Genomic DNA, 58,066 nt, shown 5'->3' on the forward strand with positions numbered 1-58,066 from the left:
TTACAGGCTGCTGACAAGCAAACAGAGGATCCTGTGTTGAGTTGGTTAAACGTCAAAAAATATCGTCTCTCTCTCGTCATTTTGAATTAGAAGACCACCATCCGCCTCTGCAGGCCTGCTGTACGTGTACGGTGTGTTTTCAGATTCACGGCTCATGTTAACATGAACATTTCTCACAAACATTTCACCTGAGTTTTTTTTAACACGAAACTTACATGAAGTATTTTTGGTGAATTAATAGGCCTCTCGCATGTGGAAACCCTCGGTGTGACAGAGGGCATTCACTTCATTTTGTATTAGGTTACTAGGAGTCCATATAGAAAGTATTTAATCTCACTGAGCACTTTTACATTTAATTGTGACTGATGAATGTCAGCTGGTGATTTTAAACAATACATCACAATGTCCCATCAGTAACGACCTGGTGATTAGGTGTAACGTCATGGATAGATACTTCGCATTCAAAAGAATGATCAGAGATAACAGCAACATCTTATCCTGACATATTTGATTGCAAATACCTCAAGCAAATACAAATACCGTCAACTTTGAGTTTGATAAATATACAAATGAATAATCTCATTATGTAACATAATAATAAAAAAAATTCCTTCGATTTCAGTCCAACTTAAAGAAATGATAACAACAACACTACGTGGCCAAAAGTATGTGGACAACCGAACATCACACATGTGCTTGTTGAACACCTCATTCCAAGTCCATGTGCATTAATATAGAATTGGTCCCCTCTGGTTTTCCACTAGATTTTGGACCATGGCTGCAAGGATTCACTCCCATTCAGCTACAAGACCATCAGTGAGGTTGGGTACTGATGTTGGGGAGAAGGCCGGGCTCACAGTTGGCATCCCAGTTCATCCCAAAGGTGTTGGATGGGGTTGAGGTCAGGGCTCTGTGCAGGCCAGTCAAGTTCTTCCACACCAAAGTGGGCAACCACGTCTTTATGGACCTCAGTTTGTGCACAGGGGCACTGTCATGCTGAAACAGGAAAGGCCTTTCCCCAAAGTGTTGTCACAATGTTGGAAGCATACAGTTCTCAAGAATGTCGTGGTGTGCAGTAGCATTAGGATTTCCCTTCACTGGAACTAAGGGACCTAGCCTAAGTCACGAAAAAAAAACCCTGAAGATTATTCCTCCTCCACCAAACATTACAGTTGGCACTATGCATTCGGGCAGGTAGCGTTCTCCTGGCATCCACCAAACTCAGGTTGATCCATCAGGCTGCCAGATAGTGAAGTGTGATTCATCACTCCAGAGAACATTTCTGCTGCTCCAGAGTCCAATGGCAGTGTACTTTACACTCCCAGCTGATGCTTGGCATTGCACATGGTGATCTCAGGCTTGTGCGCAGCTGCATGGCCATGGAAACCCATTTCATGAAGCTCCCGAACAGCACTTGTGCAGGTGTTGCTTCCAGAGGCAGTTTGGAACTTGGTAGTTGAGTGTTGCAACCAAGGACAGATGATTTTTTACACGCTACACTTCAGCACTCAGCGGTCCTGTTCTGTGGTCTTGTGTGGCCTACTGCTTCATGACTGAGTTGTTGTTACTCCTAGACATTTCTATTTCACAATAACACATTTACCGCTGACCGGGGCAGATCTACCAGGGCAGAAATTTGACCAGCTGACTAACTTGTTGGAAAGGTGGCTTCCTATGATATTGCCACGTTTAAAGTCAGTGAGCTCTTCAGTATGACCCATTCTATCAGTGTTTGTCTATAGAGACTGCATGGCTGTATGCTTTATTGTATGCATCTACCAGCAAAGGATGTGTCTGAAATAGTCAAATCCACCCATTAGAAGGGGTGTCCATATACTTTTGGCCATATAGTGTATGTAAAATATACAGTATTTATTGTACATGCTCTAATTTCTGCTACAAGAATATGTCAGTGGCAACATCATTGACAAGCTTGTTACAAAGCTTAATGAGGTCTGGGAACAACCATAGAAAAGGCAAGTAATGGTCCACATGTGGTCATTATATCAAAAATATATACTATACAGGGGTCCGCGGTGGCGTAGCGGTCTAAGCATCGGCTTTGGGTCGATATAGTTTCCCACCGGGGACCGGGGTTCGCGCCCCGGTCTCGTCAGATCCTACTATGACCGGACTCGACGAAACAGCAATAATTGGCAACGCTGTCTTCGGGAGGGAGTCGGCTTGTGTTCGTCACATGAATGCGTCTCTGGGTGTGTCCGAAAAAGCAGTGGTTCGGCCTGGATTCGCCTTGTGGCGAGGTGTTTCCTTCGAGACTGCTGGCCGGAGAGACGCAGTTGGCGAACACATGCAGTACGAGGGTGGGTGTTTGAACTAAAAATAGGGATCGATTGGCCACTAAATTGGGGGAAAAATCAGAAATAAAATATATATATATATATATATATATATATATATACTATACAAATAGCAAGTTAATAGGCATTTAAAAATAGGCGTTTTATTTGAAAAGACAAAAGAAATTAGTTTGTTTGCTTCAATTTTGTTGTCTTTCAGGGAAAGTTTCAGCCCTTTTTTAGTCTTAATAATTGAATATATTCAAACACATCTGTCACATAGTCTCAGAAAACAGCTATAATGCAGCTACAGTATGATATAGGAGAACAGTCATTTTCCATGATTCAGCCATGAACGACAAGCACAGAGCCACATTCACTGGATTAAAGTCGACACATTTCCAGTTCTGGCCTGGCAACTGTAAACGGAGATCAGGCAAGCTTCAGTGCAGCACCATTTTGTTAAAGGAAACTATTATATTATAACTGGTTATTTTCTCGCCCGGTGCGGGATTCGAAACGGGGTGTTCTGCACCACAAGGCGACATCACTAACCGCTCGGCTAAAGGGTCAGACCCGTTAGCTAGGGACTAACGTGTCTTATTAGTAGTTTACAGTCGTCACCCTCCCCGGAAGCGCGCCCTCGCGCTTGTTCTTCCCGCGCTCCGAAGAGACTTCTGAGGATCTGCACACTTCCGGATCCCACCGCTGCCACCAATGTAACCGGTTATTTTCTTGCCCAGTGCGGGATTCCATACGGGGTGTACTGCACCACAAGGCGACGTCACTAACCACTCGGCTAAAGGGTCAGACCCGTTAGCTAGGGACTAACGTGTCTTATTAGTAGTTTACAATATCATTATCTTCTAATAGGAAACAAATGAAATATCAGCCTCACTGCCTTTCTGCCTCCGAGAAGGTGATTATAATGGCATGTTTGCTGAGGTAAACCTGTAGAGGTGCGTTTTAATCGAACGCGAAGCGAAATTTACGAGCAACGCGGACGCATCAATTGCAGCGAAACTGCGGCTGACGCGAAATGGGTAAAATGAGCGTTGACTAAATGTTGAACTCGAGCAAAAGATGTCGCCTAGTGAAAGCCAATCACCTTCAAGTAGGGCTAGAAGCCACGCCCTCTTTACAGAAATCTCTCCCGCTAAGATGGAGGGCAAGCTGATTGTGGTGGTGTGCGCTTTGCCCGAATTGTACGATACTACATTAACAGCCTACCGGGACAAACTGAGACAGGAGAGGGCGTGGCGGAAGGTCAGAGAGACCGTTGGAGAGCCTGGTGAGTGATTTGTTCAAAGAAAAACGTGAAACATAAGCTGTCTTCTTGTGTCTTGCAAACTTGCTAGCAACGTTGGTGTAATCAAAAATGCTTACTGTGACGTGGCATGAAATTTGCTTGTTCGTTTTCCAGTCAAGTGACCAAACCCGCACGGGGAAAGTGAAGCAAAATTTCGCTTTGCATTCAGGTTAAAATGCAGCTTAAAAATGGGCTGTTGACATTTTGATATAACAAACATGTTGCAGACAGTTTGTTTGAGATGTTTTCTGGATTTAAGTACTAGATGTGTTTTCAGTGCATCATCTATCTGGGTGTTGCTGTGTGACTCAGCTATGTTGCCTATCCAGACACCCAGCTGTGTGTTGTAGGCTTCACCCTCTGTGGAAATCCCTGAGGGCCAGTTATGGGCTCAAAATTGAAGTCCAGCGCATCTCCGTCCATAAGGGTGTCATGGAGGACAGTCTCCAAATCACAGTCAAAGCTCTCAATGGACATGTTGTCCAGGTCACTGGGCAGTCTCTCCTGGTGGGGACCACAGAAGTAGGCTTGGCTGTGTTCCCTGTGCCCGCTGGTGCCACCATAGCTTGCTGGAACATTACCAGCATGTGCTAAGTGGCCATGATGTGGCTGCATGCATGTCCTCAGACGAATCATTGGAGATGGACTCCCTGCAGAATTATGGCTAGCCAGGGAGATCATGTTACAGCTATTCATGTCCAATGAGGCGGAGGGGCCCTGGCTATGTATGGGGTGTGAATGTACATGTGGACTTTGAGGATTTGACTTTTTCATTCTTTCCTGTACCCCGAGCTGGCCTAGGTTACTGTAAATGGAAAGTAGGCAACCTCCCTTCCCAGCTTGAGACACCACTGACTCCATGGAGGGTGTCATGTTCCTACTGGGGTCTGTATCTGAGGTAAGCAGCTCCTTGAGGAGTCCTGCAGGATAGTTATATGGATTCTGACAAGATCTGAAGCCTGGCTTGCAATCTGAAATAGTCTGCATTGGGATGGAGGACGGGGAATTCATCCCCAGCTGGCCATACAAACACTTATGGAGGTCCTGCTGCTGCTGGGAGGCCATGCTGGTCGGAGTGTAGAGACTATTTTGAAGCAAAGCAGAGGTTGAAGAGTGGGCAGAGTCTGACGCCAGCTGGGCATTCTTCGGAGGCAGCAAATTCAGGTTATCCAACAGACCCTCCATTGCTCTCTCTGAGCCATGTTGGCCAATGCATCCCGCCAGCTCTGAAAGGCTTGGTAGAGTGGGTGTTATCTTGGTTCCTGCCCCTCCGGGGTACACCATGTGGACATCAGCTTCCGCCATGTCATCCTGCTCAGGCAAGAAAGGGGAATGGTGACCACTGAGGGTGCTGGCATCAGAGCTGGCTCGTGTCCTAAAGGTGCTCCATGCTTCAAAGTCATCGTTACTGTGGGAATTGGAGCTTCCCAGCCACTTAGAGTACTGGGAACCCAGGCTGTCTGCTGCTCCGTCCACCCCTTCCTGAAGGGCCAGCTGTGGACAGAGGGACAAAAACAGCTAAAGCTCAACTGCCATAACATCAAGTGTATATTACAAAGGTATACTAAAACACAGAGAAGCCCTCCTGTGGCCAAAACCCCCATGGATACTAATGTCAGTTGAAACCATGAGGAGCTGTGCAGATTTTATAACCTCAAAGGATGAGAAACCCCCATTTGAAGTCCAATGTATAGTTCAAATGGTGCAAGAGTGTAAAATAAGGTCTATTTATTTTTTAATAATGACGTTTTGGCCTTAACAGTTTTTCATCTGCTTGCAGTGCTAAGCATATTGGTATAATATTATAAAGAAAGAACATGGTACTTTTTTCTTTGTCACCCTTCCTCGGCTCTTGGCAAACTTGCTGGTATTGTCCATGGAGGCAGCTCTGCGTCGAGGGGACTTGCCGTTCTTTCCACCCTCTGGGTTCAGCATCCACCAGGAGCTTTTCCCCGTCCCCTCATTCTGCATGCGCATAAAACGGCTGTGCAGGGACAAGTTGTGTCTGATGGAATTCTGAAAGGACAAAAGAATAAATCACTTCATTTTAGAAATTATGATTATATTTGAAATAATAATGATAGATTAGAGGGCGTTGGAGTGAATTCAATTATATGTTCTTTCTCCCATTACCAGATCATTATATTCCTGTGCCCCCGGGATGTTGTAGGATAATACAAAATGACAGATGCCTGTAAGTAAATGATTTACTTCTTCCAAAGTCAGCCTTAAACATTTAAAAGTACTGAAAGAGTAAAGTGTAAACTGTGAAATCCCACTCATGCAAAAAAAACTCCCACATGCAAACGCAAGACAGCCTGCTCCATGGGGGTAAACTGGCAGGGTATACTGGGGTAGAAGATTAAGTCGTTTAGCAATTTTTGTAAGCATAAAAGAAATGGGGGGTGATTTCTAAATCACATGAAGGAAAATGGGACGGTTACAGTTTTTTTTCAATATATTGTGACAAAATTCCTGACGGTTATCATACCCTGTCAAAATTTAATAACCTCATTTACCGCAATTGTGCTATGTTGCCAGCTGAACGTGCTACATGGACTAGCTAGTTTTTCCAAAACAATAGCTGAAGCCAGGAGATGATAGCGCTGCTCAGATTTTTCACCCGTCCGAGAAGAAAAGGTCTGAAGTCTTGGCATAATTTGGTTATTTTAAAAAAAAATCTGATGGGAACCTCATAGAAGATGACTACCCAACCTGCTGAACATGCAAGAGAAAGTTACTGCAAGGGGATCGAACACTTCCGACATGACTACCCATCTCCACAAACATCACTCTTCGCTTGACAGCGAGTGCAAGGTAAGTTAACTTTTAATGTTACTTCATGCGCGTGAGGACTTCAGAATGGAGAAATTACAGTTTGTCCATCTAACTTGATGACGGTTTGTCAATGTATATTAAACTGAAACTTTAAATACTACTATTACTACTACTACTACTACTACTACAACTACTTTTGGCTGCTCCCATTAGGGGTCACCACAGCGGATCATCCGTTTCCATGTCTTCTTGTCCTCTGCATCTTCCTCTGTCACACCAGCCACCTGCATGTCCTCCCTCACCACATCCATAAACCTCCTCTTTGGCCTTCCTCTTCTCCTCTTCCCTGGCAGCTCCATATTCAGCATCCTTCTCCCAATATACCCAGCATCTCTCCTCCACACATGTCCAAATCATCTCAATCTTGTCTCTCTTGCTTTGTCTCCAAACCGTCCAACCTGAGCTGTCCCTCTAATATACTCGTTCCTAATCCTGTCCTTCTTCATCACTCCCAGTGAAAATCTTATCATCTTCAACTCTGCCACCTCCAGCTCCACCTCCTCTCTTTTCATCAGTGCCACTGTCTCCAAACCATATAACATAGCTGGTCTCACAACCATCTTGTAAACCTTCCCTTTAACGCTTGCTGGTACCCTTCTGTCACAAATCACTCCTGACACTCTTCTCCACCCACTCCAACCTGCCTGCACTCTCTTCTTCACCTCTCTTCTGCACTCCCCGTTACTTTGGACAGTTGACCCCAAGTACCTTCGTCACCTCTACTCCTTGCATCCTAACCATTCCACTGTCCTCCCTCTTGTTCATGCATAGGTATTCTGTCTTGCTCCTACTGACTTTCATCCCTCTTCTCTCCAGTGCATACCTCCACCTCTCCAGGCTCTCCTCAACCTGCACCCTACTCTTGCTACACATCAATGTCACCTGCGAACGTCAGAGTCAAGACAATTTTATTTGTATAGCCCGATATCACAAATTACAAATTTGCCTCAAGGGCAACACAATAGCAACACAACACCCTGTCCTCGCATTGGTTAAGGAGCAACGCCCTAAAACAAAACATTTAACGAGTAGAAAAAATAGAATGAAACCTCAGGGAGAGCAACAGAGGAAGGATCTCTCTCCCAAGACAGACAATGTGCAATGGATGTTGTGTTTACACAATTTACAGAATACAACATTGAAAGAGCATAACAATTATAATGGGATTATAAAATATATGAAGAATATGATGAAGAGGATGTCAAGCAGGGGTGGGACGGTGGCGCAGTGGTTAGCGCAGTCGCCTCACAGCAAGAAGGTCCTGGATTCGAGCCCCGCGGGGGGTAGTCCAACCTTGGGGGTGGTCCCGGGTTGTCCTGTGTGGAGTTTACATGTTCGCCCCGTGTCTGTGTGGGTTTCCTCCGGGGGTCCGGTTTCCTCCCACAGTCCAAAGACATGTAGGTCAGGTGAATCAGCCATACTAAATTGTCCCTAGATATGAATGTGTGTGTGTGTGTGTGTGTGTGTGTGTGTGTGTGTGTGTGTGTGTGTGTGTGTGTGTTAGTGTGTTATAGTGTGGCGGCCTGTCCAGGGTGTCTCCCCGCCTGCCGCCCAATGACTGCTGGGATAGGCTCCAGCATCCCCGCGACATCCCCTGAGAGCAGGATAAGTGGTTCGGAAAATTGATGGCTGGATGGATGGATGCCAAGCAGTGTCCAGACACCACTGGAACAGCTCAGGACCCAAGCCACGTGACTAGCGTCACCAAGTTAAAAAAAAAAATTAATCCCACATCTTAGTGAGAGAAGGGTGTAACATTAAAACAGGATAACACAATTATATGGATTCGGATTTATTGGAATTACCATATAATTACAATAATATAATTATAAATTAATATAATTAATCAGTGATTCAAGTAGATTTATATATATATATATGATTGCTTTTGGCATGAAACAGGCTTGTACTGTCTCAAAGATTTTACTTGAATCGCTGGAGTATTTTCCTTATTTGTTGAGCACTTTTCCTACCGTTGAGTGTTTCTTTTAACAGTTATATAATATTATTATATAAAATCATATATATACTATATTTATATATTTAATATGATTACATTATTTATATAATTATGTTATAATTATATAAAATAATATACAATTGATGTATAATATAAATCATAATAATATTTGAATTATTATATTATTATACAGAATATATGGACCAGAGGAGGATGCCAGCAAGGAAAGAGACATTCCCGGGAGAAAGTTGCAATCTCCATGTCTGCGGGAGCATTGTGAGAACAACAAAGTGCGAGAGGATCCAGTAATGAAGGATTTCAAGACGAGCCTGGCAGAAAACTTCAAGGAATGATATGAAGGTTCTCCTAAACTCTCGGGTGACATCCTGCTCTTCCTGAGACAGCCGTTCTCTGTTTCGGCTGATGGCCAGTGGACTGCAGAGGCCAAAAGGCTGGTGCCCTCCATAGATGAGGCGACTCTTCAGATGGAGGTCTTGGAGATGGGCATATCTGATTTGCTCAAAGCACAACACAAGGGTGTTGGGGTGAGTGACTTTTGGATCGACGTGGTTCCCCAAGCTCGATTCAAAAACACGAGAGCTTTGCTGCTCACTATTTTCCCTCCACACACATACGAGAGTCATCGTTTTCTTCAATGAACTCGATCAAGAACCAGGAAAGAAACAAGACTGTCCAATGCACATCACACATCTTGGCCAGAGCCTCAGGATTGCTACAACAGAACACAGACCCGACATCAGAAGGACTGCATCATCCCGTCGCTCTCTCTTCTCTCACTGGTTGGTGAACAAACATCCATTTATTTTTGTCCATTTGTCCATAATCAAATGGTTGGGTTTGGACTTATTTACATTTGTGTGTGTGTGTGTGTGAGACCCTCAACACAGGCTTTGAGAACCCCAGGCCTAAATTATTACAACTACCACTACTCCTACAACTACCACTACTAAACCTCAGCAGGTAATGCAAGTTTAGTTCACTCTATTCTAGTTTTTTTTTTATCTTACAATTCTGAGTACAGGAAGTCCCCGGGTTACGAACGCACGATTTACGTACACCCAATGGTTCCTACTGTAACCGGTTATTTTCTTGCCTGGTGCGGGATTCGATACGAGGTGTACTGCACCACCCACAAGGCGACGTCACTAGCCGCTCGGCTAAAGGGTCAGAGCCGTTAGCTAGGGACTAACGTGTCTTATTAGTAGTTTACAGTACTAACAAACGGATGGATTACTTTGCGCGACGCTCCAAGCACTGCGCGTTTTAGGCGGGTTGTCGGCCCGAGGGAGAACAGCGCCACGCCGTCGTCGCCATTTTAAGTCGGATCGCGTGAACAATGTGTGCGTTGTGTTTCGACTTAAAATGGCCATGCATTCACCCTTGTAATCATGGCTTCAGAGCCTAATGCAACTATTCTGAGTATAGTCGTATGTGATAGGGTTAGTATCAGGCAAAGCTTCCGGCATTGTAGCCAATCAGAGTGAGGCTCTCTAACACGCCGAGGGGAAGAGACGAAAAAAAAAAAGAAAAACAAGAAGAGGCGGCGTGCGAGAGCTTTGCGGCTGTGTGTGGGTCGCTGAACAAAATGTTTTTCTAATAGAAAAAAATTACGAAATCTAGAGAGAGAGGCGGACACGTACTGTACGTGGAGCGAATGTGTTACCGTCTGCCAGAATCCTGTGGGACGAATTCGTGTTTCCTGGGGTGCGTCGGAGAAGGTGTCCTGCTTGGAGGCTGCTAGTGACCATCAGCTAGCATGAATCCCCCCGACTAGCGGTGGAGTGTTTGAAATGGTCCCGGACCGAGGACGGGGAAGTCGGTGCTTCGTCGGTGCCGTGAGTTTCAGAGGAACATTTGCCATTGTTGTAGTGTGCATGAGGCACGAAGAGGGTTCTAGACAGACAATAGTAGACATTAGTGTTTAGTGATTGGACTCTCTCCAGCGCTAGCTTAGTACCGTACTGGATTAGCCTATAGTGCTGTAAACTACTAATAAGACACGTTAGCCTCTAGCTAACGGGTCTGACCCTTTAGCCGAGCGGTTAGTGATGTCGCCTTGTGGTGCAGTACACCCCCTATTGAATCCCGCACCGGGCCAGAAAATAACCGGTTACATTGGTGGCAGCGGTGGGATCCGGAAGTGTGCAGATCCTCAGAAGTCTCTTCGGAGCGCGGGAAGAACAAGCGCGAGGGCGCGCTTCCGGGGAGGGTGACGACTGTAAACTACTAATAAGACACGTTAGTCCCTAGCTAACGGGTCTGACCCGTTAGCCGAGCGGCTAGTGATGTCGCCTTGTGGTGCAGTACACCCCGTATGGAATCCCGCACCGGGCAAGAAAATAACCGGTTACACTAACGTTAGTCTATTTGTCAGCGGAGCTAGCTAGCTCACTGGTCGCGGTGGCTCGTTAATTCTGGGACTGCGCGCGTTCGGATGAGCTGTTGGATGCTGAGAAGACTCGGAGGACAGTCGTGTTTTTTAGTTTTGTGGCGGGAGATTTGCTGCCTGAGTGAAAGTTATTTCAAGAGCAGTGTGAACATTGAACGCGTCGCATTGCTGTTGGCGCCATCTGACTCCTACAGCGAGTCACGTAGACTACACGCACGTCACGTGGTTTGCCCTGCCATACAGGCGTCTCTCCAGAGGCTCATCTCGTGCCCAGGATTCATCAGACTGGTATTTGTGTCAATTTCGTTATTACTCATTACTAGACTGTGTTAGAAAAAACCCCGAACTGAACCGTTTATGTTTGAACATTCATTGGTTTTGATACTCAACATTTAGAGTGAGTTTCTCATTTGAGGTTGTGTTGATATTGTACATGCCAAGACATACTGTGTATACAAAGAAAGTCAAACTATGTTTTTTTGTATTTTATTTTTTTTACTATTGTCATCCTATAGTATTACATTCATATAATACTAAACTGCTGTTGCCTATTGATTCACCTTTACTGTGTTTGGAGTTTAGGGCTTATTACAATACTTACCCGAGGGTTTATAAGTATTTTGGAGTTGTGTACTTACCTTGGAGTAGGGGCGTCTCAACTGTCCTGTTAGTTCTGGGGGGGGGTTATGCTGAGTTGGACCCATAGCACAGCATGCACTCTACACGTCAGGGATCGCTGTGTCAAATACCTTAGCGTGAAGCCCACCTCATGATATCTTATAGGGTGTAACGTACTAACCACTCTGTTCAGCAGGATAGGCATCCACATACTTACCCAGGTAGGTACTGAGACTAATTGCATTGGGAAAGGGGACCCAGATCCCTTCATTAACCTAATCTTTCAAGGTAAATAAGTACTATTACTACCCCTACAAGGCGTGGTTTATAATGCCCACTACACAAGGGATGGTGATGCAGAGAGAGGTGAAGCGCTCTTATCGTTTTTTCACTTACCCGGGAAGGCGAGCCCCAAGCTGGCTGTCGTTTCTGGCGTCAAACGGCCGACCACTGCCGGTCGCGACCCGCTCCCGGGACAGTGGCAGGTCGGGAGTTTGAAATGTAAGAAATGTTTCTTTTACGGGTTTTTTTTATAACTATACACACATTCTCTCTCTCAATTATAAATACTGTACTGTAGTTAGATTTATTATTATTACTGCGTTATTATATTTATGATGTTTTAGGTAATATATATATACTACATACTGAGACAAACATTTGACTAATTGATGCTAGATGTGAACTGTACGCAAGGCTTAGCGTTTTCAGTTTTTATTTTTCAAAGCATGCCGCATTCCGCCACAAGAGGACACTGTTACATAACCTCACACGAACAGGAACAACTTTTGGATCCGTGGAAACATAAAATACGGGGGGAAAATCAAGTTTAAACCGATCTGCTCCTTTTAAGAAATCTGGGTATTTTTCCATGAAAATCTGTAAAAACCGAAAACGCTGAGCCTCGACTGTACATAACTGTTACGACTTACATACAAATTCGACATAAGAACAGACTCAAAAACGGAACTCGTTCGTAACCCGGGGACTTCCTGTAATTTTATCATAGCAGGTAGCACGTCCATAGAGAGTAAATGGCACACTGATTGGGTGGACTATTTAGCAATATGCAAGGTAGCAACATCCCATGAAATTGCTGGGAAGGAACGGGAGTTATGATGTACTGCACAACGATAAACTTGGGAGGTGAAAATAAATGGTTGGAAAGGCCTTTTTAGCATGTTCTGTACAAGTCTGTTGTCTACAAGTCTCCATACTGTATCTCATGAATTAACTATGAGTGTGAGATAGCACTTGGGAATGTAAGCGTAAGTGCAAAGCACAGGTCAAACTGCAGAGTAATTTATTTAAAAGTCTTGGTGATCTTCCACCATAGAAGTTCAACAGAGTAAGACCACAACCCAGCCCAAAACCCAGAGAACATCCTTTTCTGAGATGGGACGTTGTCTTCTGTCACCGGTTTGTTCAGAACAATAAAAAGAGGGGAGGGTTCTAAAAGCTCTAAAAGCTGGCACTTTGATCTATCTTCATTGCGGGTCCTACGTGTGCATTTGCACTCCACCTAGTTTCGTTTCTACAACCTGTTACCGGCACCTCTCCACCCAATCTCGCCCCATCAAGAAGCAAGAGCGAAAAAGAATAAAGGTGAGGACCTAAAAACGGTTTCCTTTCACAGGCATTACTGCAAAAGTCAGCTTGCTACCATACACACCTCTGTCTCAGCCGTCAATACAGATAACGTGACTTCAGTCAACTATGGGTCAGTGGAAACTCGTGTTCACATGCTGCTCTCTGTAACCACAACAAATGAACAAAACTCACTCACACTCACAGCAAGCGTGGTGTTGTACTGGCTGTGAGCAGGGAGCTTGCCCTCAGGATTAATGTCGCTACCGTGTCAAAGACATAAGAGCCCGCATTTTTGCTCTTTGCTACCAATAAAACCAATTCAGCAGCATGCACTTTGGATTAGACAAACATTTCCAAGTGAGAGTTGCATGGGTTTAACCTCTTGTACCTTTTTTAACATGTTGTGTTTGTGTCGTGTCTGCACTGTCCTTGTGCCATAAGCCTCATTACGTCCATTTTCTCCTGTTATGTCAGGGACAGATAGGCGCATCTAGTCCTTAACCCTTCTGCTAGATGATTAGTTAAATGCCTGGGAGAGCTGGTGTTGGATCGGCTGGGAGAGCGGGGCAGGCTAAGCTAACTGCTAGCCCATGCGGACCGGCAGTTCCAATAACACCAAGATAACACCGAGGGCAGTCTGGCGGCGGCCTCGCTGAGCATTGACTGTGCAGTGTTTTTGTCTGCATCTGTGTTTATGTTGTTGTGTGGAGTGCGGGGGAGGTGTGTCGAAGGTGTCTGGCTGGGAGAGCTGGCACTGGATCGGCTGAGGGAGCCTGGTCTGCTGCGTCTTGTGGGCCCAAAGACCACGGGCTCTGACAGGAGCTGCGCCCGAAGAGGAAACACCGAGGGTGGTCTGACAGCAAGTGGAAGCGGGGCAGGCTAAGCTAACTGCTAGCCCATGCAGACCGGCAGTTCTGACAGTCATCCTGGCTGGCGTTCATTCTCTGGACGGTGACATTTTTGGATTGTGTTGTTGACTGTGTTTTTAGGCTTTGTTATCTCTGGTTTTGTATGTTTTTGGTGGTGTCGTTTTTGGGAGGTTTTGGATATGTGTTTTTGTCTTTTGTGTTGCACTGCAGTGCGCTGGCAGAAACAAGATTTTATCTCTTTTGTGTAGACAAGCGCATGAATGAGATGACAACAAATTGTTCCCGAGTCCTGAAATGCTGATGAGCAAAAAGCAGGTCCAAGTGGGAAACAGAAACATATCCCAGTTTCTCTAAATATATATATATATATATATATATATATATATATATATACACACACACACATATATATATATATATATATATATATATATATATATATATATACACACAGACTGCAGCTCACTGTTGTGATGGACGCGGAGTACAGAAAAAATGCCCATAATGCAACTCAAGCCAGAAAAATAACTCCACCACGGAATTTCCCCTAAATACTCATGTGAACCCAACAGCAACTCCCTGCAGTTAGTGGAGCCAGATGTCCCTAACCACAGGATTCTACAAGGACACACACAGCATGGAGATAAAAATGCTCACATTGGACAACAATAGGCCGACTGTCTGGGTGACACTGTGAAATGTCTGTCTCGGGTTAGGCTTTCAGCAAATGGCTTACTGAGTACGCATTATCATCTTGTTTTGATTTATACAGCCATACTAGTAAGGCGTGTTGGGCTGGTAAAAGTGATCAAGTCAACCAGCAATTTATTTTGAGAATGTTTCTTCTCTTAACACTCCTGAAGAGGGGAAATCCATTGATACACGAGCAGCAGTCAGGTGCAGAAGGGATGCAAACACTGATAGCACACACCAGAATTGGGCTTGTGAAGCTCAGCTTGGGGGTGTAAAAACGGGGGGGGGGGGGTTCATAAAGTGAGAGATTCTAAGGAGAGCGAAAGGAGAGGTTACAGGGTTTGAGGAAGGGGCGGGGAGGGCGGCAGGGAGAGACGAGGATGTTTTTGCCGCGGGAGCCGGGGTCAGCGGGTTTGCCGTGTGCTGCCGAGCACGAGCTCCTCTGTGGCGCTGACAGAGACACGCATGGAGCTGCAGCATGTGGTGGTGACGGTGGGGGTGGTGCAAGACATGATGTGCCGGATTGGACCCTCCCGCTGTTTTTCAACACACCAAAACAGAGCCGTTCCTCACCCACCCCGAGTGAGACCACATCCAGAGCACACAGCCCCACCACACACACACACACACACACACCACACAGGTCGCTTGGAGAGGCGTACAAGCATGAGGCATACATGTAGTAGGCGCTGTCAGCTCAACTGCTCGCACATGCAACGCATATCTCAGATGTGTTGACTCCACCAGAACCCTTTCAGTCCTTTTTCTGCACACCAGCCACACCTCAGCTAAGCTTTGGCAGTGTACAACTGACCATGAAAACAAAGTGTGCGATCAATACATCTGTCGTGCACAATTGGCTGAGTTTGCTGGTGACATGCAAATGTCCACGTATTCAAATAAGTCTGGCAAAAGATCACGGCGTGCATGACTGGACCACAGGAGGAAGCATCCTCCATGCTCCCCTGGGAGAGACCTCACCATGGCATAGGGAGAATAGCAGGCATCCACCAGCTCACCAGGGCCAACAACTGCGCTTTACTCTTTTTTTGTATATTTATTTTCGCAATTTCCCCCGTTTTTCTCCCCAATTGTACCCGGCCAATTACCCCACTCTTCAGAGCCGTCCCGGTCGCTGCTCCACCCCCTCTGCCGATCCAGGGAGGGCTGCAGACTACCACATGCCTCCGATACATGTGGAGTCGCCAGCCACTTCTTTTCACCCGACAGTGAGGAGTTTCGCCAGGGCGACATAGCGCGTGGGAGGACCACGCTAACCCCCCCGGTTCCCCCTCCACCCTGAACAGGCGCCCCGACCGACCAGAAGATGCGCCAGTGCAGCGACCAGGACACACACCCACATCCGGCTTCCCACCCACAGACACGGCCAATTGTGTCTGTAGGGACGCACAACCAAGCCAGAGGCAACACGGGGACTGGAACTGGCGATCCCTGTGTTGGTAGGCAACGGAATAGACCGCCACACCACCCAGGCGCCCACTGCTCTTTACTCTTAATGGTAATAACTCTGAATTATTTGAGGCAGTCCATCCTTCACCGTACTACCCGATTTAAACTCAGCATCTAGCTATCACTTAAAGCCATGACTAGTGGATCTGAGCTCCTTCATACCTTTCAGTGTTTTCCTGGTTCTGAGTGACTTAATTCTACCAATAATGCTCCCAACAGAAAGAGGTTCTTTCGGTTTGTTCTGAAGAACCACGGTGGATCTGACATACTGGTTTACTTTTTTGTAGCCACCTAAGTGAAACTGACATAGTACCATTAACCTTGAGAGTTGCTAAATATATATATCTATATAGCTATATCTATCTATCTATCTATCTATCTATCTATCTATCTATCTATCTATCTATCTATCTATCTATCTATCTATCTATCTATCTATCTATCTATCTATTTATATATATAGTTCTACTACTGCATTTTATCACACCAATGCAAAGTCAACTCCACGTGCAAGGACATCCAACCTGAGAAAAGCTTCTGACACCGTGTATTTCTAGTGTGCCCTCACAGAGGTCACATACTATTGTGTGTGGGTAGAATGCTGTGACTCCAGAGCAGCAGAAGCCAGTCATTCAGCGAGGCCGTCTGCCGCCGTGCGCCCATGTGCTCCCCGTTTCACTTTCAACCAGGGTGCCGCTGAACTAACGTGCATTAGAATCAGGGGTTCTTGATACACATCTGCCATCGTGGATACGATGGGCACGGACGTCTAAGTAAACTGCTGGCAGAAGTACGAGCATTCTGGAGAACAGCCACAACGTCAGCCTCCTCCTGCAAGACCTCAAAACAAATAATTGACACAGCTGCTGTTCCTGGCCTACTGAAGCATGAGGCTTGCAGTAACGGTTACAGGTTAAGCAAACAAACAAGGCCCGGCAGTGGAGACAGGTGCAGCCAGAGTGAGAGTCGCCTGACGCTCGATTTATGGACCATGGCACAGCCACAGCCGGAGGAACCCCCCAAGGGACTGACTGCATGAAGGCAACCGGCCACTCAAATCAGTAACCATGTTTTTTTTTTTTGTTTTGTTAGCACAGTTAGTGCTAATGTTTAATCAGAGTGGCCCGAAACGTGGAAACTGCACGGTAGATGAGAGCTAGACCATCTGTGTTGCTTACGAGCCTCCTCTGGTACAACACAGCGCAAAATAAGGGCAAAAGTCAAGTCAGCTTCGACAGTCACTGCTCCTAGAAAACAAACAAAAACAAGTCATGCACACTATTTAATAAATACTTTAAAGATTAATACACTCACAAAATAATCACTATGTTTTGGGTGATACATGTCAACATGGTAGGCAAGATTTGCACAGCGTTTTACGGGCAAGCCATGCACAATGGGGCTTTATTCTCTAGGTTTAATCTCTGCTAGACTTGTCAGGGTTGCCAATACACCCCTGCAACAAGATTGAAATGTAGATTAGAGTTTTGGTTAGGAACACTTATGTTGTGTGTTAGAGTAAGATTTCAGAGACGTGCATAGCTTGCAGAGATTACAGTCGAAGGACTAACCACTTCCTGACACCGTCTTCCTGTGTACCTCTCCCCACTTTATCCTCTGACCGAGGAAGAGCAAGCAGAGCTTAACCCGAGTGTGAAACTTTGCTACTGTGGCTGCAGATGAAGGACGCAGTCCCAGCTGTAATGAATATTTTTCGATAAACAACCGAGGGACATGAACCGAGTGACTGATACATGGCTTTAAACCAACACCATGAATAGAATGGAGAAGCATGCAACCTGTGGTTGACAGTTTATCTTTGAATGAGTAAGTATTTAGACAGAAAGAGCACCATTAACAGCAAAACACCCAGTATTGGGTTCACCCTCATGTGGATGGCCTATGCCGTTTGATTAATAAAGTGTCAAAGAAAGAAAAACAATACATTTAAAGGACTGAAGTCTTAATCTGCACTCTCTAACGAGCTGTAAAAGGAATTTGAGACCGACATTTTTTGTACAGGTCACAAGATTTATTTATATAAGCACTTTTTTTGGGGGGGGGGGGTTCCCCCTTTTTCTTTCCAATTGTACTTGGCCAATTACCCCACTCTTCCGAGCTGTCCCGGTCACTGCTCCATCCACTCTGCCGATCCAGGGAGGGCTGCAGATTACCACATGCCTCCTCCGATACATGTGGAGCTGCCAGCCGCTTCTTTTCACCTGACAGTGAAGAGTTTCACCAGGGAGACGTAGCGCGTGGGAGGATCACGCTATTCCCCCCCCCGGACAGGTGCCCTCGACCAACTAGAGGAGGCGCTAGTGCAGTGACCAAGACACATCCCCACATCCATCTTCCCACCTGCAGACACGGTCAATTGTGTCTGTAGGGACGTCTGACCAAGCCAGAGGTAACACAGGGATTTGAACCGGCAATCCCCGTGTTGGTAGGCAACAGAATAGACTGCTATGCTACCTAGACACCCTTACAAATGGGTTTTTAGAAACCCTTTTAAACAGTCCAAAGATTCAGCAAATCTAATTAATTGGGGAAGATTAATCAAGAACCTTGAGGCTAAAACTGCAAAGGCACGGTCACCTTTTGTGTTGCAGTTGGGATGGGGGATGGACAAAAGACCAAGATTTGAGGATCGGACTGGTCGAGAAGTAGAATGAGGAATGAGGAGATCAGAAATATAGATGGGCTCAAGGTCATACAGTACTTTATAAGTAATCAATAAGATCTTGTAATTTATTCTGAATTTTACGGGAAACCAACTGAGGGATGCAAGAACAGGAGTAATGTGGGGCATACGGCTAGTTCTAGTTAATAGTCTGGCAGCTGCATTCTGAACCAACTGCAAACGGTTTAATGTGGCTTGACTGAGGCATGTGTAGAGGGAGTTACAATAATCCAGAAGGGAGAAAATGAAAGTATGAATTAATAGTTCGAGATCCCCAGAAGGCAAACATATCTGATTTTTGTGCTAATTCTTAGCTGAATAAAACAGGACTGTACAAGCTTATTAACATCATGATGGGTCAAAAGACATACTGGTCAAAGTTGGTGCCGAGATTCTTAGCAGTAGGTTTGATATCTGAGTGAAGTGGGCCAATAAACTGATAAGCTGCAGTGGCAAAGCTCTCAGGACCAGTTATGAGAACTTCAGTTTTGTCAGGGTTTAGGTGGATGAAATTAAGGGACATTCCATCTTTGATGGTGGCTAAACAATCAAGGAGGGAGGACAATTGATTCAGGTTATTGGATTTGGCAGAGAAATAGATCTGTGTATCATCAGAATAACAGTAGTATGACATGTCTTGACAGCAGCTGAACAAATGACTCAGAGGAATCACGTATAATGAGAAGAGGATTGGCCCAAGGACAGACCCCTTGAGGCACTCCACACAGCGAGGAAGCTGACAAGGACACATGATTGTTAATACAAACATCAAAATATCTACCAGTGAAATCAGACTGAAACCAGTTTAACACAGTACCAGAAATGCCAACCCAGTTATCCAGTCCATCGATAAAGTAAGATGGCATGATTGATGGTATAAAAGGCAGTGATTAAATCCAGTAGAACAAGAATGAATAAGGTTAAAAAAAAGCCGGCTAGTATTTGAAGGATTGGCTCCTAATTTCAATTACTTTTTAGTCTATTTCTTTTTCCTCACACCAAATCCCTCTGCCAAGAGTCATGCAGCAACCAAACCACCCATGATTAGCATAATGAATTTGAGGCCAAGTTCTTTGTATGCAGATAATATATAGGGGGACTATTATCCTGTGCAAGCTGAAGAACAATACACCCTTTTCTCTGAAAGCCCCCACCGCAAGCCTTCCTCTCCTCATGGGGCTGCATGAAGGTTTCAGTGGGCCCCTTAAATTCACGCCTCTCTTTTAACCTTGTGGTCGCCACACAAATGGCTCTTACTCATTCAGTTTTCGCTCATTTATTACACAAGCTGCCTTGTCTTTCCAGAACTATGTACCAAATCTTTGAAACCTCTGTCCTCATATTGGCTGTCCTCGGTTTGGAAACAGCACTGTGCTTCCACTAAAGGATGGTAACACAAACATAAATGTAAAAAAAAAAACCTTCTTTAAAGCTCCAGTGAATAGATTACTTTGAGTTAGTGCTGGGCAATGATTTAATATTACCATTTACTGCCCTTCAGTGGTATTGTATTGGCATGATACTGTCATTTCACGGTCCACAATATTATCGTCTAAACTGAAGATATTTAAAATCTGTTACCTAAAATTTCTTGCAAAACGAGGTCCGAAATACTTGAGAGAATTTTATTTTATTTCCCCCCCTTTTTCTCCCCAATTGTACCCGTCCAATTACCCCACTCTTCTGAGCCGTCCCGGTCACTGCTCCACCCCCTCTGCCGATGCGGGGAGGGCTGCAGACTACCACATGCCTCTTCCGATACATGTGGAGTCACCAGCCGCTTCTTTTCACCTGAGATTGAGGAGTTTCACCAGGGGGACGTAGCGCGTGGGAGGATCACGCTATTGCCCCCAATCCCATCCCATCCCCCCCTGAACAGGCGCCCTGACCGACCGACCGACCAGATTAGGCACTAGTGCAGCGACCAGGACACATACCCACCCACATCTGGCTTCCCACCCTGTAGGGATGCCCGACCAAGCCGGAGGTAACACAGGGATTCGAACCGCTGATCCCCGTGTTGGTAGGCAACAGAATAGACCTCTATGCTACCTGGACGCCCTTACTTGAGGGAATATTAGTGGAAAAAATAGCTTTGTTGCTTTGGTTTGATATTATTCTTTAAATGACCAAGCAACTGAATGTGATGAATTTCAGCTGCATTCTTGGAAATTGTATTTATAACATGAAACGCATGTACTGTGATACATATCAATACTGTGTACATTTCTCTCTGATTATCATGATAATTATATTTTCCATTGTGCAGAGTGGCACTATTTTGAATAGATTTTCAGGCAACTTTTTGTAGCACAAGAGACGTTCAAGCATCTACAGTACCACTGATGATTGTTGGGGCTGGTTCTGTCTGTCAGTACCAGCTGGTGTGCTGGTAAACCAAACACACTTATTATGTGCGTATGTGGAATGGGTGTTGTGTGTCTCTACATGACTTTGCTGCCAGATTTCAACGTTTAAACATTCTCCAAGAGATCATGTACTAGTTTTGTTGCAACTCACTTTTCATGAATTGAGTCACTCAAGGGATCATTAGAGTCACTGAATCTACTGAGTTGTCAAGTTGGCAACAGTTGCAAGCAGCAAATGTTTTACGTTTTACTAACATCCATCCATCCATTACCCAAACCGCTTACCCTGCTCTCAGGGCCGCGGGGATGCTGGAGCCTATCTCAACAGTCATTGGGCGGCAGGCGGGGAGACACCCTGGACAGGCCGCCAGGCCATCACAGGGGCCCCACACACACTCACTCACATTCACACCTAGGGACAATTTAGTACGACTGATTCACCTGACCTACATGTCTTTGGACTGTGGGGGTGGGGGCGGGGTGGAGCCCCCGGAGGAAACCCACGCAGACACGGGGAGAACATGCAAACTCCACACGGAGGATGACCCGGGATGACACCCAAGGACGGACTACCCTAGGGCTCAAATCCAGGACCGCCTTGCTGTGAGGTGACCGCGCTAGCCACTGCGGCACTGCGCCGCCCCGTTTTATTTGAGATTGTTAAATTTTTTTCTCAACATTTATATTTTTCATTTCCAACCCTCCTTTCTCAAGCCTCGCCAGACACATTTTGGGTTCCGTTTCGGTGCTGGCGCAGAGCCGACAGAGGCACAAACAGGCTGACTTGGCAGTTTCCTCTGAATGTGTTTGGTAATTCTGTGCAGCAAAAGGTACCCACCTGCGCTGAGGTGGGCGTGGTGGTGCAGCTGGTGATGTGCTACTGCACAGCCGCCGGTGTTATGCAATTTTGGTGTCCATATCAGCTTGAATTTGCACATATGCCTCCGCTAACCCCAGACCACGGCTAGGTGCAGATGCAGATGCAGGTGCGTTGAACTATTGTTGTCTAGCAGTCTAGGCACAGGCCTAGGGGAACATTTATCCAGAGGTGTTAATAGGTGCAAGTCTGTCCCATTTCACTCCACTGAAAAAATCATTAAAACAACAGCAGCAACTAATTGAATGCATCGTTGTAAATAACTTCATCATAAAAACACACATATGTGGCTGTTGAATTCGATGTGGATCAAAGAATGTGTGCTCAAATTGACACAGAAAATTCCCCCTAACTTGACAAAGTGAATGCCTGTGTGGTCCAGACACATGCGCCCCCTTGTTCAAACTGTAGCCCATAGAGACCGACATCGGGAGCCCCATTGGTCACGGGACAGAAGTCAGTTCTATCATCAATATAGCAAGTGGAACGGGACAGGGGATGTTTTTTTAACGAGTAACTGGATCGGGATTTGAAAATCCAGTTCCCTGTCAGACTCTAGACTAAACTAGAGCCTGACACGGGACGTCCACGGTGTCGACTCTAAATCTCTGTATAGACTTGTACACAATGTCTGTGACAGCACCCATCCATCCATCCATTATCCAAGCCGCTTCTCCTGCTCTCAGGGTTGCGGGGATGCTGGAGCCTATCCCCGCAGTCACTGCGCGGCAGGTGGGGAGACACCCTGGACAGGTTGCCAGTCCAGCTCAGGGCCCACACACACATTCACACCTAGGGACAGTTTAGTACGGCCAATTCACCTGACCTACATGTCTTTGGACTGTGGGAGGAAACCGGAGCCCGCGGAGGAAACCCACGCAGACACGGGGAGAATATGCAAACTCCACACAGAGGACGACCCAGGACGACCCCCAAGGTTGGACAAACCCAGGGTTCGAACCCAGGACCTCCGTGCTGTGAGGCGACCGCGCTAACCACTATGCCACCATGCCGCCCGGTCACTGAGTTAATCATACAAACATTAGGCTGTAATGGCACACCCTGTTTATGTATCTTAGGTAAACCATGCAGACTAGGTGTAGCTTCCCCCGAGTATAATCTTTGGTACACAATTCTGTCAATAGCATTGTTGGACTAACCTGGGGCTCGAACCCAGGACCTCCGTGCTGTGAGGCGACCGCGCTAACCACTACGCCACCATGCCGCCCGGTCACTGAGTTAATCATACAAACATTAGGCTGTAATGGCACACCCTGTTTATGTATCTTAGGTAAACCATGCAGACTAGGTGTAGCTTCCCGCAAGTAAAATCTTTGGTACACAATTCTGTCAATAGCATTGTTGGACTAACCTGGGGCTCGAACCCAGGACCTTCTTGCTGTGAGGCAACCGCGCTAACCACTGCACCATCGTGCCGCCCAATTGTCACTGTGAATTAGTGAGTTACTATGTAAGCCAGGCCGTTTGTTGTGTGCTGCCCTCAACTGTATATGTTGTTTCTACACTACTTACAGGGATGGGGTATATGGCGGCCAAGCGTAAGAGTTTACTCCTGCCGGATTACATTCTTCCAAGTTAATCAATGCAGAGCAGGTGTTTTTGGTTTCTCCGACCCACCTTCCTCATGGAGCCAGACTAGTTAATGCTGAGAGACTGAATACGTTCCTTTCCTGATCCATGAGCTGCTCTGCATCTAAAAATGACCCAAGTCCATTCCTGTAGCTTCTGTGCACTTCATAGATACAGTTCTTTGAAAAATCAAATTAGAAGAACCCATTCCATTCTCACACATGTCCCTCTTTTCTGTAATGCGTCCGTTTTTCTAACAGGGCGTTTTGATATTTGTTTTTAGGGCCCTGACACACCAGCCCGACGGTCGACCGTCGGTGAACGTCAGTGACCCTAGTTTTTGCGGTGTGTCCCGCACCATCGGCACTAGTCGGGACCCCTGTCGGCAGCTGTTCGGCTGATTCAGCATTTTGAATTGGCAGAGCCTGTCGGTGAGACGGATCACTCTGATTGGCTGTTCAGCTTAGCGAATCAGTGCTGAGCTAGTGAATCAGGGCTGTCGGCTGTGTAGTCTTTGCGGTGTGTTCAAGTGCTACTTTCTGGCCCAGACAGCAGGCGGCGTGAGGCAACGCAACAGGCGGCGTGAGGCAACGAACAGGCGGCGTGAGGCAACACAACAGGCGGCGTGAGGCAACGCAACAGGCGGCGTGAGGCAACACAACAGGCGGCGTGAGGCAACGAACAGGCGGCGTGAGGCAACACAACAGGCGGCCTTCGTCGCCCCTAGTCGGTTTGTGTGTCTGGGCCCTTACATGTTCATTCTTGTGTGTCCATGTACAAAGAGGAAACCTGTATAGTAAACATGAGCATATACAGTACATTGAGTCTGAAAGCTCTTTACAGTACGGTGCCCATAACCACAGTACCGGTTAAAGCCAAGGGGCGCCATTTCCTGTGTTACACAGGTCCCAGTGTAGAACGTCACAGCTCATTGAGAAAAACACCGTGTTGCAGTAAAATTCACTTCTGTTCCGCCTCTCTCTGCCACCCATGGTCCCAGCCATACCCCTTGGGGAAAGCAGTTCCTCCCCAGCTAGCAAGGGGTATCTCTCCAGTGGGTAGGGTATATTTATTTTCCAGCTGCCCCAACACATTCTGGAATTCAATAAACAACCATAGCGTGAGGAACACGGAAAGCATGCGCAGTAGCACTAGCACCCCCCTCCACCCAACTCCAGCATGCTAGGTGGAGTTATATTATCACAGAGGTGTTAACTAAACACCATCCACCCACCACTGGGTAAGCCTTATCACTACCGGATATTATTACAGTTTGGGATGATACAAAACCTGGAATTTAAAACTCAGCCCCCCCCCCCACCACCACCCCATCTATGTTATTTCTAAAAGATACTGCTGACGATGCCTGAATAGGGCAGGATATGCAGTACGGTCCAGTAGCTGACAACGTCCATCCACAAGCACAACGGACACTGAAAAAGTCACCGGGTGTAGGAATAGGTATTGAGAAGCTATCCTGCACTGCCCTGCGTGTCAGCACCGAGGGTCCCCCCCCCCCCCAACCCTGACCCTTGTCAGGGCGGGAATGTTAACACATGGCACTGTTTTCCACCCAGACAGCAGGAAGTGCATCATAGTGCTCTGTAGGATTAACGGGGACTGTGTTGGTTTCTTTTTTTAACAGGAAAGAGTAAAAATAACTATCAATCTGTGGTTCCAGGGCCCAGGAGGGCTGTCAAAGTTGATCTTTGAGAATCGTCAAACGGACCCTGTAGTCTTGCTTAATAATGTCTCAGGTGAAGCAACAACGGATGTGGATTTTTTTTAAGAGTATTTTAAAACGCGACCTATTCTTTGATATTACACAGTGGAGAGATGCATTAAAAACAATTAAGAGGGAAAAAAAGCCATCAACATACTAAGTCATCGTCTGCATCAAGGCCTGTTGTGTCACTATTTCACAGCATGTGCCCCCCCCACCCCCCCGCTTGTTTCACTCAACCATCAAATTGCTACCGTGGTTAAGAGAAAGGACTACACTGTAGTACAGAGCTGAACGTCCAATCTACAGTAAGGACTGGATATAATCGGGTGTGGTCCTGAAGCGTTTACTGGAATCTGCAGCCAGATGTGTCATTTGCTTGCTTCCATAAAATCCCTGTGATGCGATGTCGACGATAATCTTGATGATGAAAAAGCAACCGGGATACTGTGGCGGCGGCACATGACAACTTGAGACATTCACCTTAAAGTTCTGCGGGCCCTTTAAGACTTGAGGTTAGACGGGCCTGGCGAGACGGAGTTCTGAAGGGTATGGGGATTTTTTTGGGGGGGGGGTGGTTAGCTTGGTAGCTGGTTAACACGCTACATGCTGGTGTGCCCTGTGTTTAAGTGGGAGGAATAAAACGACCCGGCAAGGGCCTTAAAAAGAGAAACCATCTCGTTGTCGCTTCATTCCTGCGCTCCCACAATACCCACCATTCCTTTTTGCCCCTAAAACCTGAGTCATGTTTGTGAGGACTTGTCTAAAAAAATGAAAGCAGGAGGGATTTTTTTGGTTGGACATTATGTACTTCAACATTCAGTTGAATTGGTGTAGTGAACAGGGTCAGCAGGGACGCCGCCTTTCAACCAGTAGACCCGAGTTAAAGACCCCATATCAGCTTGAGCAAAACGATGACTGCCCAACAGAATAGCCATTGTGTCACAAGGGGGGGGTGCTAGAGAGAAACCGTAATAAATACAACGATACATTCTAGCAATACGGTGCTTGTCCAATCTATTGTGTCTCCTAATATTGGTCTGTGAAAACTGAAAGGGTTAGAATGTGACCTTAAAATATTTGAATTCAGCGAGGGCAAAACAAGCGGACTCATATGATTAGCTGAGAGTGTGGAGTGTGCTGTGGGTCTTGCTTATATGGCCCGGTGCTTAGATTGGGCTGAAGAATTTCAGTTATTTGATGGAAATATATTTCATTCCCATTCGGCCAAGAGGTCATGCCCAGATAGCAAAATTGCTGTGGCCCAGACCTGTCCCACACCCTACTCTTCATCCGGTCCACATACCGCGTGGAATGATGGCACTTGGGCGGTCCGCTCCTTTTTGCCAGATCTGGGCCAGAACCAAGCCATAGCAATGCCGCATCTGCCAAATATTTCCCAAAGGTGGCCCATATTTGTTTTGTGATAGCTGGGCCATATTCACCATTTACCACACGGGCCACTTCAGGGTCACATCCAGACCACATGTTGCCCAGAGCACCGCAGCTTTGCCAAAATAAGTCCACATTTGATTTGGTATATTTGGGCCATATTTGCTATGATACATGTGGGCTACTTCAGGCTCACATCCATTTTGTCAAGGCCAGAAGAAGGCCATCAGTGCTGCATCATTGCCTGAAGTGGCCCACATTCGGATGCTATCTGAGTGGAGGCTATGTGTAGAATCGCACAACCCCTTAACATTCCATATCCCCAGTAGAGTAACGAGGATGCCTTTTATCAATATAATCATTTATTATCACACATTATCTAACCTCATGCCAACCACAGAGATGGCCTTCAAGTTCCTTAACATGCCGTCTTCCTGTAGTGTCTTCTGATAGGAGCCATTCTCTGATGCTGGAGCTCAGTGACGGTGAAATGCAACAAGGCCTTGAAACTGACCCCAAAAAAATTTCCCTTGCAGAAACATGTCACCCTCAGCGAAAGCACGAGAGTAGAAAAGAGGCTGATAGGATAAAGAGCAACAAACCCCCCCGCCCCACAAGCTGTGGCATCCGCTACGGAAATTCTAGAAGACAGGGGGGCATAAAGATATGACCACACTGCTTTGGAATGGAGGATGTTTGACGTGGTTCCCTGCATCCTCCTCTTCCATCCCCCCCTTCCCCAACACGGACTGAGGTGTTATTACTGTCCTGTTATTGTAAAGGAACCTGAGAACGTTTTGCTTAGTGCGGCATTCTAAGGAAAGATACGTATGTGTCGCTACCGTCCAGCGCACTTGTATTTATGAAAATAGGAAGGCTGGGCTGAAGAGCTGCAGACAGATTAAGAAAAGAAGGAAACCAGGCTTTTGATATCGCCGTGTGCAACAATAGAAACCGTATATGACCGAGTAAAAACCCCCAAGATTTTCCTATATACCCGCACAATGAAATCTCTGGAGGGCTCACTATGTTTTAATTTGCAAACCTACTTCTCCACAACCTATCCGCCTGCTTTTCAAGTCAAGTAGGTTTTATTTGTCCCCAGGGGGGCAATTGTTGTGTAGCAGCGGCAGCATGTAAACACACAAACCCCTCCGCACAACACACGAGGTAAATAAATACAAATAAAGGCAACGTGTAGTTTGCGCTTGTTGAGCTGAAGCGGGTAGTCTCTGGTGCTCTGAAACCTGTTCGGTTTGGAGTCAACGCGCAAACCTTCAGCCAGGCCCGTCTCCGTCCGCAGTGCCGCCAGTATAAACACAGCGGTCCTCGCCAAGCTCCTGAGCCGTCACACGGTGCAGGTCCATCAACAATGACAAATGATAGCTTAGAGAAAACAAGTTTAAAAAATAACAACACACACACCATATAAACGCCACTTCCTTCTGCGCACTTGGTGCACCTGCCTTCTCAATTTGCCGTGTTTTTTTTGGGGGGGTGATTTTTGCCCCCCTTTTCTCCCCAATTGTATCCGGCCAATTACCCCACTCTTCCGAGCCGTCCCGGTTGCTGCCCCCCCCCCCTGCTGATCCGGGGAGGGCTGCAGACTACCACATGCCTCCTCTGATACATGTGGAGTCACCAGCTGCTCCTTTTCACCTGACAGTGAGGAGTTTCACCAGGGGGGACGTAGCACATGGGAGGATCACGCTATTCCCCCCAGTTCCCCGAACAGGTGCTCCGACCGACCAGAGGAGGCGCTAGTGCAGCGACCAGGACACATACCCACATCCGGCTTCCCACCCGCAGACACAGTCAACTGTGTCTGTAGGGACGCCCAACCAGAGGTAACATGGGGATTCGAACTGACGACCGCTATGCTACCCGGACGCACAGACTATGTACACTTCTAATTCTGATTTATCATAAATCCAGTATTCTTGTAGCCGGGGGTAACATGGGGATTCGAACCGGCGATCCCCTTGTTGGTAGGCAAGGGGATCTTGTTTGTTAGCGGAGTCATCGTTCAAGTTTACTCCGATTGATCCAGGTGGGGAAAAACACTTAACATTTTTAAAAACCTTTTTAATGTCTGGTCCTGGTTTAGTTAGACCAGAGTCAAACAGGACTCCCATAAGTCCCATAAGGGGCTAAAAATCCCCCCCCAAAAAATAAAAAAAATAATGATCATCATTACATTTATATATCCCTTTTCTAGACACCCAAAGCCATTCACATTGAAGGGGGTAACTCACTTCAACCTCCACCAGTGTGTAGCACCACCTGGGTGATGCACAGCAGCCATTTTGCGCCAGAGCGCTCACCACACATCAGCTTGAGGTGGAGAGGGAGGAATCTTTGAGCCAGTTACGTGGGGGGGTGATTAGGAGGCCAGATGGGGAGAGGCAGGTTGGGAATGTTGCCAGGACACCGGGGATCCCCTACTCTTTGTGATAAGTGCCATGGGATCTTTAATGACCACAGTGAGTCAGGACCTCGGTTTAACGTCTCAGCCGAAGGACGGCGTCTCCTACAGCAGTGTCCCCGTCACCGCACTGGGGCATTGGGGTTTTTATTCTGGTTAAAAACACATCAGTAGAGAATACTGCAACACACCTACGACACGTTTTGCTTTTACCATTTTTGTTTTGCACTCAGTCAGAACTGGTGGACTCCACAGCATCTATATCTTGTTCTATACGAACTACATGTACAAAGTCATTTGCAGAAACGGAGTTAAATTCAAAGATTATAGACGGTCTGGCGGCCTGTCCAGGGTGTCTCTCTGCCTGCCGCCCAGTGACAGCTGGGATCGGCTCCAGCATCCCCGCCACCCCGGTTGGGATAGGTGGCTTGGCTAATGGATGGATGGCTGGATAGACGTAGTTGCATCACATTTCCCAAACCCATGACATGTGATGCTCAATTCAGGCTGGAAAACACCAAGTGACATCAGCACCAGGTTTTCCATGACTGTGGAGAACCTGGAGCGAGTTTTCTAGATTAGAAGGAACTCGTGAAGTTCTTCATGTGAAGTACTGAAGGTCGTGTTGGGACGAGGGAAAATCTCTTTGTATATCAATCACGTATGTTTGGCAAATGAGAATTTTAATAAAAGCAGACCTCTAATGAAGTAGAAATCTCTTTGGGGCTGAGTCCCAGCCCCCGAAGTCCACTTTCTCTGGATTTTCTCCAGCAAAACCACATTTCAACCTCATTTCATCAAGCCTGGCTCTCGCAGGCTTGTAGTGCTGAGCAATGTGTCTGACAGTTTTCACGTCTTCACCTTTCTCTTGAAGGTGACGGAGAGACATTGTCTGTAGGTTTGCATCATTTCTCCACCAACCTTTCCGTTTTGTCTTCTCCTTGCTCTGGACAAGAGACAACAACAAATCTCGGGGCCTATATGGGATGTTTCTAGTCAGACAACCTTGTGCCCTTCCCTAGTATGCCGTTTATTCCCCTAATGGACAGGAGGGAGGCACATGCTGCTTTGGGCAAAGGAAGTCACCCCAGAAAGTTCAAAGGTGAGGAGGGTACCAAGGTTCAGCTGCAGATATGACAACTAACTGCTGAACGTTTGTGGAGCCGCCTCTTCAGGGCCAACCTAATTACACTAAGAGATCGAGATCTTAAGCAGTGGAGGTTTGTGGGTACACTCTGACCCAACCACATTTTTCACTGAGGTCACTGACAGAACTTGGCCTGGCTGACTGCACCCTAGACACCACTGCTGCCCTCGTGCAAGCATGGTGTCTCTATAACCCGTCATCCTATAAGCAAGACAACTGGGTAGAGTAGACTGTCCGACCACTCCATCAACAAGAAAGCATGAATGTGTATGTCTGCGTGTGTGTTCTCATACTTCTACCTATATGAGGAGCAGTTTGACTTTTAACCATCAGCGTGAGGACATTTTGGCTGGTCCGTGTAGGGGTCTATCTCAGGGTGAGGGCCCAGACACACCGAACCGACTAGCGGCGAGGAAGGCCGACTGTTGCATCGCCTCACGTCGCCTGCCATCTGGGCCAAACAGTGGCACTTGAACACACCGCAAAGACTACAGCCGATGGCCAACTAGCATGTTGTGTTCTGCACTGATTCACTAAGCTGGACAGCCAATCAGAGTGATCTCTCTCACCGACAGGCTCCGCCCATTCAGCCGCAAAGCTGCCAACAGGGGTCCGACTAGTTCCGACAGTGCGGGACACACCGCAAAAACTAGGGTCACAGACGCTCACCGCCGGCCCGACATTGGCCGCCGGCCTGGTGTGTCAGGGCCCTCAAGGCCTTGGGTTTGGGGTTAGAATGAGTTTAAGGTGAGGGTCAGGGTTAAGCATAAGCATGCAGCTCTGATGGTTAAGTTTAGGATTAAGGGCTCAGGAAGGAACATAGTCAATTAGGGGTACTCAGGTACAACAAAAACGTGTGTGTGTGCGTATATATATATATATATATATATATATATATATATATATATATATATATATATATATATATATACACACACACACACACACACACACACACACACATGTATAAGTCAGACTATAAAGAAATGGGGCTGGCACTGACAGAAGTCTAAAATGTCTCAATTCTCTGACAGGGAGGATCAAACGTGGCTCTCTTGTCATATTCAATATGAAAGGATGGATTCAGCAGTGGAAACCTGCCCTGCGGGTTGAAAAAGAGGGGCAGCTATAGAAGGTGGACTGGTGGTGGGAAAATAATAAAGCATGCTGATGTACATTTTTGAAAATATTTACCCCCGTGTCTTCGTAACTTATCTCTGCAGCCAAGCGTTTACAGACCGTGAGTCCCGTGATGACGCGTTCCTTTGACGTGACGGTAACCTGGAATACGAGCGCGTGCCGCTCCGCCACGTCAAACCGATTTCAGCCGTAAATCTGGATCATGCGGCGTCTCAAAGTAGGCATTTGTATTTTGACTGAGAAATGGGTTTTGAGACCTTTTGTTGACCCCTCCCCCAATGCTGTTGTATACGCCCGTTGACCCCACTTCTTCTCTGCAATGGGGGTGAAGAGAGGCTCGTGGAAGGGGACAACTTCTTGTGGTCAGACGTGAATCCGTTTTCCATCGTCCTTCACAGTAACTGCATCGTCCAAAGACTTCCATGCAGCACTTGCCCCCCCCCACCACCACCACCACATTAATTGACTAACTTTGCAAAGTTGTATCATCACCTGCAGAAAAGAGTGGGTGACACCAACCAGTGAGTTAAAACCCCAGTACATCCCCACTCCACCCTCTAACCGCTGGAAGAACTGGGTGCTTCTCTCGGGGTGCCATGTGTTAGGTGTGGTACATGTTCGGAGGCTTGGTTTTCTAGCTGCGGTTTCGTAAGGATGTTGAAAAGAGTCAACGTCCTTACCCATCTCCCGAGGGCCAGTGGGCTAGTAATATGTCAACGTATGAGCAACGAGAGAAAAAAACAGTTACACTCAAAACAACAACGTGGAATAATTTTTACAAAAAAAAGAAAGATAATATTCTCAGTATTTGGTGTCCATAGCTAAAGACGGGTGAGAGTAATTAGGTCTGAAAGGATCAGAAGACAAGTGCAACTACTTGGCCCATCTCCCTAAAGGTTACGTGGCCATGTTACGGACTTGGTGATCGCCTTTACGCACGGGCTCCCTAGAAGCAGCCGGAACACACGCTCACCTTCCAGCCCGCGGAGCTGTTGCTGTCTCCTTTGTCCTTGAAGTAGGGCACGCTCTTCACCATCCACTCGTAGATCTGAGCCAAGGTGAGCCGCTTCTCAGGTGAGCCGTCTATCGCCTGGGCGATGAGGTCTGCGTAGGACATGTTCCCCCACGCGTTCCGCCGCGACGAGCTGCTCTTCCGGTGGCCCACGGCCGCCGCCGCCGCCGCCGCCGCCGAGGTCGCGCAGGGCGGGGAGCAGCGCGGCGGTACCTGTTGCTGCTGACCGCACGGCCGCGTCCGCCGGGCAGCGCAGCCCCGCCGGCACTGGATGTCGGCGCAGCTCGCCAGCGGTCTGAGCTCTGCGGAGTCCTCGGTCTCCTCCAGCAAACCCAGGCTGCCGACGAACTCGGCGTTCACCGGCTCCCGCTCGAGGGAAGGCGACGGGGAGGAGGTGCCAGAGCTGACCGGCGCGCCGAACTCCGGCCGGGGCAGCGGCCAGGTGCACGACCGCGGGCGGGAGAGCGGCTCGAAGTCCGGGTCGATGTCGACTACACGCGGCGGAGGCAGCGGTACCTCGGCCATGATCTGAGGCGCTCTGCGGCGGGAGCATGCGCTCGGCTCAAGCTGTACAAAGTTGGTTTTACTCCGCGCACTCCAGCGGGCATCCCAGGATGAAGGCCGTTTGATGAAGACGGAGGCAGCTTGAACCCGGGGGGAGGGAGGGAGGGGGAGGGCTTGGCCGCACGTGACAGATAACCCGCTAAACCCACGCAGCCCACCTCTTACCGGGCACTCGCGGGCGGTGTGGTGCGCCGTCTCCACAACGGTGCGTGTGTAAAAGCAGCGTGAAGTCGGTTGACGCCCACCGACGCTTTGATTGACGTTCTGCACCAGCCAATTGTAAATGACGCCGTTTTGAAAGCTTTCGGAGAACAGGGACTTCCCAAATTTAAGCGTTTTGTTTCCTCTGTAAAAAGCCGCGCACGCATCCGAGCTTTAGGGAAACTCTTAAAAATGCATGTTCCTTGATGCTGCTAATACTTTTATCAGGCCATTTGTTGGCATGTAGAGAACGGTGAACATGTAGAGGACCATCCATCCATCCATCCATCCATCCCACCCGGGGGGACTTGGCCGCACGTGACTCTCCGTGACAGATAACCCGCTAAACCCACGCAGCCCACCTCTTATACAAACCGCTCATCCCCATCGGGGTCGCGGGAGCCCATCCCAGCAGTCATTGGGCGGCAGGTGGGGCGACACCCTGGACAGGCCGCCAGTCCATCACACAGGGCCCACACACACACACACACCCACACACACACATTCATACCTAGGGACAATTCAGTACGTCCGAGTCACCTGACCTACATGTCTTTGGACTGTGGGAGGAAACCGGCGCGCCCGGAGGAAACCCACACAGACACAGGGAGAACATGCAAACTCCACACAGAGGATGACCCGGGACGACCCCCAAGGTTGGACTACCCCGGGGCTCGAACCCAGGACCTTCTTGCTGTGAGGCGACCGTGCTAACCACTGCCTCAGATATATTCTGTACTTCAAAATTCAAGACTTCTCCCAGATCTTAAATCTCCTCACTAGATTTGAGGGTTTTGGTTGGTGTTCAGTATTATTTATGTTGATAGTCAAATATGTTGATAGTCAGCCCACAGTAAACATGTTGTGTTGCCGTTCTAATAAACTGGAATAGACATTTTGAATTAAATAGTTTTGACTCAATTTGTTAGCTGAGTTATCAGAATATAATGTGATATAAATATTAGACCACCCAGGCGGTACACAGCAAGTTGAGGACCGTGAACAGCAAACAAGTTTGGGGCTGGGTGTGCTCAGGAAATTACTTTCCATGGACGTGTCAAGCACTAATCTTCCACATCTCTTCTGACAATGGGTGACCAAGTGTGTTTTTAAAACCCAGGGGTGTAATCGGTACAATTAAGCTTATTATTGTTTTAAGTTTTCACCCACCGACTCATTCTCCTTGGAAAATGTGCGGGGCCGGGGCTGAACAAATATTAGAGCCATCTGGCACCATCTGAGGGCCCCTGATATTCTGTGCTGGCTGTATGACTTCAGCACTGGCTTGCTGGAAAACACCATCAATCATGGCCTAAGGATAGCACCCCCCCCCAACTGTTTATATGACCTTTGGCACAAAAATAACAAAATGTTTTCAACCTTGTAATCTCATTAAGGACTTGGACTTCTACCAAGCTACTGGACAAAACACTGTTCTGTTTTTCTAACCACCAGGCCCAAGTTTTACCTAAACATAAATAGACATGTTTAAGCGACAATGACAACAGGCCAATAATAGTCTGCACTATGATTATGTAAGAAACCGAAAAAAAAACACTTTCACACTTTCATAACCCTTACGATAGTTCTTAAAAAGAGGCTAAAAATACCGGTTTATTTTTTTCCCCCAAGTGACTTGACGACTTTCATTACCGTAATGAGTGTTTGACTGTTAATCAAAAGGAGCATACTAGAGGTTAATTTTCTAGTCTTGTCACGAAGTTCCATAAAGGCTTGTTTAGGTGTCAGTAGTATTGGACTTTAAGAAGCCCTGCTAAAAGTGGAATTCCCTTCGACAACCGCCTTATAAGCTATTAAATCTTATTACTTGTACACTATATTGTACATGTCTTACAATTCCTCCACGTCCATACAACTGATGGTCACCACACCCCTCTCACCATCAATGGTATGGACATGAAGAGAGTCAGCGATGGTAAGTTCCTGGGAGTTCACATCAAGAGGACCTCTCCTGGTCCTCACACGTCACTGCGCTCTCCAAGAAGGCCCAGCAGCGTCTTCACTTCCTGTGGCGTCTGACTCAGGCGAGTCTCCCCCCACCCATCCTCATCACATTCTACGGAGGCACCATAGAGAGCATCCTGACCAGCTGTATCTCTGTCTGGCATGCGACCTTCAAGGCCTCCGACCGCAAACCCCTACAGCGGATAGGGAAGACAGCTGGAAAGATCATAGGAACTGCTCTCCCATCCATCCAGACCACCTATGATGCACGGTGCACCCGGAAGGCTCTCAGCATCATGAAGGACCCCACCCACCCTTCCCACATCCACTTCACCCTCCTACCCTCTGGCAGGAGGTACCGGACCATCCGTGCTGCCTTCTCCAGACTATGCAACAGTTTCACTCCTCAGGCTGTGAGGTTCCTCAACAGCCTGAACACTTAGACCTTCCATAAAATGACTTTTTGACCTTCTCACTCACTGTCCGTGTCAGGTGTGCTTGTGATGTTTAGGTCTGTGAAGTAATTCTTGTTTTTAACACACTCTTTGTTTTTAATATTTATTGCGTGTTATTTGTTTTATGTGGCACTGAGGTCCATGTGAAACGTAATTTCGTTCCCTTGTGTGTATGAGACATGCATATGAGGCCATGACAAACAAAAGCAGTCGAGGTCTAATTTACATCTCGCAGTGATGGAGTCACAGTGTACGCTGACTGAAAACATGTACTTTTGAATTTTATTAGTAATAAAATTCACAAGTACGTGAAAATTCCATCCAAAATGCCATTATGTCCCAGTCCGAGTACACCGTGACTCCATCACAGCAAGAGGTAAGCTGTAAGACACGCACAATATGGTGCACAAGTTACACGATTTAATAGCTTTTAAGGCAGATGTTGAACTGAATTCTACTAAAAAAATGCTTTGGTGTAAATATGGTCCTTATATATTTATTTTTAGAATTCTTTAGGGGCATCTGAAAATGACTATTCCTGAAATACATCTGCACAGGAGTAGCTTCATCTTTGCTACTTAATCTTCTGCCAGGGTAATGAATGTAACAGAAATGAGCAAACGTGGGATGGTAATGACTTGACATCAGTGATGGGTACCCTATCAAACTGCAAGTATCCTCTTAAGTGTACTCTATACAAGAACTTAACTGTACAACATTACCCTTTCAGCACATCAACTACCCATCCAGCACTGTGCCAAAATAGACACTGGGTCACAAATATGAGCAACAATCGCAAATTAGACCTAGAAAGTACTCAATAATTATGTACTCCATAAAATTTACTCAATTTCCCTTTGGGGATGAATTAAGTATTCTGATTCTGATTCTGAATAAAGATTATGAACAACAATTATGAACAATTGAGTTGAAAAATAGCCAACGACCATCTCAGTCGGGTAGCCAGAACTACAAGGAAATCTGGACCAGGTTACTAGTAGTCATCTGCAACACCATCTGATGAGAATCTTGTAAATGAAAGGCCAGAGATGATGTTGGTGCAAACGTGCCTTGGGGAATCTCAGCACAGCTCTTGCGTCCATAGCTATCACTTCTCAGGTCAGTTGAGGTAAATGTCAGCCTCCTTCAAAACATCCGTCTTTTGGCAGAAGTAGTCTCTAAACCAGGAAATGTGCTCCTTCTTCTGTTGGACTGTCAGATAAGGGTTTCTGGACAGGCCGGCAATCACCAGGTCCATGAAGTGGCGCACAGGTCCCTGATTAGGAAAGCCCTCCTGCAGGTGTTTCTCGAGGAAGACATGCTCATGGAATGGGACGCTGGCTTCCTCCTCCAGTCCTGAGGAACAGTAAAACAAAAAAACATTGTGGATATGATTCTTATCCAAACCCAGCCTTCCTTCCTCAGTCTCAGAGTACTTATCTGGTGTGCAGCATACAAGACTCACCAGCTTCGTTGTCGATTGGATACTGCCACAGTTTTCCCTCTTTGGTCCACTGAATCATCTCCTCGAACCCATTGCGGGGTATTTGGTTGGTTGATGAAGCCAGTTGATTAGCAAAGTCAATATCCCACACGGTTAGCTGTGCTGCAAATATGACAGCAGTAATGAATTATGATATACAGAGAAGTCCCCAGTATCACAACCTGAGACTTAAGCACCTGTTCAAAACTAGCTTTCATGTCAAAGTTGTTGACAGGAGGTCGAGACTGACTTTACAAAAAGGACTGCCTCACGACATAGCTTTTTATTCTTTTTCTGGACCCCCCCCCCCTTTTTCCCCAATTGTACTTTGCCAATTACCCCACTCTTCCGGTCTCTGCTCCACCCCCTCTGCCAATCCAGGGAGGGACTACCACATGCCTCCTCCGATACATGTGGAGTCGCCAGCCGCTTCTTTTCACCTGACAGTGAGGAGTTTCACCAGGGGGACGTAGCACGTGGGAGTATCACGATATTCCCCCCAGGCCCCCCCGAACAGGCGCTCCGACCGATCAGAGGAGGCGCTAGTGCAGTGACCAGGACACATGCCCACATCCAGGTTCCCCCCCGCAGACATGGCCAGTTGTGTCTGTAGGGACGTCCGACCAAGCCGAAGGTAACACGGGGATTCGAACCACCGATCCCCGTGTTGGTAGGCAACGGAATAGACTGCTACACCACCCAGACGCCCTGTAGCTTTTTATTCTTGACACCTCTACCTTCTGTAGGACTTCAAATGTCCTATAAATAGAAACAATATTATGTGAAATTCAGGAGGGGGGGGGTCTATATAATCAACTAGTTGTTGGATCAGCAGATACAAATGAATAAAACCGAGGAAAACCAAAAGAACAACAGATATCGTAAACTGGATGCCGTGAGAGGAGATTTCATCATTAGTGTTCTAAGACATCTCACAACCTGGCAACATCTCTTCTAGTCAGACAATGGTATATCTCTAAAACTACCAAAAAAAATTTTTTTTCAAACATCAAAAAATAGGTTTAATCCAGGCAACAGGCAGTTAATACAGATAATGATGACCTATTATAATAGGTAATTATTATGAAAATATTATAGTAGGTAATAATAATTACCTATCGCAGAATCTGCTCCATCCTGGTCGGCAGCAGGAGAAAAGATGCCCAGTCGTTTCCTAGAGAACAAGTTCCTCCTAACAAGAAAACATCACAGGTCCGTCTTTCACATCACCTTTAATCCTCTGTCCAGCTGAGGAAACAGTCCAATTTTCATGCACATCAGGTTGCAAATTACCAAGTTAATTACCTTTTATTGACTCCATCAAACCCAGCTGTGATGCCCCTGTCGTGTGTGTACCCCCTCCCGTCGTCATCAAACTGGATCTGATTAGCTGGCCAGGCATTCTGCCTTTTCGGTCTCCTTCCCACTTTCATGTCAGCAATAATTACTCTGAAAAAAAAACAAAACAAAAAAATTATTTATTTTTTTGCTGTTCACCCATGAACATGCTTTATAACTTCATCATCTTGCATGAAAATGTAGAAAAACGGAAATTAACTGGGACTTGAACAGTGGTTGGAACTGCATCACCTCTAGACTTCAATCGAGACCAGATACTACTCATAAGAGTTGTAGAGATCGCTGACTCGAAAGTAAAATTATTCCTTTGCTGTCCTTAAAGTCTCTCCTCAGAATTATAATGAATGTTATTGTTATTCGTCCGTCACAGTGACAAGGACCATCCAGTCATCCTGTGATGGGTGACTGATGACTTGCGCGATGATTAAAGTGAGGAAGAGTTGCGCATCATCAACCCCACCCTCTCGTCTGAGACCACCTACTACCAGTGGCAAGACTAAGCGAGACAACTGGCAATGGAGACGGATGCAGATTTTCCCTCAGGGTTTCTTCCCGAAGCCTTTCCCCTAGACGAGTATACCTGCAAGGCAGCGGAGGTTTAAATCAGAGTTGTCCTTCGCCTAGATGAACTGCCCGACAGGCTAACGAGTTTCATCTACCCGGGTTTGAAATCAGAGTTGTCCTTCTCCTAGACTGGCTGCCAACCAAGGCTAATGAGTCCAATCGGCCCCCCCCTGTTATACCGCCGGGAACCCGGTCACCCCCGCAGCAGACTTTGTGAAAACAGGAGGTACCAGGAGAAGGTGTTTCTGTGGACACATTTGCGTAGGAGCGGCCACATGCTAAGGTCCTGATGGACCCGTGGCCTTCACTACACCAGGAGGCAGGAGGCCACCACACTGCTTCGCATTCCTTTTGGCAAGGAGGACCTCTGGCCCAATACTCGCCTCCTATAATGAATGAATACAGTGCGACAAGTGGGGTATGGTTGCACCCGTCTCGAGTCAGCATAATTGGCTTGAGACGAGTTATAATGTGGCCCCAACTACCCCCGCATTCAAGTCGTGTCAGGTCACACTTTTCTCCGAGTCGGGAATACATCACATTCCCAATAATCAGAGTAGTTCATGTTCGCATGCTTCATGGTTGGAAAACTGGAGAAAGGGTGGAAGTGAGTAGAGATGGAGGTGGGTTTCCGCCGCATATGTGGTTTTCACAAGAAACTGAATGCCTCAGCACTACTATAGTTATCAAGGAATATTCACCCGTCTTTTACTACTACTATAGTTTACTTTTCTACTTCCGGCTCATTTCCAGCTATATATTGTATGACTCCTCTTACTGTTCGTGTACGACTCGCCACATTCAGCCGTATTGGAAAGAGTGGTTATATCACAGAATCTAGAATCCCAATTTATCCGACTCGATCATTCGACATAAGGTGTTCAAACTTCCACACAACTTGAAGGCAGGGTAAGACTCACACCGGAGGCTGGGAGAGAGCTGAGGGCTGCAGGGCTCTCTCCCAAACAAACACATTTTAAATTGGATGTTTTGTTTCCAGTTTACAATTTCGTTGCAGGTACCTAGTCATCAGGAGCCAACAATGCAAGTAGAGATGTCCCGATACCACTTTTTCACTTCCGATACCGATCTGATATTTTGTTTTAGTCTTGTACTACACTACTACTACTACTACTACTACTACTTTCAGCTGTTCCCGTTAGGGAGGAGCCATAGTGGCTGTTTCCAGTAGTTATCTGTTTCCATCTCTTCCTGTCCTCTACATCTTCCTGTCACACCCGCCACCTGCATGTACAAATAATAATAATCCACCCATCCATCCATCATCCGAACCGCTTATCCTGCTCTCAGGGTTGCGGGGATGCTGGAGCCCACCCCAGCAGTCACTGGGCGGCAGGCGGGGAGACACCCTGGACAGGCCGCCGGGCCGTCACACAGGGGCGACATAGACAGACACACACATTCATACCTAGGGGCAATGTAGTACGGCCGAGTCACCTGACCTACATGTCTTTGGACTGTGGGAGGAAACCGGAGCACCCGGAGGAAACCCACGCAGACACGGGGAGAACATGCAAACTCCACACAGAGGACGACCCGGGATGACACCCAAGGTTGGACCCGGGGCTCGAACCCAGAACCTTCTTGCTGTGATCAACCACGCTAACCACTGTACCATGGTGCCACCCATAATAATAATATCACAATAATATATTATATAATATTATATATAATATATACAATATTCCAAAGACATGTACGCTCAGGTGAATTGGCCATACTAAATTGTCCCTAGGTATGAATGTGTGTGTGTGTGTGTGTGTGTGTGTGTGTGTGTGTGTGTGTGTGATGGCCTGGCGGCCTGTCCAGGGTGTCTCCCCGCCTGCCGCCCAGTGACTGCTGTGATAGGCTCCAGCATCTCCGCGACCCTGAGAGCACGATAAGTGGTTCAGATAATGGAGGAATATATATAATATATAACTATAATATAATAATAAAATACATGGAAGCACTTTGCTTATGATAGCCAATTACCCAACTAAAAACAGCTCACTCAAACAGAGAACAAACAAATACTTCCCCAGTATATAGTCCACAACAACAGTTGGTTATGAAAGACCGTCACTCTTTATTCAAATACTACAAAAAAAAACAAAACCAAACAGGTACTGCGGTACCAAAAGCAACCAACAGGTTTAAAGCCGAAACAGTTTAAACAGCAGCATTCAGCATGGTAGACAAACACAAACCCAACTACCCCTTACAGTGCAGCTATGTGCAAATGGCAGTGTAAAACACAACTTAAATATCTACAACATCCCAAATAAATAACAAAACATTAACAAACACAGTTTAAACTGACCTTACTGACCTAGCGGCGTTATTTCTAACAATTGTAAAAAAAAAAATCACTGACAGGTGCCATTTCTCCGTAGCAAAGCTCTTGAACATATTAAGTTTGCTCACATCACCACGAGGGGCAGATTCTTCTTTAGGAACATAAGCTGTTCGGCGGCCTCCTCCGTCAGCCTGCTCCTCCTTACAGCAATAATAATGGAGGCTGCGCTAAAGGGCCGCTCACTCTCTACACTTGTGCAGGGAGCACAGAGACATTTGGTTGCCGTGGCTGCCAAGGATGGCAGTCCAGGTTGGCTGGCTTGCCTGTAGAGGACGGGACCGTCCCACCGTGGAATAGCTGCCTGACTGAGGTAGGGCGGCGCTTGGTTTTGTGCACTTGTGGTTATCCCAGGACCAGGTAACGCCATGCTTTCCTCCAGGAGTTCACCAAAGATGCTGCCAAGGGGCGTCCGGGTGGCGTGGCGGTCTAGTCCGTCGCCTACCAACACGGGGATCTTCGGTTCGAATCCCCGTGTGGCCTCCGGCTCGGTTGGGCGTCTCTACAGACACAATTGGCCGTGTCTGCGGGAGGGAAGCTGGATGTGGGTATGTGTCCTGGTCGCTGCACTAGCGCCTCCTCTGGTCAGTCGGGGTGCCTGTTCAGGGGGGAGGGGGAACTGGGGGGAATAGCGTGATCCTCCCACGCGCTACGTCCCCCTGGCGAAACTCCTCACTGTCAGGTGAAAAGAAGCCGTTGGCGACTCCACGTGTATCGGAGGAGACATGTGGTAGTCTGCAGCCCTCCCCGGATCGGCAGAGGGGGTGGAGCAGCGACCGGGGCAGCTCGAAAGAGTGGGGTAATTGGCCAGATACAACTGGGGAGAAAAAGGGGGGGGGAAATAAATAAATAAATAAATAAAAAGATGCTGCCAAGGCTGCTGGTAGTTGTGCCTGCAGCGTGCATCCATGGAGCCTTGTCTGCTGGCTCGGAGGCTGTAGCTTCAGGTGTAGTCTTCAGCACTTCCTCCATCTTCCCTACCCCTGCCATTAATGCTTCCTTTCCAAGTCTCCAAGTGTCTGCATTTGTGAAGTACCTGGTATGATAAAATATATCAAATATTAATAGTCAACTCATCTCTTTTATGTCAAGTTATTTGTCTGCTCTTATACTTGATATGTGACTTGTGAAAATAACGAAATGGTCGAGACAATTCCATACAGAGGTGTGAGGAATCTGTTACTCTCATTCTCACACACACACACACACACACAACACTGAATCAGATTAGGCTAACAGACATTCCCTTACCTGTCTTTTGTACCGTGGATCCTGCAGAGTTGCAGCCGAGCATACTGGCTCCTATTCCACGTCATTAAAACGTCTGCTGACTGCGTCAAGGAGGGTACTTGTCATCGTCTTAATCCCCTGGTCAGCCTCGTTTTCCCGACCGAGAACACGTTGCAGGACACACACCATGGGGATGACATCAGCCACAGATGCGGAGGAGGCCCTCACCTCCCTTGGCTTCTCCTCAAAAGGTACCAGAACGGCGGAGGCCTTCTCCAGTAGGCCCCGCTGGTTTGCAGGTCGTATTCAGCCACATATGCAGACAGTGCCGCTTTCTGTGCAATAAGGCTTTCAGTCATATACTGGGTGCTGTTCCACAGTTAGCTCTACTTGGATGTCCTCTAGCTGTGAATAGACAAGGGGTGAGGGTTTGAAGTGGCCCAGTATTTTTCTCCCGTTGGCCGGTGCGTCACCTCCACTGCGCTGTGGCGACAAGTCTCTCATGCACGATTAGCTGCAGCGTGTGTGCGCGAAGCTTCCTAAGCTCGCCACGCCAACTTGATCCGTAGCCTCCTTCGTATTGTAACGTGCATGGATAAGTAGGCACGTTGGTCCTTGACTAACGGGTCGGACCCTTTAGTCCAGTATTTCTCAACCGGGGGTCCGCGGACCCCTATTGGTCCGTGGTGTAATTGCAAGGGGTCCGTGAAAATAAAATATCTTTAAAAAAAAAGATCCTATGACATTTATAGAAATAGGATTATTTTACTCAAATGTGACTGAGACCTTTATCTACCTAAACTATAAAGGGTAACAGGACTTTTTTCTCTAATTACATCTGTTTCACAAGTGTAATTTATTGTATTTTAATAAGAGATCTCGCTCCCGTTTGCATTGTTAAAGTTACTGAATACATATTCTGTTTTGTTACATATATCTGAAAGTTACTGAATACATATTCTGTTTTGTTACATATATCTGAAAGTTACTGAATACATATTCTGTGTTGTTACATATATCTGAAAGTTACTGAATACATATTCTGTTTTGTTACATATATGTGAAAGTTACTGAATACATATTCTGTTTTGTTACATATATGTGAAAGTTACTGAATACATATTCTGTTTTGTTACATATATCTGAAAGTTACTGAATACATATTCTGTTTTGTTACATATATCTGAAAGTTACTGCATACATATTCTGTTTTGTTACATATATCTGAAAGTTACTGCATAATAATTCTGTTTTGTTACATATATCTGAAAGTTACTGAATACATATTCTGTTTTGTTACATATATCTGAAAGTTACTGAATACATATTCTGTTTTGTTACATATATCTGAAAGTTACTGCATAATAATTCTGTTTTGTTACATATATCTGAAAGTTACTGAATACATATTCTGTTTTGTTACATATATCTGAAAGTTACTGAATACATATTCTGTTTTGTTACATACACTACCGTTCAAAAGTTTGGGATCACCCAAACAATTTCGTGTTTTCCATGAAAAGTCACACTTATTCACCACCATATGTTGTGAAATGAATAGAAAATAGAGTCAAGACATTGACAAGGTTAGAAATAATGATTTGTATTTGAAATAAGATTTTTTTACATCAAACTTTGCTTTCGTCAAAGAATCCTCCATTTGCAGCAATTACAGCATTGCAGACCTTTGGCATTCTAGCTGTTAATTTGTTGAGGTAATCTGGAGAAATTGCACCCCACGCTTCCAGAAGCAGCTCCCACAAGTTGGATTGGTTGGATGGGCACTTCTTTGAGCAGATTGAGTTTCTGGAGCATCACATTTGTGGGGTCAATTAAACGCTCAAAATGGCCAGAAAAAGAGAACTTTCATCTGAAACTCGACAGTCTATTCTTGTTCTTAGAAATGAAGGCTATTCCATGCGAGAAATTGCTAAGAAATTGAAGATTTCCTACACCGGTGTGTACTACTCCCTTCAGAGGACAGCACAAACAGGCTCTAACAGGTACTATTTAATGAAGATGCCAGTTGGGGACCTGTGAGGCGTCTGTTTCTCAAACTAGAGACTCTAATGTACTTATCTTCTTGCTCAGTTGTGCAACGCGGCCTCCCACTTCTTTTTCTACTCTGGTTAGAGCCTGTTTGTGCTGTCCTCTGAAGGGAGTAGTACACATCGGTGTAGGAAATCTTCAATTTCTTAGCAATTTCTCGCATGGAATAGCCTTCATTTCTAAGAACAAGAATAGACTGTCGAGTTTCAGATGAAAGTTCTCTTTTTCTGGCCATTTTGAGCGTTTAACTGACCCCACAAATGTGATGCTCCAGAAACTCAATCTGCTCAAAGAAGTGCCCATCCAACCAATCCAACTTGTGGGAGCTGCTTCTGGAAGCGTGGGGTGCAATTTCTCCAGATTACCTCAACAAATTAACAGCTAGAATGCCAAAGGTCTGCAATGCTGTAATTGCTGCAAATGGAGGATTCTTTGACGAAAGCAAAGTTTGATGTAAAAAAAATCTTATTTCAAATACAAATATTATTTCTAACCTTGTCAATGTCTTGACTCTATTTTCTATTCATTTCACAACATATGGTGGTGAATAAGTGTGACTTTTCATGGAAAACACAAAATTGTTTGGGTGATCCCAAACTTTTGAACGGTAGTGTATATCTGAAAGTTACTGCATAAGAATTCTGTTTTGTTAACTATATCTAAGTTACAACTGAAAGCTCTTATTTTCGCCCCAAAGAGTGAATAAATGCTATAATGCAATTTAAAATGCAGTTTCTACTGTTTCTATCAAATTGCAACCCCCCTCCCCCAAGATCAGGTGGAGGGGTCCTCAGGGTAGATCAAAAATACACAGGGGGTCCAGGACCCCAAAAAGGTTGAGAACCACTGCTTTAGTCGACTGGTTAATGTTGTCGCTTGCGGTGTGGGAGGCACGGGTTCGCGTCCCGGCTGTGGCGGTCCCGGACTGCCCCCCTAAATTCGCTACAGTATTTTGTGCATTGTCCCTTAAAACTACACGCACTTTGTTTTTATGAGTCTTCCATTCACGCATCATTTCCCCAGCGGCTGCGTAAAGGAACCCCCCCCGTGTGAGCCGCGAAACTCTTGGGCACACAACACCGCCTTTTTTAAGGTAAAATCCGAGTCTATCCGATGCACGGTCAGACTCAACAAGAAACTGGACTCACGTCTGAGCTCCAGACGTGTGTTGTGAAACTCACCGCGCCTACATTCTCCAAGCGTTTGGAGAGAAGATTGCAAACGTCATGGTGCATATGAGGGATGGCCTTTTACGTTACATAATGGCAACTGGGCAAAGTGTAGCGAGGCTCGAGGTGTTCAATTAAGCACTGAAACCCCACATGTTCAATCACCGAAAGGCGTCGGTCGTCCAGGAACATGAATTGAACTAGTTTCTCCGTTATCGAGTTGGCCTTGTTGCTGTCCGAGGGCAGCTTCTCTCGCCTGTTTATTTATTCCGTCGGCGTCTGCTGTTGGGGCGTTTTGCTTGTCTTTGCAGCCGCTGCATGCAGCCATTCCTGGTGTTGTTCCATGTGGTGTTTTTCCAAATGCTTAATAAGTTTGGTGTTAAACTGACCAACTGCACTGCCACCCCTCGACACATCTGCATTGAACATTTTGCATTCTGCTGTTGGATCCCCCCCCTCCCCCTCTTTAAGGTTGAAATACTTCCACACCACTGGCAAGACTATTCCACGGGTAGTTAACGCTCATACACATGCGACTAGATTGGCTACCACTGTTGTAATCCCTTGACACGCTGCGCCGCTTAACCGGAAGCGCGCGGCACAAGAGGGTGGATGCGCGTGATTTTTTTTCGTAACCGTTTTCCGGGAACTCTGCCTCTGATTGGCTAGTACTCGTTGCCTCCGTTGATTAGGTTGGTTAAGGTTAGGGTTAGGGTGGGGTTAGGGATAGGGTTAGCCAATCAGAGATAGAGTAGGGGAGGGTCTTCCCGGAATCCAGGTGAACGCGCTCTCAACGAGTACTAGCCAATCAGAGGCAGAGTTCCCGGAAAACGGGTATGAAAAACACCCACGCGGTTGGCGCTAGATCCAACGGGGTGTAGGCACGGAAGTAGACGTGATTGGTTGTTGCGTCGGCCAATAGACAGCGCGGAACCTCGAAGCGCACTGACTGCCAGACCGACAGACAGAGCATTAGTTGGAGCGAATCAAGTTAACGTTAGTTAGCTAGCGATAGCAATAGCGGTAGGGTTAGGGTTACAGTACGATCTGGCAATGTTAAGGTCAGTTGTAAGCTAGCTAACTAAATGTTTCAGTGCACATTGTTTGTTTCAAGTCAGTGCGCTTCGAGGTTCCATGCTGTCGATTGGCCGACGCAACAGCCAATCGTGGCTGCAACAGCCAATCGTGGCTGCTTCCATGCCTACACCCCACTGGATCTAGCATCAACCCACAGGAAGTGCTAATATGAAGAAGAAAGACAGAAAGAAGACGAAGAAGAAGCAGATGAAGAAGATATACTAGATGGGCATTTAGGCGACGGTTTAAGCTAGACTTCCTCATGGTTTGTATCGGATCATATTTTTTCTCCCCTCCGATATCCAACCCAGTATTCTGGGCCAGTATCGACCTGATACCGATACCGTGGATCGGATCGGGACCTCCCCGGACATGATGGGGGATGGATGTTGACAACCGGGACATTTTACTATTTTACAGACATTTGTCGGACCTCGGGACACCCAGCTTGAAACCGGGACAACCCCGGACAAACCGGGACGTCTGGTCACCCTACTAGTTGGTACTGTGGTGACCCACATTTATATAACGAGAGACATTCACCTAAGAGGACGGTGTGCCTTTAAGGGTAGAGGCGAGGGGTCAGATAATGCACTTCCGCTTCCGGTTCAGAGTCGGTTCAGTGTCGTTGTCGAATGTATGATATGCTAAGTTGGAGCTAGTAAACTACCTCGACTACGTCTACTCTAACGTCTCCTGTCTCGTTGTTTTCTAACTCCACATTGGTGACCCCGACGTGATCGAACTACTAATACGAGTATGTCTGACAACGAAGACGCCGGGAATAATGCTGCCGCGGTACCCGCTCCCGACGCTGGTGCTAACAACATGGCTATTGCTAACGCTAGCATTTATGCCGCTACTGTGAAACTACCCGACTTTTGGCAGCATAATCCACGGCCGTGGTTTCAACATGTGGAAGCCCAGTTCTAGCTGAGAGGGATAACGCAGGATGTAACGCAGTACTTCCACGTAGTGGCGGCGTTAGACGCATCGACAACGACACTGAACTCTGAACCGGAAGCGGAAGTGCATTATCTGACCCCTCGCCTCTTCCCTTAAAGGTACACCGTCCTCTTAGGTGAATGTCTCTCGTTATATAAATGTGGGTCACCCACAGTACCTTACTTTTGCTTCCTCCTCTACCTTCTTTCTGTAGTTGTCGCACCCAGGCACGACACAACGAGAGGGCATGTTTGTTGTCAGTGAATCTAATCCGATTCAATTTATGCCGTTTTTCGGTTTTCTGATCGAAGACTGAAGATGTCAAGACGCCGTTCTTTGTACACAGAGCGGCAAGAAACGCCCGCCTCCACGAGCTGAGCAGGCTTTGGAGGGTTTTGGGGTGTGGGGGTTCACGCGCAATGCATGTAGGCAACTGCCGGCAGGGGTCCGCAACCAGGAAAACTCCGATTTCTCTGTCAATATAGCATGCACTGAGGGATTTATTGCTTCAATTGACTATATTTGCACTCAACACTGACTGCACATCCACATAAAAACCTGCGAAGTTTCCCTTTAAAGGCAACAGCAAAAAACTGTAGGGGATAGATTTGGTGCAGTTACACCTTGTGGCCATAGATATCGCTAATGAGCAGAACTTGGACTTAAAGGACAACTAATCTGATTTGAGCAATTTGAGAACAGAAACAAATAAAAAAATAAAATGCTCAATTCCAAAATAAAATGTAGCCTAATGAGAGAAAAGTGAATCGGTGGAACAAATTTTCTATTAACTTCAAATTGTTATGTCATCCTACCATAACCAATGTTAGAAATAAAGCTACGGTTTTACCCTAAAGAAAGCAAAAAAGGCTTGAGCGCACATACCCCAAGTTGTTCATCTCCCCTTTCTTCTGGGCTTCACCCACTGCCTCATGTTTCCTCAGCTGTCTGAGGAGCTCGGACTCAGCCTTGCTTCGGTTGGGTAGGGTGGAGGCAGCAGCGGAAGCAGCAGCGACCAGTTCAGGGTTCAGTGTCTCACTTAATACAATACAAGAGAACTAAATCAGTGTAGTCAAGAGGTGTCACACACGTCCTCTCAAAGTTATATTAAAGCAACACTATGCAACTGTTTTACCTTAAAATAACATCTTAAAAATCATTTTGATGGTACACTGACTTGTAATAGGGAGAATGGTGACTCTTCCATTCCCACTCCGCACCCCGAATGCCTGTTCTTGCACTATGTAACTTGGGTTGAACGGGTATGATCTCCCATGAGTGATTTTTTTTTTCCTAGGATGGCAAAGGCATGACTAGCCCTACTGTACCTCTGATTGGCTTACCCTGCCTCTGATATTCTTACCCTATCCCTAACCAGTCTCACTCTTTATACGACCAACCAACCAACCAACCAACAAAGACAATGAGTACTAGCCAATCAGAGGCATAGCAGGGCGGGTCATGCCTTTGCCATTCTAGAAAAACGAAATGTTCGTGGGAGATTTTACCACTCAACCCAAGTTACATAGTGCAAGAACAGGCTTTCGGTGTGCAAAGTGGGAATGAAAGAGGCCCCATTCTCCCGACTACAAGTCAGTGTGCCATCAAAATGATTTTGAAGATGTTATTTTAAGGTTAAAAAAAATTGTATAGTGTTGCTTTAAGTGGGGAGAAGTGAAAATTAAAAAGCAGAGCTATGCTAAAAGGGGGGGGGGGGTCAAATCGATGTCATGTGGGCTTCCAATTATATTTCACTGCCTTTTGTATTTCATCAGTGAGCATCATGAATGGGCTGTATTAATTGGCACTTGTCACTGATAATTATCACTGATAAGCTTTGATTGTTAGAAGAAACCAATGATGCTTCACAATAGGTGTAACAGAACCCAGGAGTAACATTGGGCTAGCTTGGCAGCCCAATTTAAAGAGTAATTAAACCCTGGGCAGTTGTAGTGAGTTTACTGAGGTCTACAGATTAGCAACTATGTAAAGGTTAAAAACATGGCAGGCTGGTCTTGGTACTCTGTGATGTAAGCATAGCAGTGTAAACACAGCTGCAGCTAATAACATTAATAATGGATCTGTTGGATGTGGGTGTGCCAAAGAACCAGCAATGACAGACAGTAATGTCAACAACTGTTAGTGCTGGCCACAAATTACAGTTCAGTTTGTCAAGTCTGTTGTTGTATAGATCTATCATGGCTCCTCTCACCTTTGACCTGATGCTTTCGTTGTGGGCTTCTGAAACATACTGACAGTGCTCTCCATTACTGCTGGCTGGGGCCGCTCCTGGTTTTGTTGGCTCTTTGGAAATTTCACTTTCCTCTTGTTAGTCACTTCCACTTTCATGGCTCCAAGGAGTTCCAGCAAACTTGCCTTTCCACTTTTTGCCTCTGTAGCCTCGTCTGTTTTAGGTTTTTCTGCTTTCTGCCCAATCATATGATCCATCTGTTGCGAGGCACTTCCTTCATCTGTCTTTAAAACTGGTGTCTCTTCCCCTTGTTTGGACACCTTTGGGACTTGATTTTCATCATCCTCTTTCCCTCTCACCAGTTCTTCACTTGCATTTGTCTTTGCATCTTGCTTGGGGGGAAGAGTAACATCATTCTTCTCGCAGTGCCTGATGGAACTTGTACTAAGGCTGTTGATTTGAATTGCACTTGCAGCCCTATGGGTCCAAAGCAAAGTTAGTAATCATAGATTTGCTAAATAAAATACAGAAAACTACACAAGTCTGTACGTTCTCACCACCCTGTTTTGAAAATTCCTCCTGATCTATGTGAGGTAGTCTTTAACTCAAAAAATTTTTTTTATATCAACCACTGAACACATAGTCAGCTCTCTTCATATCTGGCCAGTAACACTCTTGTTTTGTTATAATCCTCTTAAATTCTGAATTTAAAATGGCACACTAACTTGTTTCTTTAGGTCTTTATGTTGGAAATCATGTGGCTCTCAGCACTTTCCTTTCACTTCTCTGTCGAGCCTTTTGGAATTCTATCATAGCTCAATGAAAATTACATTTTAGCTTGTCATATGTTTATGCAATACAGCTAAAATCCCCTAAAATTAAAGTTCCCTATCCACAAATGAACCTCAATGTCATGCTGACAACCCCTGGCAGCAAGCACGGCTCCAGGATTTCAGTTTTGGGTGGGCCAGGCCAATTATGGATGGGCAATTATGGAAAATGTTTCAATATCGATAATTTAATTGCATCAATTTGGTGCATTTTGAGACCAAAATCGAGCTAGATAGAATAAAAAATGTCATCACAAAAAAACCCTCATAATTCATGCAACATTGACAAAATGAGCCAAAATGTTAAAAATTACTCAGTGCAAAATATATATTGCTTGAACAGCAGCGGTACCATCACTTGCCAACGTTGAAAGCCAGTGAGTGACCATTTTGAACTATAATTCTATCACTGACCGCCCAATAGAGGGCGCAACAGGTGTGTGACCAAGCAGCCACAGCCCAATCAAAGGCCGTGTCGCCGGCGTCGAACATCACATCACGTGTCTCATGAACTTGCTTGCGCATGAACATCAACACATAAAATTGTGTTTATAAAAACAATTTTAGCACAAAATCATGCGATTATTGGCTGATTTCGAATCATTTATGACTAAATGAACATTTGTAAAAAAAATAATATATATAATATATTTTTTGGGGGGTAGGAACATTGCAGGGTGGGCCTGGTGAAAAGTGGGCGGGCCTAGGACCGTCAGGCCCCCCCATAACGCCGTGCCCGCCTGGCAGGGAGGTACTTTTCAGTGAAGTTGCGCGATTTGTGACGCTTTAAGCAGCTTCGCGTGGAGAAGGCGCGGGGTTCATCTAAAGGCTTCAGCCTACACGCGGTTCAAATCTCGGCGTATGTTTGCAACACAAAGAACTGTGGTTTAGAAAATTAGCCTCGTGGTTCACAGAGGACCCCCCCCCACCCAAGTGGGTATGACAGCTCTGGATAGGACACACACGCGTGCTAACTTTGCTGTGTCCATTTCCCACGTGTCTGTCAATGCCTAAGCCCTTGACTACAGCCTCCGTGTGACGTAAGCCCCTGTCCCCCGGGGGGTCCGGGGTGTTGGGTTTGTTTGTGCACACCCGTTCGCAATACACGTCCCCGTTCTCACAAAGTCACCCGGCGACCGCGGACGCAGGCCTGCCTACCTGAAAGTGGGCGAGACAGTCGCGTCGCCCCTCCTCGGCAGATGAGCCGCCGCGGGCAGCTTGCGGAGTAAGTACCGGTACATGGCGGCTCCTCTCACTGCGCCGAGTTCGCCCTTGCGGATCCCCGCAGCTTCTTCCCGTCGCTACCGGAAAGATGCGCCGGTGCGGACTCATGACCGGAGATGTGGTTCCGGGGTAGAAGCGGCAGCTCCGCGAGTCCTCCTGCCGCCCTCTGGTGACCAGCTGACCTGACTCGACTTGACTTGACTTGATTTGGAACAATCTTCTTCTTTCAGCTTTGTCTGTTTTTCAGGGGTCGCCACGGCAGATTTAACAGTTTCCGTCAGGACCCTGTGAGGGCACAGCACCAATGCGGGCCTCGGTTAATGCGGGCCTGGACCGATCCGGTACGGTCTCGTCCATCCCGTACTGATTTGACAAAATGTTACGTCGGATGCCCTTCCTGACACAACCACTGACCCTATGAATAATGATAATAATAATAATGATAATAATAATAACGATAATAATGACAATAATAATGACAATAATGATAATGACAATAATAATGATAATAATGATAATATAACAGAGGGTTTGTAGATGTCGCCTATACTGTATGAAACTGTAAAATAACAAATACGGAGGTTCCACTTTCACACGAGGACCACTTTATTTGGATTCTTCCCCCAACAGAACTCCACAGCAACAACACTGCGTACAGCACTTCCGCTCTCTCTTCAGCCTTCAAAATAAGAGCTCAAGGCATATACTGTGGCAACAGCTTATAACAGGAACTTAAAATCACTAACAGGCTAAGTCCAGAAAAATAGGTTACAATAATAATAATGACAATAATTATGATAATAATAATAATGATGATCATAATAATGATCATAATGATAATATTAAAAAATTTAGAATCAGAATGAATTGGATATAACAAGACACTGATTCTGTATCTGCCGAAAATACTTAACTGATGTTGTAAAATGCTAATGAAAAAGAGGATTTATTGCTCTGACTAATAACGATAATAATCGTTTAATAATTTAAAGGTTTTTTTAAGATTGAAACCAGATGTTAAATGCATACAAGCATCTCAGCTTAAGCCATTATTAGAGTTTGTAATGGAAGGATATGAGAGTATTTGTAGAGACAGAGGAAATGGTGATGAGGGAGTGTGTGTAATATTTGTCAAACAAGGATTACAGTATAGAATAGTGAAAAAAGAGAAAATCTGGTATTTATTATAACTGAGGTCCGGACAAAGGATGGTAATATTTAAAATAGTTAGCTTTTATAATCCATGTAAAGATTGTCTTTAGGCTCACTACTGGAAGAACTAATAGTACATTTTGAAGGTAGGTTATTTGTTGGGGAGATTTTAATGCAAATGGTACTATACAGAATGACTGTCATGATGATAATGAACAATTGATGCAAATTAAAAGTTTTATTTGTATAAATGATGGAGGTAGAATTAGAGTATTGTTTTTAACCCAGCCACTGAGGATGCACAAGCCAGTGTTTTAGTGCCGTTCACAAGCCCCGAAAAATAGAGGGGGGGGGTAAGTCAGGAAGGGCATCCAACATAAAACCTTTGCTAAATCAAATCAGATCATAAATCAGATTTCCATACCGGATCGGTGGAGGCCCGGGTTACCAACGACCACCACCGGTACTGTTGTCCAGCAGGGTGCTGGTGGAAACTATGCCACTCTAGACTGAAGGAGAAGGATTAGGAGAAGGAGACGGGGGAGGCATGTCCAGAGGCAGCGGGAGAGGAGGAAGGGTACACAGCAAAATCAGCAAACACAAAATAACTCCATGGGAGTTAATCTCAACCCTTTTTGGGGGTCCTATACGGTCCAGTCTACAAAGAGTTATTTTAACACTTTTAAGAGAGTTGGCATTTTAACACCTTGTTTGGAGTCAATATTCACTCTGTGGGGAGTTGGGATTTGACACTTATGGACACTTACTTGACCCCCGCCAGGTGTTACATTTCCTTAGCACCAATGCAGTGTCACTTAATAACTCTCAAGCAGGAGTTAGCTGATGACTCCTCTAGGTGTTCCTTAGCACCAATGCAGTGTGACTTAATAACTCTCAAGCAGGAGTTAGCTGATGACTCCTCTAGGCGTTCCTTAGCACCAATGCAGTGTGACTTAATAACTCTCAAGCAGGAGTTAGCTGATGACTCCTCTAGGCGTTCCTTAGCACCAATGCAGTGTGACTTAATAACTCTCAAGCAGGAGTTAGCTGATGACTCCTCTAGGTGTTCCTTAGCACCAATGCAGTGTCACTTAATAACTCTCAAGCAGGAGTTAGCTGATGACTCCTCTAGGTGTTCCTTAGCACCAATGCAGTGTCACTTAATAACTCTAAAGCAGGAGTTAGCTGATGACTCCTGTAGGTGTTCCTTAGCACCAATGCAGTGTCACTTAATAACTCTCAAGCAGGAGTTAGCTGATGACTCCTCTAGGTGTTCCTTAGCACCAATGCAGTGTCACTTAATAACTCTCAAGCAGGAGTTAGCTGATGACTCCTCTAGGTGTTCCTTAGCACCAATGCAGTGTCACTTAATAACTCTAAAGCAGGAGTTAGCTGATGACTCCTCTGGGTGTTCCTTAGCACCAATGCAGTGTCACTTAATAACTCTCAAGCAGGAGTTAGCTGATGACTCCTCTGGGTGTTCCTTAGCACCAATGCAGTGTCACTTACTAACTCTAGATGACAAATGCGATGCAACAGGAATCTGGTTGGAGGCAATAGACGTACCTGGCAAAGTGGCACCAGGAGGTCTGCATGCTGGCAGATCACTGGAAGATTCCACGTCACAAAGTCTTTGCGTGGCGACGTCCTGGATGGTGTCAACTGGATGATCTGGTTGTTGACCATGCACAGTCTTGATGTGTTTTTTAAAGCCATTATAGGTACAAAAAGACAAAGCACATCCCGGCTGTCCACATTTTAAACGCAAGTTCTTGTACCCAGGGTACAGTCCATGGTTAAACTTGAGTTGCTGACAGAGAAGAGAACATGTGTTGTGGTACTCTTTGCAAACAAAACATCTGAGCATGCGTTACTCCGAAGGCTCGTGTCAAGTTCATTGTGTCGCTGCATCAGTCGTGCTCGGAGTTCCTTGACACGTGGAGTCTCCTTTGCGCTTTCAACATCAATGTGGTATACTGTGGTCTGAAGAAAGGTGTAGAAGCTGAGGAGCACTTCATCGTAGTTTAGGCCGAAGACATAGTGAGCTTTGAACAGCTCATCCAAAGCTGCCACTGCTGTGCGAGCTCTGCACGGGATAGCCTTCTGGTCCACGACGATGTGGAACCTGTAATAGAAATAACATTAATAAAATTAACATCCGAGGTCAAGCCATAGTTCTCCGATCACAATTTAACCTGGATTTTATGTTTCCATTGCACCAACATGTGGACAGAGTATGGGGAAGCTATTTCACTTCAAATAGAGCATGCTCATAAATGAATGTTTGAGCTTTTGACTTGTACATATTCTAACTCATTTTATCCATTGTAAATAACCATATCCCACCAACTGAGCGGGAGACCGAGCAGCCGAGCGACCATGCAAGCTAGCAAGCTGCCACGGGCACCCCACACGCGGTGGCGCGTGCGCACACTGGCATGCGCACATTAATTGGTTAATTTCATTGTTATTTACACTAGTGCAAAGTGCCCGTGGCAAAGGATGGAGCTGGTGTGTGTGCGAGCGCACACGCGCTGGCGCGCACACATACACACCGGCGCGCGCACAAACACACACACACCAGCTACATCCTTTGCCACGGGCACTTTGCACTAGTGTAAATAACAATGAAATTAACCAGTTCTATGTATTGAATGTAATCTTATTTATTAAATGAAATCTTAAGTTGATTACCAAGTAGGCCATTTATGAAATCGATTACCCAACTCACATTTTCAACTGGGCTACATGAATACCCAAACTAAGATTTACCGTTATCAGTCAATAAACATTAACTTTAGATGTTTTTTCGTACACACCTCTGGATTTTGTTCTTCGGCTCCCCAACAGCAAGGAGGAAGGGTTGTCTTCTATCAGCTCCCATCGCATCAGTCCTCCCAAGGAAAGTCGAAAGACTGGCTCCTTCCTGTAGGCAACTGAATGTAATGTTAGTGATAGTTTCTTACAGATATTGCTTTTACAGGCTGCAACTTTTTAACTGTGCAAGACAAGCTACTTTTTCCTTTGTCATAAGGCATCATAGGATACAAACATCATATACCTGAAGATGTTTCACAAGATGATTGGCCGCTTGAGCTGAACTGATCTTGGCGCCCTTCTTTCGGCCTCGTGAGGTTGGGGGGAGGAGATGCAGGAGCAAGAGAATTGCCGACATATCAGCATCCCATCCTAGAGACAGATTATATTGCTATAAATGGTTTGTCGATTTGTGGCAAATGCAGTCGATTGTCCAATGAAATGAATTATTACGGTCTGCATTTTCACAGTACAATACTCTCGCCCACAGACAATGGTTAATTTAACTATCACATAGTGAAGACAACAGCACAACAGAAAAAAACAAAGGCTGCAGTCCGTAACAGGTATAGGCTGAAGCTTTAGTTTATGACGCCTATCCTCAACATGGCATATTCAGTTGATTGGACATTGGACACATAGCAAATCCACATTTTATACTAACCATACGGTCCTTCAGGTTCTGGCTCCAATGCTGACATCAACTCCTCAACATGCAGATTTGGGGAAAGCGTGTTGCTTTCTGCAGTGACCTTGGGCTTGAAATATGTAGGCCACCTGGCAAGGAACTTCATGGACACCTCATCCCCAAACATCATTGTGAAATCCTGGTCAATCTGAAAAAAAAAACGAAGAACAATTTCCAAATGTACTGTTTAGTTCAAACAAAGTGCCAAGTTGATTGTCTACACTAAGCTTATTAGCAGTCCAAAAACTTGCCCTTAAGCACTTCCAAGCATTTTAGTTGAATCTGGCTGTCTGTGTACTTCTCATTGAGGTGGTTTACAGGGGTCAAATATTAAAGCTGCAGCTGAAAAAGGCCTTACCAATCCTGCCACATCAAGGAAACGTGGGAATGCATCCAGGAGCGATGATGCTGCAACCTCATCGTGGACCATCTTCTGTCGATAACTGAAAGTCACCCTCATTCGCTCTTTGACCACGGGTTCCTCAGTGGAGTGTCTCATTGTGGATATAGCCTCCTTGCACTCGTCACCAAAGAGCTGTTCACCAGTTTCCAGAGATTCTCGTCTGGTTTTTGTGCTGTTTGGATGAGCGGTCGTGGAATGCTTCTGGGACCCACTAGGTGTGTTGCGTTGAGTCGTCTTGATCTTCCACTGCAGGTAGCCAGTATTGCATGTGGGATCATAGAAGTGCTCCTGTTTAGAAACAAAATGAAGGGGTGCATGGATGTTCAGCGTCAGTCCAGGGTACTGTTTATCAGCCATTCAAGTTACAGCACTCAATCACACCAAGATATCAGCTATGCTGCTAAAACACTTATTGAGGCAGACATGAACTATAACTTACATATCCATTTTTTGAAAAGGTATCTCGGAGGTTTGGGAAAAGACTCACGATCCCCAGACCATATTTGACTCTCACATTTTTGGGCGGAGTCCTCCTGTCAAAACAAAGCATTGTTTATTCATAAGCCCATTATTTAAGTGCAAGTAAGAAACAAGGGCTAATATGTCTCGCCATTAAAGACATGGCTTATAGGCTCTGTACATCTCTGTAGTCCAGCTGCAGTACTTCCTGGAGGGAACGTCGCAGCTTTATTTCCTGCCCTACACTATTGGATGTCGTGATTAATCAGGTATGCAGCATACCTGTAAGGAGTGTGGAGGCGAGAGTTGGCACTATGACTGGTAAAGGGAGAAAGCTGTCAATGAAGCTACACGGGAAATAACATGTTCTTTCCCATGTGGCGTTATTGACAGCTGATGATTGCTTATGGTATGAAACAGGCTTGTACTGTCAATTAAATAATTACCTGAATCACTGGATATATATATATATA

The 58,066-nt window shown here is 46.1% G+C and overlaps 2 protein-coding genes across 2 annotated transcripts; both read right to left on the reverse strand.

Annotated features, from left to right (window-relative positions):
- Positions 1 to 2,479: 2,479 nt before the first annotated feature.
- LOC130116853 (forkhead box protein O1-A-like) lies at positions 2,480 to 33,043 on the reverse strand. The gene is made up of 3 exons (XM_056284930.1): positions 32,374 to 33,043; positions 5,431 to 5,622; positions 2,480 to 5,100 (listed from the first exon to the last, which is right to left on the reverse strand). The coding sequence occupies exons 1-3, from the start codon at positions 32,935 to 32,937 to the stop codon at positions 3,928 to 3,930; spliced, it is 1,929 nt and encodes a 642-aa protein (XP_056140905.1). The 5' UTR covers positions 32,938 to 33,043; the 3' UTR covers positions 2,480 to 3,927.
- Positions 33,044 to 35,472: 2,429 nt separating this feature from the next.
- mrps31 (mitochondrial ribosomal protein S31) lies at positions 35,473 to 52,225 on the reverse strand. The gene is made up of 7 exons (XM_056285092.1): positions 52,009 to 52,225; positions 50,042 to 50,497; positions 48,715 to 48,867; positions 38,386 to 38,529; positions 38,196 to 38,272; positions 37,063 to 37,203; positions 35,473 to 36,953 (listed from the first exon to the last, which is right to left on the reverse strand). Exons 1-7 carry the CDS (start codon positions 52,089 to 52,091, stop codon positions 36,718 to 36,720), a joined length of 1,290 nt encoding a protein of 429 aa, XP_056141067.1. The 5' UTR covers positions 52,092 to 52,225; the 3' UTR covers positions 35,473 to 36,717.
- Positions 52,226 to 58,066: the final 5,841 nt, after the last annotated feature.

The sequence above is a fragment of the Lampris incognitus genome, chromosome 8 (genome assembly GCF_029633865.1).
Source record: "Lampris incognitus isolate fLamInc1 chromosome 8, fLamInc1.hap2, whole genome shotgun sequence".
Classification (NCBI taxonomy): Eukaryota; Metazoa; Chordata; class Actinopteri; order Lampriformes; family Lampridae; genus Lampris; species Lampris incognitus.

What these genes read in the sequence shown, in the direction of transcription:
- LOC130116853 (XM_056284930.1), bottom strand. Translation starts at nt 32,937, where the DNA reads ATGGCCGAGGTACCGCTGCCTCCGCCGCGTGTAGTCGACATCGACCCG. An exon ending in ACAGCTCCGCGGGCTGGAAG is followed by an intron (nt 5,623 to 32,373) that starts GTGAGCGTGTGT and finishes TTGTCCTTTCAG; the next exon opens with AATTCCATCAGACACAACTT. An exon ending in GAAGGGTGACAAAGAAAAAA is followed by an intron (nt 5,101 to 5,430) that starts GTACCATGTTCT and finishes CTCTGTCCACAG; the next exon opens with CTGGCCCTTCAGGAAGGGGT.
- mrps31 (XM_056285092.1), bottom strand. Translation starts at nt 52,091, where the DNA reads ATGTACCGGTACTTACTCCGCAAGCTGCCCGCGGCGGCTCATCTGCCG. An exon ending in ACTGTCTCGCCCACTTTCAG is followed by an intron (nt 50,498 to 52,008) that starts GTAGGCAGGCCT and finishes TTGGACCCATAG; the next exon opens with GGCTGCAAGTGCAATTCAAA. An exon ending in TCCAATCGACAACGAAGCTG is followed by an intron (nt 36,954 to 37,062) that starts GTGAGTCTTGTA and finishes ACTGTTCCTCAG; the next exon opens with GACTGGAGGAGGAAGCCAGC.